The 72,089-nt window shown below is 39.0% G+C and overlaps 3 protein-coding genes across 3 annotated transcripts; all 3 read right to left on the bottom strand.

The window, feature by feature from the left end:
• Window positions 1-11,458: 11,458 nt before the first annotated feature.
• Window positions 11,459-15,679, bottom strand: LOC135464199 (uncharacterized). The gene is made up of 2 exons (XM_064741703.1): window positions 15,611-15,679; window positions 11,459-12,229 (listed from the first exon to the last, which is right to left on the bottom strand). Exon 2 carries the CDS (start codon window positions 12,210-12,212, stop codon window positions 11,679-11,681), a length of 534 nt encoding a protein of 177 aa, XP_064597773.1. The 5' UTR covers window positions 12,213-12,229; window positions 15,611-15,679; the 3' UTR covers window positions 11,459-11,678.
• An 11,177-nt stretch (window positions 15,680-26,856) lies between these two features.
• Window positions 26,857-27,399, bottom strand: LOC135463949 (sarcoplasmic calcium-binding protein-like). Its single transcript, XM_064741418.1, has one exon. It carries the CDS (start codon window positions 27,397-27,399, stop codon window positions 26,857-26,859), a length of 543 nt encoding a protein of 180 aa, XP_064597488.1.
• Window positions 27,400-33,582: 6,183 nt separating this feature from the next.
• LOC135463950 (DBH-like monooxygenase protein 1 homolog) lies at window positions 33,583-48,696 on the bottom strand. Its single transcript, XM_064741419.1, has 11 exons — window positions 48,499-48,696; window positions 47,757-47,908; window positions 45,819-45,993; window positions 43,012-43,191; window positions 41,772-41,874; window positions 37,550-37,716; window positions 36,632-36,724; window positions 35,963-36,022; window positions 35,047-35,174; window positions 34,173-34,350; window positions 33,583-33,681 (listed from the first exon to the last, which is right to left on the bottom strand). The coding sequence occupies exons 1-11, from the start codon at window positions 48,694-48,696 to the stop codon at window positions 33,583-33,585; spliced, it is 1,533 nt and encodes a 510-aa protein (XP_064597489.1).
• Between the last annotated feature and the right edge of the window lie 23,393 nt (window positions 48,697-72,089).

Consider the following 72,089-nt stretch of genomic DNA (forward strand, 5'->3'; position numbering starts at 1 on the left):
CCAGACAATACTCGCGTTACAAATTTCTAATGGACGTCAATGTTTCCTTGCTGCTTCCCTGCACATTTTAGAAAATCATCACACACGTTTTATTTAGAAATTTTTTTTATCATTCTGGTTTCACAGGCACATTGATATACAATTTTCTTCTTTCTATCATACTAGACAGAAAAATTTGGTTCCTTACTTTTATTTCATTTAAATTATTTAACTAATTTAACGTTGTCATTGTTTATTCCACCCTCATTTTTATTTTTTTATTTATTTGATTGGTGTTTTATGCCGTGCTCAACAATATTGGACTGATATGATGGCTGCCAGCATTGTACTGGGGAAACCCAAGGCCATCCGAATGTTGCTGGAAGTACGACCAGAAAGGCAGCCAGCATGAGCTGGACTTGAACTCACAGCAACCGCATTGGTAAGAGACTTCTGGGTCCCCCCATTTTTAACTCCTGTTATTCTTGTCCCGTGGGCCTTTTCTCTCCAAGGAGTCTTGACCATAGCCCAGAACCTGTACTCTTGTCCTATAACATATGGTCTAATACTGTTTAACCCCATTGCTCAAATTGCTGCTTTTTCTTCGGCTCAGACATTTGGAGGCCAAAGGCGCTAAATTTAACATTACGAGATCCTATGGAGAGCGCTGTGGAGTGCTAGGAGAGTGCGTCTCATTTACACATGTACAGCGAGGGAATCCCCTCTAGATTCGATACATGTAAATGATATGTAGGCCTACGTGAGGAAGATGAGCAACACAGCCATGCAAGCTTCAAGAAATGCAACTGAGACAGTTTATCTTTTTCAGGTGGGGAATAGTTTCGAGTGATTTCCCGTGTCCCTTTCGCCAGAAGAGCAATGTCATAGTTTCAAACAATCTAGGCCTTACATGGGAAGGTCAGCCAGGAAGATGTGATCAAATCACTAAAAAAAAAATAAATAAATCAAACATTCCGTTTGTTTATCCCCCATATAACCAAAATGAACTTGTTTACTGTGTTAATGCACGACTAACCTGTTCTGGTTTTAAGGACAAACGTTAAGTCACGGTTGAATGAAACCCGTGGGTTTCGCTCGGGTTTCTCCCGGTTTCCTTCCACCATAATGCTGGCCGACAACGTATAAGTGAAATATTCTTGAGTACGGAGTAAAACACCAATCAATTAAGTAAATAAATAAATAAATAAAACAATCCTTCATTTTATTCCACTTGTAAACAAGAAAACCTAAATTCTTACTGTGTTAAAGTACAACTGAACTGCTTTTGCCTTAAGGACAAACGTTAGGTCACGAGTGAATGAGTTTGAAAATGATGATAGCTATGGCTGTACGGTGTATGACCAAGTCAGTGGTGGGTTCCCCCATAGCGGTGATCCATACATAGTTTACCTCTTTATGAAAACGCGCCTGACATGATTTAATGCGAGATTTGCCAACAGGTAAAAAGAAAGCTACTTTAAAAGCAATGGCGGCGATATGTACTTTACCCTACATGTTTAATATCTGCACCATCTTTACCATTGGATTTCCGTGGTCGAATCCAACTTACCCTGTTTCACCTGTGGCATTAGATATCTCCAATTACCTTTCACTTCTGTGTGATTTGTTTTTCATTAAATTAAATGCCTTGAAGTCTTCGAAGTCCAAGGTGTATAATATGAAACACATTGTCAGTTACGTCACATACAAACCTTAGTATTTATTGGTGAAATAGCGTGTTTATTTTCATGAGTACATATCACACTAGCAAATGCCATAAGAAAACCTTCCACTTCACAGCTGAATATTCAGGGAGAATCTGAACTACCTACTCAGTAGAATGAAATGCTCTTATCTGAAGTTTCAAAGTGAATTCTATATAAATCGTTTTCTGAATAATGACGTAGTAAATGAGGATAAATATTATTTCATTTCTGTGTACAATATAGTGACATGAATATATGTGAATACTTTGTGTGACTCCTGCTGAAATCATCTACACAATATAGTGACATGAATATACATGTACATGAATTCTTAGTGTGAATCTTGCTGATTTCATCTACACTATTTTGTGACATGAATACTATGCGTGAATCCTGCATAATTCGTTTACACAATATACGGACATCAATACATCTGAATTTTTTTGTATGACTCCTGCATAATTTGTTTACATTTGATAATGACATGGATGTACATGTATGCCACTACATAGTGTGAATCCTGCTGATTTCGTCTACACTATATAGTGACGTGAATATATGTACATCTGAACATTGAGTGTGAATTCCGCATCATGCTTTCACACTATATAGTGACATTAACACATGTACAATCTGAACAATGAGTGTGAATTCTGCATCCTTTGTTTACAATATATCGTGACATGAATACATCTGAATACTTAGTGTTGATTCTGCATAATTCGTCTACACTGCATAGTGACATGAAGACATCTGAAAAACATTGTTTCCTGCTTAGTTTGTTTACACAATATAATGGCGTGAATACATCTGAATTGTTAATGGGGATACTGCTAAATTCGTCTACACTATAAAGTGACATGGCTATACGTGTACGAGATTACTTAGTGTTAATCCTGCCTATTTTGTATACACGAAAAAGTGACATGAACACTACTGAATACCCAGTGTCAATTTTACTTATTACGATTACTCCTCTGCACAGTGGTGTCAACATAACATTTCTTTACCCAGAGTCTTTCTGATTAATTTTGTCGAGAAGGTGGTGCCCACGAAGCATTTGGTCACCTTGAGACAGTCCGATTGATTTTGTCTAGTCAAGAGTGTACAAGAACGAATAATCATTCCCTGGTTCATGTCTTGAATTGTACACCTTCAGGGCATGCTCGAATTCCTTTCGCGAAATCACGCCGTCATTGTTGGAATCCATCTTGGCGAAGGTAGAGCGGATGAATTCCTCACTTTTCACTCCTTGCATCGTGTAGTAATTCCGCCACTCCTCGAAACTAACTGTGCCGTCTTTGTCTATGTCCATAATATCAATAAAAGCCATTGTGGCAGTTGGTATTAGTTCTCTGAGGTACCAATCCTGTTTGCTGACAATAGTTTGAGCCTTAACCCAGTCATCCTGACCCACTGACGCCTCGTCTTTAGGTTTGCCCAGGGCCTCGAGGATGGAGTCCCAATGCTTTTTGTAAGCTCGCGCTAAAACAAAGGCGTGTTCCACTTTTCCAGCACGTAGAAGCTGGACAGGATACTCCATGGCTTCAGCAAAAGTGAACTTGCCGGTTTGACTGAAGTTTGCGAACTTGAAAAGCGCCGTCCACTTCTTTTGTATATACATGTCCAAATCCATCTAGGAAATGTGGTGAAAGGTAGACGTTATACCAAGGGAACACATTGAGTAAGCAAAAAAGTGTATAAACAAGTAAAAATGGCATTTAAATGATACACTCTGAAGATATTTTGGTGAGTTGTTAAAGAAAAAAACAACCACAAATGAAAAAAATTTACACAATTTTAAGACCTTCTCAAGAGGGGAGAAACTTCTGATCTATTTCAGATTTTAGGGAGGAAAAATCCTGCTAGGGGCAAAATCCTAATATCCTGTATCGATCAGAGGAAAGCGCAACACCTCACCGAGGACAGGCCACTCTGCTACAGTCTGTTTCTTTTAAATTTTTTTCCGACATAAAATCCCAAGTGTACATACATATAATGTACATACATTTTAATTTATCATCAATATTCAGCTCTCCTTAAAACCAATCGAATTTACTACCAAACTTGACTTTTGGTAGCAACACGCAGTACAATCTGATTAATACATTCATATGTTGGACTTCCATATTTTTATTTGGAAAATATTGCCAGAGCAGCTTTTCTTATTTATACTTTTGAGCTCCATAAGCTTGGTAACAACAGGAACGCAAGGAATCTGAGAGGGTCATTAATACTGGTATTTAAAAGCGGGTGGCATTCTGGACAACAGGTGGGTAATGTCTTTTACAATAGCTTCGCAAATATGTGGTTAGAACAAAATTGCAAATAGCTAAATTTGGGTGACAAATGCAAAAAAAAAAAACAGGCTATAGAGGTACCGCTACAGTGAGAATTGAGTGAGAAGGTATATACAAGGTATAGGAAACACACAAGCTGCACCTTACCAGGGATAGACACGCTGCTAGAAAATGTTATAGATTTAGGTATAAATTATGAAAATGAAAACAGAAAATACACAAACCTTAAAGGTAATAGTAGAACTTCAACGCGCCAAACATAAACTGTACCGTCAGGTGTCGAGAAGTATAATGCGGTTAGCTTTATATCGTGAACTCATGTTAACTGATGCTTAAAAGTATGTTTTTTCATCCGATGTGCACCGCTGGTTACGCAAGAGGTTGTCAAACGGTCGTAAAACCGAGCTAAAGAACTGAGCTGTACATGTAAAAAAAATGATACACACCCGAGGGGACACAAATTATTTTTTTTTGTATAATGATAAAGGTTCATGGTGGTTGTACCTGTTCGTGTGCTCTGGATACCCAAAGCTTGCATACCGATCACGCAAAATTGATACACAAATAGTATAAAGAGTGAATAGTGTTACGACCCAAACTGTCTGTATTATAAAGAGATGGCTTGTTCGAATTACACGACAGTTTAGCCGCACAAAAAAGTAACCAAAACCAGCAGATTTTATTTTACAACAATTTATAAGCTTAACAAGAACAGATAATAAGACTTATACAAATACTAAAGTACTTAAGTTTAACGAAAGGATAGCAGTATCTATACAAATACTAAAGTACTTACGGTGTCAAGTCCAAACGGACGTATATATTCCACAATATATATACCACACAGGCATTAATGCTCAGGGGCAAATTCACAAGAGGGAAAATCCACAGCATAACTGAGTGTATGACGAAATATACACAAAATTTAACAGACAGGGTCCGTGTACTAATAGACACAGTGTATACAAGAGCACAAATTAAACATACAAGTTCAGACTGAACAAGTGCTCGGTGGAGATATGATATAACAAAGCCAGAGGCTATAGAGACACCAAAATTCAGCACAAATGGCCTACTAAAGTAATACACAGCAAAAGCATCCAAGCTCTCAATAATTCTCCTTTCTCCGTTCTCTGTTCTCTCCGTTTGACCTGCTTTCATAGGTCTTATATAGCCTGCTGGAATTTTCTAGAATAAGAAAATTCCTGAACACTTGATGTAAACAAACAGGCACCGAACTGAGCGCATTCTGGAATATTCTAAGGTAGAGGCAGGCAGCAGGCGCTGAACTCAGCGTATGTAAACAGTGGCAAGCTAAATTTAGAAACTGACGGCAGTCGTGCACATAACAATAGATATTAATCTAGACATGACTATTTTATGATAATATTTGTTCCTTAAACGAAATCTTCTTCTGAAGCCGACTGGACATTTTATATAACTATAAAGTAGCAATTTTGCTGATTTTAATTTGGCAGATATTTCTCGATGATAGCATTCACGTACAGCGTGTTTTTTAAACACATTACATAACAGGCTGAGCTATACATCTAGAATGTAGCCACACTTCACCAAGGCCATATCGGTTATGAGCAATCTGGGTGCCCTCGTGATCTGGTGGAACCAGGCATTTGTATGGCAACCGACAACAGATGTGAACGCTAATTAAAAAGTAAATAAAGCACGAAATTAAAACAAAAACATGCAAACAGAAGCAGTCAGCAGTTAAAATTTCATTCAGTATATGTGGGCGACATTGACTTCCGAAGCTGTTCCCATGGTAACTGAATCGATGTGTGAGAAAAAGTTTCTTATCACCTTCTGAAGATGTAATTGTTGAGCTCTTCAGTTTTCCCTACACTCCGTTTTGATGAACATTTTCTCAGACGCACATGGTGTTCTAAATGTAATCAAAAATGAACGCCTGACATTTTTGACAGGTTTTATTGTACGGTTGGGCTTACATTACCTTTAGTGGTAAAAGTGTTCGAATTCGACTTTTGCCTATTAGTCTTGTGAAGTAAAACATCTTTGTTAAGATTGTTGCTGATAGAAAATGTATGAGGCCCTGAGGCCTTGTCAATTTTCATGACGAGGAGGTGTCATTACGTATACTGGCGACACTGGAGTATCATGCCAAGACGTGACACCCCACCTAGTGTCCTTGCTCTAACCTATAAGTACTGAGTGTCAAACAAAGCCTTGGCGAGTAGCATTTTTAGGTATTTGGTATGACCCGACTGGGGTTTGATCCGAGGACTTCAGACTTCGAAGCGGACGCTCCATCCATTACATCACGTATAGCCTGATTTCCATTACAACCAAAAATGTAGCAGTTCAGTTGCCGAAGACGTGAATTATTGTAACGTTACGTTTGATGAAACCGACAGGGATCTCTGTCACTACTGTTTTTGCATTCAATTTCTGTCTTTTCCGCTTCTTAAAAAAAAATATGAAGGTGAAGGAGATTTATAGGAGGCCACCATTTAAACAGTTAATCCGTTTGCGGAAGAAACAATATGACATTTACCCGACAGTTTGTACAAGTTTCCATGTCAACTCATATATCCAATCGATGTACAAATAAGGAATGTCAATTTTGACGAGGAACAACATGTATATTCTGAACTTCATTAGTACACACTCTTTTGAATACCGAATATTTTATTTACCCAGAATTAACCAAACAATAAAATGTTTTTTTTCTTTCCAATCTTTCTTTGAATCTTCTTAGCAGTGTCACGATCCAGGGAGAATTTAATTACTACTGCCCACTCAGCAATGTCCTGTATACAACTGTCCAGCTCATAGGGAATCTCACTGATTTCTACTTCTCAGCAGAGCCATAAATACAACTTCGTTCTAAATACCCAAAGTGAATCTGATTGATTGCATCTTCCGGTCAACGTGTGAATGTAACTATATGCGCAGCTGAATACCCAGAATGAATCTGACTGCTTCCACCTTCCCTACGTTGTTAAGACATGACACCCCACCACACTGGAATACTACATAGGCAAATGAAAACTCAAACTGAATCTAATTGAGATCTGCTAGATTGAGATGGAAGTCAATACTGAACCTGGTGAATAGTGGCCGACGAATAGTGTCAATGTTACAGCTGTACGTATACTCAAATTGAGTACGGTCCATTTTGTCTAACCTATGGTGAAAAGAAATCCGGGTCGTGTTTGCCTTACATTTTGATAGCATAATCAAGTTCCCGTCGGGAGATGAAACCGTCTTTGTTTGTATCCATCTTGGTGAATGTAGAGCGGACAAACTCCTCATTCTTCATCCCGTGTCTCTTGTAGTGATCTCGCCACTCCGCGAGGCTAATTCGGTGGTCATGGTCCTCGTCCATAATGCCAAACACGGCGGCTGAGAAGGCTGGCATACCTTCATTGTGGTACCAATCCTGCTGGCTCATACCGTTATGGCCTTTGATTCAGTCTTCTAGATTCACGAACGTTTCTCCCTTAGGTCGCCCCGAATGTTCCAGATTACGGTTCCAGAATCTTTTGAAGAGCTTCGCTATTTTACAGGCATCTTCCACCTTTCCCTCCCGTAACAGATGACAAGGATACTCCATGACTTCCGAAATGGCCAACAGACCCGAGCCACTTATGTTCAAAATGTTGTAAAGTCCCGTTCACTTTCGGATGATATTTGCATCCAGCCCCATCTTCAGCTAGTGCAGAAACTAGACTAAAACAAAAAAGAAACAACAACATAATGGAATTGATGACAATGGTGATGATTATCAGAATGAACAATGTGAGAATGCCTACTTCTATATTGAAAAGGCCGCCTTATATGTGATTATGATCACATTATTTGATAACTTATTTTACTAGTCTCGCCGGAATATTTCGCTTACAAGGCGGCTGGCAGCTTTATGATTGGAAGAAAGCAGGCTGAGTCCCGGGTGAAACCCACGATCGTTGTTGGCAGGCCTTCCCACATTCGACCGAAGAGGAAGCCAGCATGAACTGGATCTGAACTCACAGCGACTGCACTGGCACATTGACGCGTTAATGGCGCTTTCTAAAACTGTGTGAGATTTGGTATTATGAAATGTGTTCATTTCATGACATTATGTTTCCACTCCTCCACCACTGGCTCTATTTTGCATTACAACATTATTAAAGCTATGCATAACATTCCCGTTTTATAATTGTCTCTGGGCTGACGGACGGAGGTAAAATAGAAGAAAGTACAAGCCGTGGCTGATCGAAGTGTTCAGTGTACTTCCCACTGACATGAGAAAATAACTCACTAAAGAGAATTGGCTGATGTGGATGTACACCTCTTTTTGTGATAAATTAGGTTCCAGCTAAGTTTTGTCTGTATAATGTGTAATCCACATCTCGAGGGCGCATACGAGATGGCCTACCAGACGCTAGACAGAATTAGCCCAATGTTAAACGAAAGGCTGAATGTTTTAAATGGGTTTAGTCATATTCTCAACCCGAATGCCAGCTGTTTTATCGCAACAGTGTGCGTAGCCTTGTAAAGGGTGCATCGCTGGATCATTTGTCAGACACATTGGTGCAACCAGCCGTTTAATCCAAGGATTAGCGTGTATGTCCGAGTCCCAGATGTGGTCGAGAGTGTTAAAAGATGCATAAAATGAATGTGCTGTGTCAATCCTGCGTTTTGCACCCGATAGTCTTGTCTACTTGTGAATGCGTCAGGGTAACAGGGTTACGGTGAACTGGGGGGAGGGGGCGAGTTTCTGAAATTATATGCTTGTAATTCATAATGTATACAAAGTTAAAAGTTACATACACAGGGCTAGTAAACCGGATATATTCTGGGCTACCAGATTTGTTTTAACCTGATATAGCTAATTTAGGATTCTACAGAGCAAGGAATAAGCGTTTGCAGAGATACATTGTTGAATAAAATGTCTTCGCTGCATGTGGATGAAGTGAATTCAAACAACTATCTCACAGGAAAAGTTAACTCGCGGGCACCCTCAAAATTACAACAAAACGAACATTAAGGGATACCAATACAGAAAAAAATTGGGATGAATATGAAAACATCTATACATGACTACACGGCCTACAAGACTATGGTGTATGTTGACCTGATACTTGATCTCAATTAAGAGCGAACGTCGAGCTTATTAAAATGCTCATCAAAACCACCAGACTGGGACGAGAGGCACCGTACACATATATGGCACGTTACATAAAGGATGCTTTTATCTGGTGCAGCTATCGAGAAGGGATGGATTCATTCAGAGTACAAAGACACAGCAGGCATGTCTGGCAGCCTCGGTTAAGAGACTAGGCAAATTGTGTCTCTTTCTATTCTACAGTACCTGTGCCTTATGACAAGCGTCAGCAATATTTATTTCCAAGTCAGCGCCTATATCGGATTCAGATTTGGGTAGAACATTTATATCACTGAACTTTTAGTCTTACTGTCCTATTTTACAGGGTAAAACCATGCTGTCAGAAATGCAGGTTATAAAAGGTATATACAGACAACCGTACACTACCGTCCACACAACAAACGTGAGAAAGAAAACAAAAACAAACTAACTGTGTTCTGGTCTCTGCACATACTCCAAGAGGCTTTTTTGACTGCCGCTGGGTTTTAACATTCAGTTCAGGTTTTTTTTTAATGACAAGCACGTCTGCTTCCTTTGTCACAGGTACAGATGTGGATGTTGACGATAGTTCTTTAAACTAAAAAAGGTATACAATGAACCAATAAAAAGAAAGCAATACAGGTATTTGTCTTCCACATTCTTTCGTGCACGCATTTTGCGCGTTAGCACAGTTCCTACAACACAAGTGGGTGAAGTTCTTCATCCAGACATTACAACATTTATCGCAATATTTGTTGCTTGAACGAGATCTGTCTTGAAAATTCGGCAGATATCTCTTGGTTATAGCAATGCTGAGACGTTAAGTTGCATAAAAAACTCGAGTGCCATAATAAAGACGGCAAGTTGGCCAGCTGTTAGATTTTCTCAATACCAGATACCATGCTTAAACCAGTCAAAACCAAACACAAATGTTGTTCCAGGCAGAAGCTGTTATGACTTCATTTAACGCGCTAAACAATTACTTTCAAGGCATTTGAGGTGCGCGCCCATGGAAAATTCCCAAGCTGTAGCTCTTAAAGCTGTTCAGGGGGGTCGGGGAGGAGACAATCTGTCTGCTGCAGTAAAATTTACATGTGCTTTATGACAAACCTCAGCCATGTTTAGTTCTAAGTCAGCGCTTACATCGGATTCAGATTTGGGTAGAACATTTATCTCACTGAACTTTTAGCCTTACTGCCCTATTTTACAGGGTAAAACCATGTTGTCAGAATGGAAGATACAAAAAAGGCATGTATGGACAACTGTGAACTACCGTCAATACAACAAACGTGAGAAAAAAAAAACACAAACACATATGTCCACCAAAAACATCCGATAAAAATAGCGTGTGAACGTAAGTGTCGCAAAACATGGCGACTAAATTTAAAAAGGCATGCCATACGTAGGAAGGGGGGCCTCCGTGGCTCAGTCCGTTAGCGCGCTAGCGCAGCGTAGTGACCCAGAAGCCTCTCACCAATGCGGTCGCTGTGAGTTCAAGACCAGCTTATGCTGGCTTCCTTTCCGGCCGTACGTGGGAAGGTCTTCTAGCAACCTGCGGATGGTCGTGGGTTTCCCCCTGGCTCTGCCCGGTTTCCACCCACCATAATGCTGGCCGCCGTCGCATAAGTGAAATATTCTTGAGTACGGCGTAAAACAACAATCAAAAAAAAAAAAAAAAATCATACGTGGTCTGCAGCAGCATGCGGGTAGTTGTTTCTACCTACTATTTTGTTCGCTGCCGTCATAAGAGTGGAATATTCTTGAGTACGGCGCAATAAATAAATAAATAAACGAAGAAATAAGAATGCACCTACGTGTGGCGTACATTATGTATTATGTGAACGGCAAAAACGTTACAAGGAAACGAATGTAAAGCAGGCTTACTATTTACTATAATTACAGTGAAGAAAATACAATCGTAACCTTCACGGATAATTCAGAACTGAAGCATAACCTAAATAAGATCGATTATCGAATGTATCCTTCCTAGAAGATACACACCTTCGGACTGAACGATAACACGACTGTCTCTCTTCGTGTAAAAGTGTAAGCGAGTATTCTCTCTGTGGCGCTTGTTCTCGGAAACAATCAATGGCTGGCAACACGACAACATCCATAGGAATCTCTGCTCTTCAAACGTAATAAACTTCACACACGGAAGAGTTCCAGGTACATGTAGTGTACTGTATTTGTAGTCTAGACCAACTACAACGATTTCCACGAAATGGAAGTATAGTAATGGAGTATAGGAAGTATAGGATATATATATATATATATATATATATATATATATATATATATATATATATATATATATATATATATATATATATATATATATATATATATATATATATAATATACAACGTGCAAGTGAACAGCCAAAATGAATCCGACTGATTGAATCTTGCCAATTGTTAAGGATAACATATGTATATAAATGCCATACGACATGAGTAACTGGATGCTCAAAGGGAATCTGATAGAATTAGGTTTGCGTTTATGTCACACTGAATCTGATTAATAATGTCTGCCGATTAGCGTTGATGTTACAGCTGCTCGAATCACATTGAGTATGTTCAGTTTTGTCTACTCAACGGTGTACAGAAATGAGTAATCATTGTCCGGGTCGTGTTTCAAGTACATTTTTAAAGCGTACTCAAATTCCTGTCGGGAGATGGAACCGTCGCTGTTTGTATCCATCTTGGCAAAAGTTGAGCGGACAAACTCCTCGTTCTTTACCCCGTGCCTCTTGTAGTGATCTCGCCACTCCGCGAGACTAATTAGGTTGTCATGGTTCTCGTCCATTATGTCAAACATGGCGCCTGCGAGAGATGGAATAGCTTCATTGTGGTACCAATCCTGCTCGCTCCTACCGTAATGGCCTTTGATCCAGTCTTCTAGATTTAAGGACGTTTCCCCCTTGGATCGGCCCGCTTGTTCCAGATTTGCGTCCCAGATTCTTTTTAAGACTTTGGCTATTCTACAGGCATCTTCCACCTTTCCTTCCCGTAACAGATGACATGGATACTCCATGAGTTCCGAAATGGTCAATAGGCCCGAGCCGCTTACGTTCAAGAACCTATAAAGTCCCGTCCACCTTTGTTTTTCATACGCATCCATATCTATCTTCGAAGAAACTAGAATAAGGCAAGAAAAAAGAACAACATGAGGAAAAAACGACAATGGCGATAATTATCAGAATGACCAATGTGAGAATGCCTTCTCTTATATTGAACTTGCCGCCTTATATGTATATACATACGTTTGAATGTATATATGTACAATTACGTCGTACAATTTTCAACCAAGTGACAAAAATGGATGTACTGTTATTACAAATAGTGTATGTATATATTTTACAGAAAACAAAATGCTGCCTTTTTGGGTTACAGTGTATTGCTCTGTAGTCCAACAGCTCTATCCTGAGTGTAAATTTTCAGCCAATGAGGCCGCGTTACATAATCACGGTACCATTATCTTCCGCATCCAAAGTGCTGCAAAGGTACAAACACTAACATGGTGTAAAGTCACAGCTAGAATGAGTGTACGTTACATGTATTTCCATGCTAAGTCATTACAGCAAAACATACAGCAGATGTCTATATTTCAACAGTTAGTGCAATGTTAAAATGTTGGAATTGGCCTGACCACAAGTGTTTGAACTGTTTTGTTTGATATCTCCCTATACTTTAAACGGCAAGATCAACTCGGACAAGGAGTCTGCACCCACTGATGTTTGTTAGGGCGCCTCTTGATCTCCTGGGGATAGTTTTGGTGAAATTGACCAATCCACAGCTACGCCCCAAATATTATCTCCAGTCAGTCAGGAAGCCCAGTAAATATATCTCAGTGAGGTTAGACATCTTGTCCGAAGACGAGCACCTAGTAGTGCTGATTAGAACATATACGGAGTCATCGAGCAAAACAGAGAAATTTGTATATACGCGTATCTGCGAAACCGAGCGAAAGAGAAAAAAGTAGATGGTGTGTTTGTGTTGTGGAGGATTTTCTGAAAATTTACGGACCCAATACCACTATTTATTTATTAGTACTTGACACCGTGTTCAAGTATATTTCGACGGCGATTGTGATTTTGTCCTTTTAATACAGAGATGTTAAAATCCCACATCTTTGTCTCCACAATGACAGTCGATCTTCAGTAAGACAGAACTAAACAATTCAGACAGTTTCGACCCCAAACTAGGTCATGTAAACAAAATCTCAGCACGTCTTCAGTTACATACTGGTCTTGTATAAATCTAAGCTGTTAATTCGTGTGACCTCACGTCTACAGGGCACATTTGATACGTAGAGTCTGATAAGCCCAGTCATGCTAAATGCGTTTGAACTAAAACTCAAATTACCCCACTATGGAAGTCGGGTCAACTCTGAGTCGATATTACAGCTGGTGTGTAGACATTTTGTACAAGGCAGATTATAGTACTTTTTAAACATATATAACATAAAAAATATCATGGATTTGTGGAAGACAACATTTAATAGTCTTTTACGCCTCAATTCGGAAAATTTCTGCTATACGACAGCTGTCAGCATTACGAAGGAAGCAAACAAAGCAGGGGTCCTGGTGAAACCGTCTATTGGTTACTAGAAGGCCTTTCACCGTTCAACTGGAGAGATAGCCAGTATAACTTGGACTCACAGCGATCACATTGGCGCGTTAAAGTCTTAATGATGCATTCTAAGACGGTAGTTTAGGATTGTCTGCATAAATGTGAACTATTTGTATTTCCATGCATAGCAACATGTTTTTTTTCTCTGTATAATATAGGGCAGAGAGTATTCAATTCAGTGAGATAAAATATCTAGAAGAATCAGAGTTCGAAACAGACACTGGCTTGGAATTAAACAAAGTTGAGGCTGGCCATAAAAGCACATGTGGGATGGAAAGAGAGGAAATTTGCCCTGTCACTCAAGCAGGACGGCCGACATGCCCGCTGTGCCTGGTTCTGCACAAATCAAAGATTTATTAAGATCTAAATGGGCATTTCAATATCCTCCAAAGGGCTATTTCATCGGCCGTAATAATCTTTGCAGGACAGCGGCGTTTCTTCATCGCGTATATCGTCTGGTTTTACACAACCTTCCGGTCGCCATGGAGCGATAAAATTGTGTACTCTATTTACAATTGGTTCTTTCTATTTACCTGAAAACCGACGATTGTTAGGCATAAAAGGTCAATTTTTCCTAAAAAAAAAAAAAAAAAAAAATTACTGAAAATTAAAAAAAGAGTTATTAAATATCTAAAAGTAGCTTTTTCTAACGTTTCCGATCAACTAACGATATATAGTATACATAAATACCATGGTAGAAAAAAGAATGTGCTCATGTGGTTAATATGGAAACAGTAAGCGGTTCCGTAGCGAAACTCGAGTTTTCCTTGTCGATAAAATAGACTGAACACTTTGAACAGTCCAAGATTGTGCATCCTTCCGTTTTAGGTGTAATAAAATTCATAAATTTCTAATGAGAATTCCCAGGTTTTAATTTAAAAAATCACAGAAGTCTAATGAAAATTCACAAGTTTCTAATAAAAAATCCACAGGTCTAGTGAATGTGAATTCCCATCAGACCTTTGAATTCTTATCAGGCCTGTTAATTCTAATTAGAAACCTATAAATTATCTCTGGAAACCGTGAGTTCCCACGAGACCGTGAATTTTTATTACAAAACTGAGAATTCTCATTAGAACCTGTAAATTCTCACTAGACACCTGTTCATTCTTACTACATCTGTGAATGTCCTGTATTTCTGTGAATTCTCAGTAAATCTGTAGATTTTCATTAGACCTGTGAATTCTCATTGAAGCTTGTGATTTCTTATCGAAGCCTGAGATTTCTCATTAGAATGGACGAATTCTCATTAGAGCTGCGAATTCTCTTTGTACTTGCGAATTGTCATTAGACCTGTAAATTCTTAACAGAAACCTGTGAATTCACGTAAAAAGCCTGCGAATTGGCTTGACCAACTAGCGATTTCTCATTCGAAACCGTGAATTTTCATTACACCTGAGAATTTAGATCACACATAATAAATTGTAATTGGACACATGCGAATTCTTAGTAGAAACCTCTGAATTTTTATTAGAAAACTACACACTTTCACTGGAAGCCTATAAACTCTCATAAAACCTGTGAATTCCGATTGTGAACGTGGTGAATTCTCATCAGAAACCTGTAGATTCTTATTAGACCTGTAAATATTCGCATTAGAAACGTCTAAATTAGCATTAAAAACATATGAATTATCATTAGAAAACTAGTAATTTTCCATTGGACCTGTGAATTCTCATTAAAAAAAATACTAAAAAAAATGTCGTCATAGATTAGAGTAAATTCTCAATAAACCTGTAAATTCTCATTTGAAACATGTGAACTTTGAGTACAACGTGAGCATTCTCATTACACTTGAGCATTCTCATGGGAAACCTATGAACTCTCATCACAGAGATCTGATTGCCCACTGGCACAACACTGAAGTGAACTGAGACGAACACCTACCTCGCGACGCCTTTTCAGAGTGGTGCTCCGCTCTGCGGTCCTTGTGCTCACTTCCAAGCTCTGTCTCGCTCTCTCCTTCCGCTGCTTTTGTTGCTTATATGCCGTACTCCAGGGGAGTGGGAGGGTGGGACGGGGGGCGATGCTATCGGCTGCTGCCTGTTTTTTGTCCGTTCAGTTTCCCTTCTTGTCTTTCAGATACAGTAGTAGACAGGTTTATAGCAAGTAGTTTGCACTAGTACTTCCATGACGTCCATATCTGTTCGTAGTTGATGAAATTAAGTTTTTAATCTAGACGTTGCTTATCTATGAATAATATATATTCATAGAATATATTTATCAACATTTATATACCTATCTAGAAGCAATTTTGGTGATTCAAATTCGGCTGATGATGATTATGGCAATCATGCCGTTTTGGCTTAAACACTTTAGAGAACATTTTGATATGTACACAACAAGCATTTAGCTGCACTTCATCGACTTGATAACTGCTAAGCATATCAAGAGTATCCGTTACCTGTTGCGCAGCGTGCTAGAGCACCACGATATACCGGGAGCCTCTGGGAGTTCAAATCCAGCGCATGCTGTCTTCATCAACAGCCATGGGAAGGTTTGCAGCAACACGGGGATGGCATTGAGTTTCCACTAGAATGTTCCTTCAATAAAATGTCTGATAAATTTCAGAAAAAAAAGGTGTTTCTGCAAGGGGATGTTCTTACAATTGAACCTTTTTTTTCAGTGGTTTTCCACTGTATTTTACTATACATGTAGACGTGGTTGACGTATTGACCCAAAGCTACTCCTTGGCTAACTTACTACGGATACATACCAGGGCAATAGCCGTGTGAAACTCTAATTCAGAACATGCATAGCTGACCGTAGAGCCGACAACCGTACCAATAGCTCGGAGACCAAAATATTTTCTCTACACAGCTTTGACGCTTTTGTTTGTTAAATTAAGTTGTGCTTTAAAAGTCTAGTTTGATGACAGTCCACATAATTAAAATCTGATACGTTTACCGTGAAAATGTCATTGGTGGGCAATTTTACACCTGCTTTGGTTTTACACTCTATGCTGTACGTCTTTAATTATATTCAATAAGCAAAGGAAATAGGGGCCTCTGTGGCTCAGTTGGTTGGCGCGCTACCGCAGCGTAATCAACCAGGAGTCTCTCACCAATGTGGTCGCTGGGAGTTCAAGTCCAGCTCGTGCTGGTTTCTTCTCCGGCCGTACGTGGGAAGGTCTACCAGCAACCTGCGGATGGTCGTGGCTTCCCTACGGGCGGTGTCGGTTTCCACCCACCATAATGCTGACCGCCGTCGTATAAGTGAAATATTCTCGAATACGGCGTAAAACACCAATCAAATAAATAACCAAGGGAAGCAAAATAAGTGATAGCATATCACCTTGTCGTAGTCCACCATAACACTAAACAATCACTTTTACAATCAAGGTGTTTAACACATGACTTACAATAGAATAAAAAGCTTTAAAAGCTTTCAACATTTATCATATATTCCAAGTCTGAACATTTTAAACCACAGAGCCTTTCTATTTTCCCACTCAAATGCCTTTCGAAAGTGAACAAAGACTGCGTATAACTTTTTACCTCAAGTAAGAGGAAAAATATAACATCACCTGACGGTCTTCATCTATTCTTGAATTCTAAACGAGTGTGTGACATTTTCTTATTCTAACTTTCTCAGTACTCATTTTTAGGACACGTATCCAATTTTGCAAAGTGCTAGTCAAGTTAATTCCCCGGTAATTTGCAGGGTCCTCACAATCTGTTGTATTGCTATGTGCACAACTGCCGTCAGCTTCTAAATTTAGCTTGCCACTGTTTACATATGCTGAGTTCAGGGCCTGCTGTCTCCTCTGCCTTAGAATGTTCCAGAATACCCTCAGTTCATGGCCTGTTTGTTTACGACAAGTGTTCAAGAATTTTCTTATTCTAGAAAATTTCACCAGTCTATATAAGACCTATGAAAGCAGGTCAAAAGGAGAGAATGGAGAATTATTGAGAGTTTTGGATGCTTTCGCTGTATGTTACTTTAGTAGGTTACTCAGTTATACTGTGGATTTTTCCCTCTTATTTGTGCATTTATGCCTGTAGTGGTTTTGCGCATTGTGGAATATTTTGTGTCCGTTTGGATTTGACACTGTGGTGCATGTAAGTACTTTTGTATTTGTATAGATACTGCTATCCTTTTCTCTTAAACTTAAGTACTTTAGTATTTGTATAAGTCTTGTTTTCTGTTCTTGTTATACCTAATAAATTGTTGTAAAATAAAATCTGCTGGTTTTGGTTACTTTTTTGTGTGGCTAAACTGTCGTGTATTTCGAACAAGCCATCTCTTTGTAATACAGACAGTTTTGTCGTAACAGTATGTATGTAAAAACGACGCCCTCTGTCCATAAAGAGGGATACTAACGATGACTGCAAGCAGCATAGAGTAACTTCGTGCTTATAGTGGGAAGGATTTCGTTCGATGAGGTCCATTTAATACGCAGTCAGATCACGGAGATTTCTGTCTCCGTTTAAAAGTGTCGTAACTGATGTATTATATATATATATATATATATATATATATATATATATATATATAATATATATATATTATATATATAATATATATATATATATATATATATATATATATATATATCTTGAAAATAACATATGTGTATATATATATATACATATATATAGTATATATATTGTTACGACCCAAACTGTCTGTTATAAAGGGATGGCTTGTTCGAAATACACGACAGTTTAACCGCACAAAAAAGTAACCCAAAACCAGCAGATTTTATTTTACAACAATTTATTAGCTTTTACAAGAACAGATAATAAGACTTATACAAATACTGAAGTACTTAAGTTTAACAAGAAAGGATAGCAGTATCTATACAGAATACTAAAGTACTTACAGTGTCAAGTCCAAACGGACACATATATTTCACCACACAGGCATAAATGCTCAGAGGCAAATTCACAAGAGGGAAAATCCACAGTATAACTGAGTGTATGACGAAATATACACAAAATTCCACAGACAGGGTCCGTGTACTAATAAGCACTGTGTACACAAGAGCACGAATCAAATATACAAGCTCGGACTGAACAAGTGCTCGGTGGAGATATAACCAAGCCAGAGGCTATAAAGACACCAAAATTCAGCACAAAAGGCCTACTAAAGTAATACACAGCGAAAGCCTCCAAAACTCTCAATAATTCTCCGTTCTCTCCTTTTGACCTCCTTTCATAGGTCTTATATAGCCTGGCGGAATTGTCTAGAATAAGAAAATTCCTGAACACTTGATGTAAAAAAACAGGCACCCAACAGAGCGCATTCTGGAATATTCTAAGGTAGAGGCAGACAGCAGGCGCTGAACTCAGCATATGTAAACAGTGGCAAGCTAAATTTAGAAACTGATGGCAGTCGTGCACATAACAATATATATATATATATATATATATATATATATATATATATATATATATATATATATATATATATATATATATATATATATATATATATATGACAAATAAAAATGTTGACAGATCTAGTTAGACTGTAACATATGTGTATTCTTCACAGATCATATTCAGTTGGAATTTCTTGTTATGTGAAAAGTTGTGTTAATGTGTCGCTAATAAAGCAACTGATTCTCTCTTTAGGAACAGATTTTAACCACATTCCCGTGTCCTGTGTGGTTGGCGCTGATTTCCAAATTATCAGTCTTGCAAATCAGAACCTGGGTTAAATAAAAATAATGACAGTGCCTCAAATGGATGCATGTTTTTCGATAATAGGAAAGATATATATACCTTGAAATAATTTGGCGCCATGGTGGTAGATAAACGTTCTTCTCATTTGCTGGAGGTAATACGGCGTTCAGCCCGACGCTGCTCTCCATTCAAATACGTTACAAAATGTTACTTTTGGCTCATGCTTTGTGAATCAGATCTTGAATGGTTATCGTCTGTAGGAAATTTGGTGTTGGTACATTCTGATTGGGTGGGATGTCATGCCTGCAGGTGTCAACATAATGTTTCATGCCAACATCGTTATATTAACTCCGGCATTCTGACTGGCACGCACCTAGATGTGCTGTCGTAATATGCCCGAAATATGTTGTTGAAAGTGAACTTCAATGTTAACACTAAGCAATCAGTTTACAATACATTACCTACATGTAGTTACTATAACATTCATAAGTATCAAACATCAGCGCCATTCATAACGTCTCCATAACACAGCCTATTTTTACGCCGTACTCAAAAATATTTTTACTTATACGACAGCGTCCAGCATTATGGTAGGAGGAAACCGGGCAAAGCCCGGTGGAATCCCACGACCATCCGCAGGTTGCTGGAAGACCTTCCCACATACGGCCGGAGAGGAAGCCAGCATGAGCTGGACTTAAACTCACAGCGACCGCATTGGTGAGAGGCTCCTGGATCATTACGCTGCGCTAGCGCGCTAACCAACTGAGCCACGGTTTGATCACAGGTCTCAACGAGCCGGGCGCTATAGCCACTAGGCCACTAAAGCGGTCCGGACATTTGTATGCAACTCCCATTGTACACATTCAAAAGGATGCAAATTATTACCGTATTCCATGGCTGATTTATTCCAAAACACAAAAAGCTATTGTGCAAAAAGTAATCGCTATATTTTTCAAGGACCCTTTCCATTATGTTAACTGAATATTCAGTGTAAATCATATTGATCTGTCCTACTGATTGGTGCTTTTACTGCAGCTGTATACTATACTACAAGTAAATCTGTCAACTAATTGGTCAACCACAAATGCAAGCGAATACTCAAAGACAACCCGACTAATTTCGTCTACTTTAATGTGAGTGCAACGCAATATTCAAATGAGGCAGACTAGATTGGTCTAGTAATTGATATCACTACTACAAGTGAGTACTCGTCGTCGATATCATTTCATTGATTTTGTCGTCGCCTTGGGGATACAAAAACGAATAATCATGCCCTGGCTCATGTCTTGAGTTGAACACTTGTAGCGCATGCTCGAATTCCTCCCGAGAGATGTAGTTGTCGTTGTTGGAATCCATCATGGCGAATGAACTGTGGATGAAGTCCACATTTGTTATTCCGTGCATCTCGTAGTATTCTCGCCACTCCGCCAGACTAATAGTGCCGTCTTTGTCTTTATCCATAACATCAAAGAAAGCAGACGCAGAAACTGGAACAAACTCATTGAAGTACCAATCCTGTTGGCTGACAATGGTTTGACCTTTAACCCAATCCTCCTGACTCAGTGACGCCTCGTCTTTGGGTCTGCCCAGGGCCTCGAGCACGGCGTCCCAGTGCTTTTTGTAAGGTCGTGCTATTGTAAGAGCTTCCTCCACGTGTCCAGCTCGCAAGAGTTGACATGGGTATTCCATGAATTCTTGACAAGTTGCCACCCCGCTACCACTAAAGTTTAGGAACTTGAAAATCGTCGTCCACTTTTTGTGTATGTACTGCTCCAGATCGATCTGAGAAAGCAATGAGAAATGTATTAAATGAAGTGAATAATTAGGACACCAATTACTACGGCTACTAATATTACCACTGGGACAACTACCACTGCTACTACTGCGGCTACTACCACTGCTACTACTGCGACAGGTACCAGTGCTACTACTGAAAAATGTACCAGTATTACTACCGCGACAGGTACCAGAGCCACTATTGCGAAGTACGGCGTACAGGTACCACTAATACTACTCAGACGTACATGTAACACTACTACTAATGCGACAGGTATCACTGCTACTACGGCGGCGTACAGACACCACTACTACTACTGCAACAGGTATCACAACTACTACTGAGATAGCTTCTACTGCTACTACTGCAACGCACGGTACCACTACAACTACTGCAACAGATACCATTCTACTGCGGCGTACAGGTACCACTACTACTAATGCGGCAGGTATCACTGCTACTACTGCAACGTACAGGTACCACTACTACCACTGCGACAGGTATCACCACTACTGGGACAGGTACCACTGCTACTACTGCGACGTACATGTATCACTACTACTACTACGACAATACCACTACTACTACTGCGACAGGTATCACTACTACTACTACGACGTACAGGTACCACTACTACCACTGCAGCGTACAGGTACCACTACTACTGCGACAGGTATCACTACTACTAATGCGACGTACAGGTTCCACTACTAATACCGCGACATGTACCACTGTTACTACTGGGAAAGGTACCACTGTTATTTCTGCGAAGTACAGGCACCACTAGTACTATTACGGCATGTACCACTGACACCAATGTGGCCCACAGGTACCAGTAGTACCTCTGCCACTGATACCAGTACTGCTTCTGCGACAGATACCACTACTATTCTTGCGACAGGTATGACTACCACTACTGCGACGTACACGTACCACTACTATTACTGCGACAGGTACCATTACTACTACTGCGACAGATGCCACTACTACTATTGCGACATATACGTACCATTACTACTGTTACTACTACTATACTATCAGCACTACCACTACTACTACTACTACTACATCTTCTGCACCTACTGCTACTAGCACTGTTTCTACCGTTACTACCAGTTCTACTACTATTACCATCACTCCCAGTACAACTACTACATCCGTTCCTACTATTGCTACTAATATCACTACTACTGCTGCTGCTGCTACTTCTAATATCACTACAGTTATTACTATTACTGCTACTACCATTACAACTACAACAGCTACTAGTACAACTGTTACTTCTGCTTCTACTGTTACTTCTACTGCATCTACTGCTACTTCAACTGTTACTGCTACAATCACTATCACTGCTGCTCTTCTGGTACTACTACTTCTACTGCTACTACTCCTACACATGCTACAACTGCAACTGCTACTTTGTTATTACATGTACTGCTATTACTGCTACTAACACTAGTTTTGTTGAAATTTTGACCCAGTCAAGGAAAAGAGTTACGAGGGCATTATGAATTTGAAAAAAAATATTCTTCCTAGTAAGGACGCCCAACCCTTGAATGTGTAGAGCTTGTCTTGTTACGCGTCGCTGACTAAATGTAAATTTGATAGTGAGTATCACTGATTTTAGAGAGAGATGATTATAGGCGACAGGTTAAAAGAAACGGACTATAATGCAATCTACATCACGTTTTTCTTGTGACAGATTTTCGATAGTTAGCATAAAGGAAATAAACAAACCTCAAAATAAACATGAAATTGTCCAGACCAGAAATATAGATGTGATATACCGCCAGGGTAGGTAACACTAAATTAATACACCTCCTGTACCTGGGACGTTTTGACCATGCGCAGATTGTCACTGTTCGCTGATACATGGTTGACTGTTCAGCCACTTAATAAAGGTCACAACATTTGCTATTTTTAAAATCGCCACAGGTGAGAATTTATTGAGATTTATTGGTTTGGTTCAAAATTAAAAACTCTACCCACCCCTATCCCACAGCAAGACTAAGAAAGAAAATGATAAGCCGAACCGCAGATGAAAAAACAGAGATTTAATCATAAAGAGCCAACCTCTTTTTATTGGCCTGACTTCTTGAAGAGAAAAAAGGGCGCTATGGACCGAAAGTCTTAAAGAGCTATATTTGAAAGTGAATAACTTCTCCCCCCCCCCAAAAAAAACACAGAAATCCACAAAACAACTTCTGATATTGAGCAATCGTCTTGTGAAGGTTTTTTTATGGATGAAAACGATTTAAAACAAAAACAAACCAAAAAAACAAAAGCAAACAACAAGTAACAAGTAAAGAAGCAAACAAACAACTATTTCTTCACTGTCAAAATCATTATGTAATTTAATAGCAAGAACTACCTGCATCTTTGTCAGAAACACATTTCAGTGTAAACTTTAAAGCTGTAAATATTTCTCTCACATATATGAAGCTGTAAATTTGTAATATTTTATGTATAAAACATATTACACCTGATGGACCTTGATCTATATCATTTAGCCATATATGTGTATTACATTTAAATTTACTGAAATTTACAACCAATTTAGACAGTGCCGACGTATACGTACTATGTATTGCTCTGATGACGGAGGGTAGCCAATGTTTAACCATTAGGCTGCAGCGCAAGCTTTTTATTCTAATCTTTCCTAAATTCCCATCAACGTTTTCGGTGCTCAGCTCATGCTGACCTCCCTTCTCACCATATGTGGGAAGATCTTCCAGAGACATGTAGTTGGACCCTCCCCAGTTTCCTCTCACTCAGACAGTGGCAATCGTCATACAAGTGAAATAATCCTAAACACTAGCTCGAAATTAAGTCAAAAAATATCACACTGTCCCTATCTGACGGGTTATAAGCTAAAAACTTAGGAGTCATTTTAAACATGTTGAATAGGTCACTCTCTTCACTCCTCTGCAGACTAGAGCAATAAATGTAGTTCCAGACAATACTAGCGTTACAAATTTCTAATGGACGTCAATGTTTCCTTGCTGCTTCCCTGCACATTTTAGAAAATCATCACACACGTTTTATTTAGAAATTTTTTTTTATCATTCTGGTTTCACAGGTACATTGATATACAATTTTCTTTTTTCTATCATACTAGACAGAAAAATTTGGTTCCTTACTTTTATTTCATTTAAATTATTTAACTAATTTAACTTTGTCATTGTTTATTCCACTATCATTTTTATTTTTTTATTTATTTGATTGGTGTTTTATGCCGTGCTCAACAATATTGGACTGATATGACGGCTGCCAGCATTGTACTGGGGAAACCCAAGGCCATCCGAATGTTGCTGGACGTACGACCAGAAAGGCAGCCAGCATGAGCTGGACTTGAACTCACAGCAACCGCATTGGTAAGAGACTTCTGGGTCCCCCCATTTTTAACTCCTGTTATTCTTGTCCCGTGGGCCTTTTCTCTCCAAGGAGTCTTGACCATAGCCCAGAACCTGTACTCTTGTCCTACAACATATGGTCTAATACTGTTTAACCCCATTGCTCAAATTGCTGCTTTTTCTTCGGCTCAGACATTTGGAGGCCAAAGGCGCTAAATTTAACATTACGAGATCCTATGGAGAGCGCTGCGGAGTGCTAGGAGAGTGCGTCTCATTTACACATGTACAGCGAGGGAATCCCCTCTAGATTCGATACATGTAAATGATATGTAGGCCTACGTGAGGAAGATGAGCAACATAGCCATGACAGCATCAAGAAATGCAACTGAGACAGTTGATCTTTTTCAGGTGGGGAATAGTTTCGAGTGATTTCCCGTGTCCCTTTCGCCAGAAGAGCAATGTTATAGTTTCAAACAATCTAGGCCTTACATGGGAAGGTCAGCCAGCAAGATGTGAGCAAATCACTCAAAAAAAAAATAAATCAAACATTCCGTTTGTTTATCCCTCATATAACCAAAATGAACTTTTTTACTGTGTCAATGCACGACTAACCTGTTCTGGTTTTAAGGACAAACGTTAAGTCACGGTTGAATAAAACCCGTGGTTTTCGCTCGGGTTTCGCCCGGTTTCCTTCCACAATAATGCTGGCCGACAACGTATAAGTGAAATATTCTTGAGTACGGAGTAAAACACCAATCAATTAAGTAAATAAATAAATAAATAAAACAATCCTTCATTTTTTTCCACTTGTAAACAAGAAAACCTAAATTCTTACTGTGTTAAAGTACAACTGAACTGCTTTTGCCTTAAGGACAAACGTTAGGTCACGAGTGAATGAATTTGATAATGATGATAGCTATGGCTGTACGGTGTACGACCAAGTCAGTGGTGGGTTCCCCCATAGCCGTGATCCATACATAGCTTACCTCTTTATGAAAACGCGCCTGACATGATTTAATGCGAGATTTGCCAACAGGTAAAAAGAAAGCTACCTTAAAAGCAATGGCGGCGATATGTACTTTACCCTACATGTTTAATATCTGCACCATCTTTACCATTGGATTTCCGTGATCGAATCCAACTTACCCTGTTTCACCTGTGGCATTAGATATCTCCAACTACCTTTCACTTCTCTGTGATTTGTTTTTTCATTAAATTAAATGCCTTGAATTCTTCGAAGTCCAAGGTGTGCAACATGAAACAAATTCTATCACGTCACACACAAACCTTAGTATTTATTGGTGAAATAGCGTGTTTATTTTGATGAGTACATATCACACTAGCACATGCCATAAGAAAACCTTCCACTTCACAGCTGAATATTCAGGGAGAGTTTGAACTACCTACTCAGTAAAATGAAATGCTCTTATCTGAAGTTTCAAAGTGAATTCTATATAAATCGTCTTCTGAATAATGACGTAGTTAATGAGGATAAATAATATTTCATTTCTGTGTACAATATAGTGACATGAATATATCTGAATACTTTGTGTGACTCCTGCTGAAATCATCTACACAATATAGTGACATGAATATACATGTACATGAATTCTTAGTGTGAATCTTGCTGATTTCATCTACACTATTTTGTGACATGAATACTATGCGTGAATCCTGCATATTTCGTTTACACAATATACGGACATAAATACATCTGAATTTTTTCTATGACTCCTGCATAATTTGTTTACATTTGATAATGACATGGATGTACAAGTATGCCACTACATAGTGTGAATCCTGCTGATTTCGTCTACACTATATAGTGACGTGAATATATGTACATCTGAACATTGAGTGTGAATTCCGCATCATGCTTTCACACTATATAGTGACATTAACACATGTACAATCTGAACATTGAGTGTGAATTCTGCATCCTTCGTTTACAATATATCGTGACATGAATACATCTGAATACTTAGTGTTGAGTCTGCATAATTCGTCTACACTGCATAGTGACATGAAGACATCTGAAAAATAGTGTTTCCTGCTTAGTTTGTTTACACAATATAATGGCGTGAATACATCTGAATTGCTAATGGGGATACTGCTAAATTCGTCTACACTAGAAAGTGACATGGCTGTACGTTTATGAGATTACTTAGTGTTAATCCTGCCTATTTTGTATACACGAAAAAGTGACATGAACACTACTGAATACCCAGTGTGAATTTTACTTATTACGATTACTCCTCTGCACAGTGGTGTCAATATAACATTTCTTTACCCAGAGTCTTTCTGATTAATTTTGTCGAGAAGGTGGTGCCCACGAAGCATTTGGTCACCTTGAGACAGTCCGATTGATTTCGTCTAGTCAAGAGTGTACAAGAACGAATAATCATTCCCTGGTTCATGTCTTGAATTGTACACTTTCAGGGCATGCTCGAATTCCTTTCGCGAAATCACGCCGTCATTGTTGGAATCCATCTTGGCGAAGGTAGAGCGGATGAATTCCTCACTTTTCACTCCTTGCATCGTGTAGTAATTCCGCCACTCCTCGAAACTAACTGTGCCGTCTTTGTCTATGTCCATAATATCAATAAAAGCCATTGTGGCAGTTGGTATTAGTTCTCTGAGGTACCAATCCTGTTTGCTGACAATAGTTTGAGCCTTAACCCAGTCATCCTGACCCACTGACGCCTCGTCTTTAGGTTTGTCCAGGGCCTCGAGGATGGAGTCCCAATGCTTTTTGTAAGCTCGCGCTAAAACAAAGGCGTGTTCCACTTTTCCAGCACGTAGAAGCTGGACAGGATACTCCATGGCTTCAGCAAAAGTGAACTTGCCGGTTTGACTGAAGTTTGCGAACTTGAAAAGCGCCGTCCACTTCTTTTGTATATACATGTCCAAATCCATCTAGGAAATGTGGGAAAAGGTAGACGTTATACCAAGGGAACACATTGAGTAAGCAAAAAAGTGTATAAATAAGTAAAAAGGGCATTTAAATGATACACTCTGAAGATATTTTGGTGAGTTGTTAAAGAAAAAAACAACCACAAATGAAAAAAATTTACACAGTTTTAAGACCTTCTCAAGAGGGGAGAAGCTTCTGATCTATTTCAGATTTTAGGGAGGAAAAATCCTGCTAGGGGCAAAATCCTAATATCCTGTATCGATCAGAGGAAAGCGCAACACCTCACCGAGGACAGGCCACTCTGCTACAGTCTGTTTCTTTTAAATTTTTTTCCGACATAAAATCCCAAGTGTACATACATATAATGTACATACATTTTAATTTATCATCAATATTCAGCTCTCCTTAAAACCAATCGAATTTACTACCAAACTTGACTTTTGGTAGCAACACGCAGTACAATCTGATTAATACATTCATATGTTGGACTTCCATATTTTTATTTGGAAAATATTGCCAGAGCAGCTTTTCTTATTTATACTTTTGAGCTCCATAAGCTTGGTAACAACAGGAACGCAAGGAATCTGAGAGCGTCATTAATACTGGTATTTAAAAGCGGGTGGCATTCTGGACAACTGGTGGGTAATGTCTTTTACAATAGCTTCGCAAATATGTGGTTAGAACAAAATTGCAAATAGCTAAATTTGGGTGACAAATGCAAAAAAAAACAGGCTATAGAGGTACCGCTACAGTGAGAATTGAGTGAGAAGGTATATACAAGGTATAGGAAACACACAAGCTGCACCTTACCAGGGATAGACACGCTGCTAGAAAATGTTATAGATTGAGGTATAAATTATGAAAATGAAAACAGAAAATACACAAACCTTAAAGGTAATAGTAAAACTTCAACGCGCCAAACATAAACTGTACCGTCAGGTGTCGAGAAGTATAATGCGGTTAGCTTTATATCGTGAACTCATGTTAACTGATGCTTAAAAGTATGTTTTCTCATCCGATGTTCACCGCTGGTTACGCAAGAGGTTGTCAAACGGTCGTAAAACCGAGCTAAAGAACTGAGCTGTACATGTAAAAAAAATGATACACACCCGAGGGGACACAACTTATTTTCTTTTTGTATAATGATAAAGGTTCATGATGGTTGTACCTGTTCGTGTGATCTGGATACCCAAAGCTTGCTTACCGGTCACGCAAAATTGATACACAAATAGTATAAAGAGTGAATAGTGTTAAGACCCAAACTATCTGTATTATAAAGAGAGTAAGCTCTGTGTGAGAATGTTACATAAGACATAGGCAGACAACCACATACTGGATCTCACCAGGGACTGGACACACGATGCTAGAGGTAGAACTACAGTAAGACCTGTGTGAGAATGTTACAAAAGACATAGACAGACAACCACATATTGCATCTCACCAGGCACTGGACGCGCCGCTAGAAGTAACACTACAGAAAGATTTCTGTTAGAATGTTACATAAGGCATAGACAGACAACCACATGTTGCATCTCACCAGGGACTGAACACACGGTGCTAGCTGTAGAGCTACAGCAAGATCTGTGTGAGAATGTTACATAAGACATAGACAGATAACGACAAATTGAACTGCGCTGATAACTAAGGGTGGCCACTGTTTAACCAGTAAGCCGCAGGCCGAGCCTTTTTTATTCCAACCTTTTACAAATTCTTACCAATGCCACCGCTGTGAGCTAGAGATCATCTTTTGTCGTATTTGGGAAGGTCTTCCATAAACATGTTGCTATCCGGCTTTCTTCCACTATAATAGTGGCAGTTGTCGTATAAGTGACATAATCTTAAGCACGGCGTAAAAATCCATTCAACCTAACAAATATTCTTAACAAATTCTCCCTATATGAAGCGCCATAAGCTAGAAATAGGGAGTCATTTCCAAATATGTTGAATAGGTCTCTCCTTGCACTCCTGTTTCATCTAATATATACGTCGTTTTAGTTGTTTCCCTGCCTTTGGCATGCTCTGTGAGTCTATATATGTTATATGCGCACTTACATGCCAGGAACCTGGCCAGAGCAATAAATGTAGTTCCAGACTAACAATACACAGGTAACAAATTTTCAGTGGAAATGTTTCTGCACATTTGTGAAAATCATCACACACATTTTACTTATGAAAAAAGATTTTTATCATTCTGGTTTCATAGGTACATTTATTTACAATTTTGTTTTCAGCCATATCATAATAGTGCAGCCTCTATTAAACGGTTGGTTGTTTCCTTTCATTTACTTAAGCATACTAATCTCACTTTGTCATTGTTTATTCCTTCCTCATTTTTAAGCGCTATTATTCTTATCAAACGCGCGGTTTCTCTCTCAGGAGCCTTGATTATAGCCCAGAATCTGGGCCCTTGTCTAACAACATATGGTCCAGTACTGGTTGCCTCCATTGTTTAAGTTTGCTGCTGTTCATTGGCTGGGCTATTTATAGGGCAGAGGCGCTACATTCAACAATATGATCTGCTATGGAGAGCGGAATTGTTTGAGAATTCTCCTGCCAGAAGCATTAGCGTGACATGATGCCACCGGTGCCAGGAGAGTGGGTCTCTTTACCTGGTAAGGGAATCCTTCTGTGTTTGATACCTGTAAAGGATACGTAGGTCTACGTGAAGAAGGTGGAGAACACAGCCATGACAGCTCCACGACATGTATTTGAGGCCGATTTTTTACTTTTTTAGGTGAGGGAATAGTTTTTAAAATGAGTGATTTTTCCGGATCCCGCTGGCTAATACAGTAATGTGTCAAACAGCCCAGGGGGTACATGGGAAGGCATGGTGGCAAATAACGGATGGTCGTGGGTTCCCCCGGGTTCAACCGGGTTTCCTCTCACCATAATATTGACCGCATACGTACAAGTGAAATATTCTTCAGTACGTCGTAAAATACCAGTTAAATAAATAAATCAAGCAACCCGTCTGTTCATTCTGCGCATTAAAAATTAAACTCTCCATTTCTTACTTTGTTAATGCACGATATACTTGTGTTTGCTTTAAGGTCAAATGCTAGGTCACGAATAGATGAATCAGCCAGTAGTGATATCGATAGCTGTGCGCTGTACACCCATGTCAGTGAAGGATTCCCCCATAACCTTGATCCACATATAGCGTACTTGTTTGCAGAAAACGTGCCTGTCATTATATAAAGAGAAAATGTTCAGCAATGGCGATGATATGTACACTGAACTAGACCCTAGACATGTACATGTAAGTCGGGCGAAGCTTCGGCATCATCTTGATTTCCGTGTTAGATTCCAATTTACCCTGTTCTAAATTACATGCCCCAAACCACCTTCCATTTTGTGCGATTTGTATTTCACTGAATGTATTGCCTTGATATCCTAAAGTTCAAGGTGCGCAGTATGCAAATTGTCGGTAACCTTACATACAAACCAGGGTATTTATTGGTGGAATAGCTTGTTTATTTTTACGAGTACTCATCACTCTGGTAAGTGCCAGAGGAAAACCTTCCACTTTACACCTGAATACTCGGGCAGAATTTGAACTACTACTCTGTAAATTAGCATGCTTTCGCCTGAAGTCCCAAAGTGAATTCTATGTCTATCGTCCTCTAAATACTGAAATTGTTACTCTTATTTATTTTGTCTCTACAGTATAGTGACATGAATACATCTGAATACTTGGTGTGAATCCTGCTGAATTTGCCTACACAACTTTGTGACATGAATACATCTGCATACTTAGTGCGAGTCCTGGTGAATTTGTCAACACCATATAATGACATAAATACATTTGAATATTTACTGTGAACCCTGCTGAATTCGTCTACACAATATAGTAACATGGGTATAGATGTACGTGAATACTTAGTGTGAATCCTGCTAAATTCTCCTATACAATATAGAGACACGAACACAACTGAATACCCAGTACGAATCCTTTAAATAACACGAGTACTCCACTGCACAGTGGTGTCAACATAGCATTTCTTGAGGCATAATTCGTCTGATTTATTTTGTCTACACAGTGGTGTCCACATCACATTTCGTTACCTTGAATATGTTTAATGGTTTTCGTCTAGACAGTGGTGTCCACACATTTGGTTACCGTGAGTATGTTTGGTGGTTTTCGTCTAGACAGTGGTGTCTAAACAGCTTTTCGTTACCTTGAATATGTTTGATGGTTTTCGTCTAGACAGCGGTGTCCACACAGCATTTGGTTACCTAGAATCAGTCAGATTGATTTCTTCTAGTGTAGAATGTACAAAAACGAATAAGCATTCCCTGGTTCATGTCCTGTATTGTACACTTTCAGGGCATCATTATTGGAATCCATCTTGGCGAAGGTAGAGCGGATGAATTTCTCATATTTTACACTTTGCTTCGTGTACCACCTCTCCGCGAAAGTAATTGTGCCGTCTTTATCTATGTCCGCAATGTCAAAAAAGCCATTGTAACAGTTGGTATAAGCTCCCTGGTACCAATCCTGTCTGTTGGCAATAGTTTGACCTATAACCCAGTCCTCTTTACTCGCTGACGCCTGGCCGGCCTTTGGGTCTGTCCAGGGTCTCGAGGATGGAGTCCCAGTGCTTTTTGTAAGCTCGCGCTAAAGCAAGGGCGTGTTCCACTTTTTTGGCACGCGGAAGCTAGACTGGATACTCAAAGACTTCCGCAAACGTCGACTTGCTGGTTTGACTGAAGTTCGTTAACTTGAAATGCGTCGTCCACTTCTTTTGTATGTACAGTAGAGCTTCTGAGCTTGACACCACGACAGCGTGATATTTAATTTAGCAATTGAAGGGCGATAATGCAACAGCAATGTTGCTTTTTCGAGTTGACGTTCATCGTTGCGAGCGAGATTACTGTACATTTATCTGCGGCGCTGGGTGTGGAATCACTTTGCAGCTCGCCACGCTCTTGAGAAGATATTGCCTGTATTTTAAGTAACCAAGAAACACCTGCCTGTGTTCTGCACAGCCCAACGAAAAAGATGGAACATTCCCCAACTGTTGCATTTTATCAACCCCCGATATAAATGGCTCACCATGCATATTGGAGGATATGCGGGGCCACAGTCGCTCAAAGGAAGAGCAGGCCAGCGCGGAGCAATGACTCAGGACCCTCTCACGAATGCGGTCACTGTGGGTTCATGTTCAACTCATACTGGCTTCCTCTCCGGTCGTATGTAAGATCTGCCAACAATCCGCAGGTGGTGGGGTTCCTCCCATTATTTTATCTTCTCCGTTGTATGAGTGAAATATTCTTGAGGACAGCGTAAAACACCAATCAAAAAAGTACATAAATCCACACTAAACTTCTATGCTTCCATCATGCCAATTTTCTCCATGTACGTGCCATTATTTACACGGTAGGCCGGAAGCCGTTTCATCGCAAGTCAAGCTGCATGAAACTAATCAGAACTAAGTGACGAGATGTTTGCGTTGTTGTTGTGTCCAGAGCTTCTCCTCTGTTCGGCCAGAGGGCTGTCCTGCTAGACGCCAATGAACGCGAGATACAACGTGGACTACTGAGAGACCTGCTGAACCATGCAAGGCCGCAGAAAAGACACTGAAAGTGGGATTTATTACTCTTGATCTCATTTAGGATAGTCGTTTAAAAAAAGGCCTTAAAGTATCAATCTATCAAGTTTGTAAGAGGAAAGGTAATAAGGTAAAGATTTCTGCCCAAATTCATTTAGGTTTGTATAGTGGTTTTATTCAAGGCAACCGTCATAGATAAAGCATCACGTGAACAGTAATAGGAAGTAATAAGAGGCACATGTAAACGCCCATTGACGAATGAAAATTTTCTGCTTCACTGGTAGTACACTTGAAAAAGGGATCTTCCGGCAGAGTGACCAATACTTCCGGTGGAGTCATAGGTTTTAGGTGGCTCTGTATGTAAAATAAGTTGGAGAAAAGGTTGAAATGAAATGAATGCTTAAGTCTTAGGGCCAGTACTATGTTTCGTGTTTCAACCCGGAAACAATAAATGGCAAATACAGGTTAAAGTAGATCAACGTGATGTGGTATCCAACAGAATGGAACTTTTCTTAATCGAATCCCTGTGTAAGGCTTTAATTTCCGAAATTGACGGATGATTAAATTTATTATTCACCATTTCTGAAAAACTGAAAACGGAATAATTGCATCGCAGAACACTGACCAGAAGAATTACAAATATCTGACAAGATCGGGAGGTGCAATCTGAGAACGAGTAGAACCTACGACCATCCACAGACTGCTGACAGGTCCTCCCACGTTCGGGAGGACCTGTGGGAGTCAGCATAAACACATAGATGCATAGGGTTTGTTTATGTTACCTTTGCCATCTTCCCCACATGCCAACTTTCTCCATAAGCCAAAGGAATGAACGGAATCAACGTGCATGTCATATTTGCGGAGTGATCTCCAGAGAAATTCACATAAGACAACCTAAAGCAGTGCTGTCCACTAAGTACTGCCACGAAAGCCACAAGAATAGACGGGGTGGGGTGGGGGTGAGGGTGTGGGTAGGTGACAAAAACTGCTAGGTTTAATATTAGAAGAGATGTGTGTACACTACACCGCAATAAACGTGTGCATGCAACCCAACTCAACTCAATTCAACTCGACAGTTGTACTTGTATGCCAAATAACGACTCGACTTAGCTGGGAATGGCTCTAATTGCTAGGGATACAATGGTGTTTGTGAGAGCCGCACCGGTCGGGTTGAGTTGCGCCGGGTTGTAGGAACCCCGTATAAGCCTATAAGCTTTACTTACTGAATAGGGTTCAGAACCATGCAGACAGAGAGACACGTAAGAATATGGTTCCCGCGTTTTTAGCAGTGCCTGGAACCCTTTTCTGATCGTTGTATTCGTCCAGTCTACAAGGTCATCCAAAATCACCGCCAGGCTCTGATTGACCAGCTCGGGTGGAGCAAGGACACGCCAATTTCCGCTTATCAAAAATAAAAGCATAAAAATCAATTCGACTACATATAACAATATTAAAAGCAGTTTTATGCGCTTTTTGAAATGTTAAGTTTTATGTGTTGAGGAAGCTTGAGTATATTCTGTAAATCATCGACCTTTCTCAGGTACCTGATTAACCTCGTAATTTAAACTGCACTCTGGATCAGAAAAGACGTATTCTGTTAACTTTGCTTCTTCAGAGCATTACACTTACACTCGTTTCTGCATTCTACATCACGTGCAAATCAACTGGAATCATTTTTCTGGTGTGACGTTTTTCCTTCTGCATTTATTGTGCAGCACTGAACCACACCTGCTTTTGGATTGGATTTGTAATTATTGGGTATTACAAAATTTTATTACACCACGACAATGACATGACGCCTTTGAAGACCTCTAAAGTCTGTATCGCTTACACCCGCCATGATTTGGAGGCAATGCAAACTTATATTACGCAGTATTTACGCCATGATAACTCCACACAACTGTCAGGAATGAAGGTAACTAAAGTCAGTATCGCTCACATTCTCTAGGACTTGGGGGCAATGCAAACTTACAATAAGCTGCACTTACGCCACTGTGTGTCTCCATACTTGACCAGGCACAAATCTCTCGGCAGTGTGTAGTACTGGCACGCATTAAGAGTTTGTAGCAATGCAAACTTACAATAAGCTGTACTTACGTCACAGTGACTCCGCCATATTTTGCAAGAAAAGACGGTCTTGGAACTGACTGGCATACACTCAACGGTATCTTGGGATAATACACCAGATAAGCGAGGCACATTTCGTCGGTTGTTCTCAGGCCGCCCTATTTGTACAAAAGACAAACACATTGATTGCGTCAACAACTCATGGCAATTGTTCAGTAACTTACGTCATACATGGATATATGGCAGTTCAATGGATCACTCATACGTGCGATTTACGTCATTGTATGTATATGCAAAGAGAAAAATCAATTTAAATCGCTATACATACATCGTGACTTGTTTATTTGTTTGCTTATTTGATTGGTTGTGTACACCGTACTCAAGAATATTTCACTTATGCCCTGGCGGCCAACTTTTATTGCGCGGGAAATCTACGACAATACGCAATTTATGCCATACGTACCGTGTATCACTTACTGAACATAGCGTTTCAATGCACCAGCTCAATGTGCGATTCCCTTCGTTGTACTAACTATAAGCACAGCCTGTATTGATTTAGTCGGGAAAAAGTGGGGAAAAATGGATACACAAATCGGAAAATCAGGTTAAATAGCTGCACATAAATCGTCACTTTGCAAAGTTCTTATGTCTCGGCAATACTGTGCGGTGAAGGTAGTTAATCAATAAAGAGTGAAAATTCTCGTGCCTGCACGGTATAAAGTATACAGTGTAGTCATGAAACTAGCAAAAGCTCTTAGCTTAGGGGGTCTTAACGGAACGTTTCATGCGGTTGTCATGTAGTGCTAAAACGTTTGGATGTGGCAGATTTCTGTTGAACTCCGTGCTGTAGCCTGACATTGTGGTGTACGGTGTGCTAACAAAAGTGTCGGTTAACGATTCCACAGTATATGTACTGGAATTACGAGTTAACGTTTCAGATACTCACCAGGGTAACTTTGCTCCTCTTCTCTGTGTTGTAGAAACACTCAGTCACAATGTGATCACCCTTCAAATATTCATAATAAGATAAAGCCTCTATCTCAATGACACATGCTACAAAAGTGTTGAACAAATGAATCGGAAACGGACTTCATACGTCAGTCTTCTGACGAGCCTGTACATATATGATTTTGGAAAAAATACATAAAACACAAATGAAACATGATTGATGTTTTATTGACGCACTTGAGAACACTGATACTTATCAGAAGTTTTGCCAGTTCTTTTGTTTCTGTCACTGTCAACTGGCTGACCTATTCCAGTCAAGCATGATGAATTATTAAACCAATAAAGGGAACATTTGATCAATTAGTCATTTTCGAATCTGCCATTAGCAATACTTATGGATACAGTATAACATAATATTTCGAAAACGACTGCCGTGTTAAGATTAAGGAGGATTCTTGATAACAATGGGATATGGGATAAAATCATTTTCCATCATTACCCATTCTAAGAAACCATCAACGTGAATACACATTGTTTTGTAAATAGGCATTACATAGCTAATGGAGTAGTAACGCAAACACTATAAATATGGACCCTATTGTCTCAAATCAAAATCATGTTGAAACTCGGGTAAGTGAGATAATGTTAATTGCTAATTTTTACTCACAGGGCGGATTGTGACTTCTCTCTTCCTCATTCGGAGATCCTGTAAGTTGAAGTCGTAGTTCATGTCCTCGGCAATTGGGTTGAGTTCCACGCCCTGCCGGAAGTGACGCACACGTACTGCTCGTCCAGCCAAATGGGTGTGCAGTAAGGCGCCAACAATTTTGATTTCATTGACTTTCCCCGCCGCCATAGACTAATACAAAAAATATTGGTGTATTGCTTTTGCCCCCCCCCCCCCCACCCGCAAAAAAAAAAAAAACAAACAAAAAAAATATATATATTCTTTTAGGTTTAAGACAAATGTTCTAATTTTATTACAGCTACTGTTGAATGTTACTTTAAACAGCAACGTCAGACTTTATGGTCTTATTATATAAGTATGTATACTACTTTGCCGATGAAATATATTTTGTTTTGCTAAATTTAAACACCAATTCATCAGAATTAAAACTTTTTAAGTTAGTCCAGTGAAAACTCCTGAAACATGTACAAATAGCACTTGTTTATGTATAGTTTTGTTCAGATTCACAATTATGTTGTTGTTGTTGTCTGAGTGCAAATATATAAAAGAATAGTGTATGTAAAACTATAGTTTTCATTTGAATCTCATCTGAATAAGTCTATAAATGTCTACCTTAATTATTTATTTATTTGATTAGTGTTTTACGCCATACTCAAGAATATTCCACTTATATGATGGCGGCAAGCATTATGGTGGGAGGAAACCGTGCAGAGCCCGGGAGAAATCCACGACCATTCTCATGTCACTGCCAGACCTTATCACGTACGGCCAGAGAGGAAGCCAGAATGAGCTGGACTTGAACTCACAGCAGCCGCATTGATGGGATGCTCTTGGGTCATTACACTGCCCTATCGTGCTAACTAACTGAGACAAGGACGCTCTTAAATGGCTACAAACCTCTTCGTAACATTCCGAAAGACAGTGTGTGACTGTAAGAAAGTTCGGCTCGTAAGGGGGGATAATCTGGGTAGGACCTGGATTTGTTCCGGTGGACAAGATGCCTGCGTCATACTGCCTCAGTTCCTGTGTAAAGATAATTCTCAGTCCAGACGAGTCTACGATTCCTGTAAATCAAATGTGTAAATATTTCTTCACCCTTACAATCCTCATCTTTATATGCCATATAAATGTTCCTGATAACTATACCAATTACTATTCAGCGATGCTACCTGTACACGTGGTCACTCATGTTACACTGTTTAATACGCCAGATAATTAACTTAGCACCACATTTACTTACAAATACATGTCTATATCTTATATTAATTATCTATATAGATTAGAAATTAATCAACTCGTGAAATTAGGTCCAGTAAATACTTATAAACTAAAGATATTCCCTACCATGGTTGGTGGAGTTTCCGAGCATGTGCTTCCTTTATACCTATCCGTATATATATTATGGGTGACTTAAATCAGTATAGGGTGGCAAATGGGGCTTGGAATAATTTTTTATACCATAAATAAAATCGAATGTTAAGTTACTGAAGTTTTACGAACAACTTTGCTGTGCAATTATAGCACAGAGTTCATGTCTTGGTCTTTGTATTATTTCTATTTTTTCTATGCTCTGTAATCAACAATTATCAAGCATAATTTAAATTTGTCACTTTATTTCTCGTAGCTTACTTGCTCAAAGTAAGTTCAACCTCTCCTCTTATTCTAAACTGGATGAGGCCTACACCTTGTTATGTAACCGATATAATTATGATATTTTATGCGTCTCAGAAACCTAGTTTGATTCTGATATACCAGATGAAATAGTGAACCTAAATGGATACTGTATAGAACGAATAGAGACCGTTGTGTGGGTGGAGTAGAGATATATTATAAGTCATTAAATAGTGTTATGCGTAGACGGGATTTAGAAAATGACAATGAAATGATATGGGTTTCAATCAAACAGTCTAATAAACATATACTGTGTTCTGTTGGCTATCGTCCCTCGAACCAGTCTTCACAAACACACGATTAGTTTCCAGTTAACTTAGATAACATCCTCAACTCAGCTCTGGCAGAAAATCCAGAACCCTTGATATTTATGAGGGATTTTAATGACAGGTGTGTTGATTGGTCCAAATACCACGATAAGAGTTAACTAAAAATGAAGTTGTTTGATATATTTACAAGTAAAAGTTTATTTTAGTTAATTAATGAGCCCACAAGATATAGCACTGGATCTTCATGTATTTTAGATTTAATCATACCAGATAGTATCGATTATGTAACTGAATATGGAGTAGCTTCGCCAATGGTCACTCTTGTCCATTGTTCTGTATATTATACCTTAAATATTCTGGTAAATGATAAACAAAAAGCACACAAAGGACACATATGGGACTTTAAATGTGCTGACTTAATACAGCTTCGCTAAAGTATCTCTACTACTCCCTGGGAAGCCGTGATACTGAAAAAGCTAATGAGTTCGTTAGATTTTTTGTAAGCCATTCAACTCTTCCGTCAGTAATACCAGTTTTACCTTTATTGACCTATTATACTGCTGCACGCCTTAATTGTATACACACAGGTGAAATGGAAGTAGCTGATTTATTGTCCAAACTAAACATTAGGAAAGCTTCTGGTGTTGATGGAATTAGTAATTTCATGCTCAAAAAAAAAACAACAAAAAAACAAAAAAACAAACAAAAACAGAAACCAAAAAAAAAAAAAAAAAACAGCGGTAAATATAGAACCTTACCTCACTAAACTATTTAATTTCTCACTTCACTCAGAAGTCTTTCCGTCAGCTTGGAAACTATCTAGAGCATTCCCTGTCTTTAAGGGAGATAGACATGATAAATCAAGTTAACAGACGAGTTTTTCTACAGCCCTGTCCCTCTCTTAAGTGCTAGAAAAAGTAGTATATAAGCACTTGTATGAATATTGTATCAACCATTACCTTCTAACATCGAAAAATTCTGGATTTAAACATGGCGACTCAACCATATGTCAGTTAACTAAAATTGTACACGTTGTATACGGATAATGGTAATGATACGTGCTTAGTTTGCCTAGATGTAAGCAAGGCTTTTGATAAAGTCTGGCATGAGGGTCTTTTGTTTAAATCGAGATAGTTGGATGTTTGGGACACATTGCCTACATAGATTAAGAATTATTTACCTTATAGAAAAATTAAAATTTGTTTAAACGGATTATGTTCAGACATATATTCTATTTCAAGTGGAGTTCCACAAGACTCCGTTCTACGACCGCTTCTTTTCCTAAGTTTTATAAATGACATAAATGTGAACATTGAATGTATATCAATATTTTTGCTGATGATACATCTTTGTCCGAAGAGATGACTGAGTTATTACATCTGAAAAAAAAATAAATCGAGATCTAGGTCGCTTGTCTCAATGAGCCAAACAGTGGTTAATAACATTCAATGCACAGAAAACTGTATAATTATTTGTTTCCTTAAAAAAGAACCCGATGTACCCAAAATTCTATTAAGATGGTACTGAAGTGAAGAGCTTTTAGTACCACAAACACCTTGGTATCATTCTACAGCACGATGGTAAATGAGACGAACATATAAGATCACTCGTAAATAAATGTAATAAGAAATTAGGTATTACCACATAGAGTGAAGAGAATATTAACAAGTAAGTGTTTAATGACTTTATACAATAGCCTCATTAGATCTACAATAGAGTATGGCGAAATATTATATGATAACTGTGGTATTGCGCTTTCCCAAAAACTGGAAAATGTTCAACGCCGAGCAGTTTTGCTCTGTACAAGTGGAATGCGTCGTACATCAGATAAAGCTCTGCTGAGTGAACTTAATTGGACACCAATATATATGATGGTCGTAGACAAAATAGGATTCTGCTATTTTGTAAAATTGTAAATCGACTTTCCCCGCCTAAATGATGGCTAAATGATTTTTCTTACTGCAAACTAAGTTTTGTCCCATTGATACCATGAGGCCTGGAGGCTCGATTCTACTACTTTTTCAGAATGGTCACAATGTATATTTAGTAAAATTACCATCATTTACACTTGCTGATCCGGCTTTAGCTGTCATTTGTCACTATTTCTATCTGCAAAAATTACCATCATTTACACTTGCTAACCTGGCTTTAGCCGTCATTTGTCACTATGTCTATCTGCAAAAATTACCATCATTTACACTTGCTAACCTGGCTTTAGCCGTCATTTGTCACTATGTCTATCTGCAAAAATTACCATCATTTACACTTGCTGATCCGTCTTTAGCCGTCATTTGTCACTATTTCTATCTGCCAAAATTACCATCATTTACACTTGCTAACCAGGCTTTAGCCGTCATTTGTCTCTATGTCTATCTGCAAAAATTACCATCATTTACACTTGCTAACCTTGCTTTAGCCGTCATTTGTCACTATGTCTATCTGCAAAAATTACCATCATTTACACTTGCTAACCTGGTTTTAGCCGTCATTTGTCACATTGTATATCTGCCAAAATTACCATCATTTACACTTGCTGATCCGTCTTTAGCCGTCATTTGTCACTATGTCTATCTGCCAAAATTACCATCATTTACACTTGCTAACCTGGCTTTAGCCGTGAATTGTCATACTGTATATCTGCCAAAATTACCATCATTTACACTTGCTTACCTGGCTTTAGCCGTGAATTGTCATAATGTATATCTGCCCAAATTGCCATCAGCCGCAAATTGCCACAGTGTATATTCCGTAAAACTACCATCATTTACACTTGACTTACCAGGCTTTAGCTCTGAACTGTCACCATGTATATCCGGTTAAGTTACCATCATTTACACTTGACTTACCAGACTTTAGGCGCGAACTATCACAGTCTATATCCGGTGAGGTTAACATTTTTTATACTTGCTTATCAGATTTTAGACGTGAACTGTTACAATGTACATCCGGTGAAGTTACCAAAATTTACATTTGACTTATCAGATTTTAAGCGTGAACTGTCACAGTGTATATGTGGTAAAGTTACCATCATTTACACTTGACTTATCAGACTTTAGGCGCGAACTGTCACAGTGTATATCCGGTAAAGTTACCATCAGTTATACCTCTTTACCGGATTTTAGACGTGGACTGTCACAATGTATATCCGGTAAAGTTACCATCATTTACACTTGGCTTACCTGACTTTAGCTGCGGATTGTCATAATGAATCTCCATAAGTAGAAGAGTTGGGTCTTCGTCTGTACCAAAGGGCATTCCCGTGTGATCCGGCAGGTATGTACTCTGTAACATCAACAGGTAATAAGGGAAGCGTTGTAACAGGTGCAGACAAGCGGTTACACGTAAGTGATCCTTGGAGAACGACGGGAATTCCCTCGTACATCTACTTTATTGGATATGCCACAACACACAACAACCTCTTAAATGCAAAATTATTCAAAATGTTTCAAATGTAGGGCTTTAATACAGCATGTACAATATTTTATGGATATCAGACACTTTTTTGGAAAATATCAGCACCATAGGTGTAAAATTTTAGCACCATAAGTGTAACATTTCAGAAAGATAAGTGTAAAATTTTAGAAACATAAATGCATTAGTGTTATAACAGCAACACGTGTGAGAACGTGATGGCATTCAGGAGACTTGAGGCCACTCTGACTGACATTTAAACTTTTATGAATGCAAGTTAACATTTGATGCTGTTTTAATACTATCATAATGAAACTTTTATGAACGTCTGATAACTATTGAACGATGTTTGGAAAACAGCATTGCTTATGTTTGAAGCCTGACAGAGGATAACGAATTTAAGTGGGATGTTTTAGACGCTAATGAACTCTCTTAGTCATGCCTTTCTAACGCCAAGGTTATTACATTCAGCACATCTACATACATATGAATGCCAGATTCATTACATTAAGTTAAACGTGACGGAGACCTCCGTGGCTCAGCTTTTTAGCGCCATAGCGCAGCGTGATAACCCAGCAGTCTCTCACCAATGCGGTCGCTGTGAGCTCAAGTCCAGCTCATTCTGGCTCCCTCTCCCGCCGTGCGTGGGAAGGTCTGCCAGCAACTTGCGAATGGTCTTGGGTTTCCCCCGGGCTCTGCCCGGTTTCCATCCACCATAATGCTGGCCGCCGTCGTATAAGTGAAATACTCTTGAGTACGGCGTAAAACACCAATCCAAAAAAAAAAAAAATAAGTAAATCCATGCATGACGAGTTAACCACCAGTCCCTTGAATACTCTCACCACAAGAGTATTAAAACCACAGTTTAATGTTGAATAGTTAGACTTAACACAAGAAAACATGAGCATTTCATCCAAAAAAGTTGAAAATAACGACACAACATCTCAGCTTCAATAAAGGTCGGACAACTTCATCAATATTACAAAACACAGTGAAAAAAAGTCTTACCCCTCCACCAATAGCCCAGCCGAAGTAGAGGGCGTTGCAGTTCCACCAGTCGAGCGGCATATTCCTGTGCTGACACTGGTGTTGTACGTTGAAGCTGGAGTCGCTCACGTTGTTCAAGCAGCCATAGATCAATATGTGATGCACGTGCATTTCGTGGCCATCTTGAATAATTGGATCTATCTGCGTAAAAAAGAAAACTACTATTTAACATTTTGCTTTTATTTTACCTGGTAAGAATATCTAGTCTTGTCAATATACGGGATACGCTGATAGGATAACACTGGATGAAATAGAGCATCTCGTTATCAATTAAACCTAAAATTAATTTAATTGATTAATGTTTTACGCCGGTGGTCAGCTTCACAGGTAGGGACACCGAATTAAACCATTGTGGCCGAGTGGCGTGGGTGCCAAAAGTCGTTGGTTTACTCTGAGCACTCCAGTGTCAACCATAATAGATAGATACTGCCAGTCATCGCATCAGTAAAAAATCCTCAAGTAATGCATTAGACTACAACACACATAAATTAAACAGCATGTCGTTCTGAGCCACGGGCCTGGCTAAGGTAAGTCGGCTGTATGTGTGTACACGAATTGTCCTGTATTCAGTATGGTGACTTTTAAAATGTTTCATCTATTTGTTTATTTATTTATTTGATTAGCGTTTTACGTCGTACTCAGGCATATTTCACTTATACGACGGCGGCCAAAATTATGGTGGAAGGAAACCGGGGACTTAAAGTGTGGACACAGTATTACTGTATACAAGCTCAATCTTAGGAATATCTGTCTTTCTCTTCAATTTTTCGAGGGGCCTTCGACTTCTTCGCTGTCCATGCCACACGTGCACGAGGGCAGGTATAGACTATTTCGTGTTCAAAAAGTTAAAAAAATATGTAACAGAGCAGTATTTCATACTGGCTTTTTCAAACCCCAAAGTCTCCAATATTCACCCCGATCAAATGATGTTTTCTGCTGAACTTTGGTGGGCGAAATGACCGACATGAGTAATAGGTGTCTGTGGATGGTATCTCAACCTGTAAAGATACGGGAAAAAATGAGACATTCTTGAGGTATTTTCTCATTTAGCAATAACAAATGAGCAAGGAAGTACAAGTAAGCAACAATATAATGATTCCGTCCATTTTTTTTTCGTTAAATTCAAAGATACTAATCTCACAGAGGACATGTATTAAAAGTCTTATTGTTAAAGCATGACAAAGGAAGACAGGAAACAAGAGAAGCAGGAAAAGAGAAGAAGAAATGCTGCACTACCCAGCCCTGCGTGTTCCATACAGCTTTAGATGGCCAATTTAGAAAAAGCGTTCTCAGTTTAACTATTTATCTCATTGGTGTTTTACACCGTACTAAACAATATTATACTTATGGGACGGCGGCCAGCATTATGGGGAGAGGGAGCCGGAGAAGACAAGTTAGCCGCAGGTTGCCTGCAGACCTTCCCACATACGACAGCCTAGGCCTAGCTGGATTTGAATTAATACAGACCGCATTGACAAGAGGCCCCTGGGTCACTGTTCTTCCCCGGCTAGCTAATAAAGGTCACTATCTTTCACAGGTCGTTAGGGAGTTATTTATTTTTTTGATTGATGTTTTACGCCATGCTCACAAATATTTCACCTACACGATGGCGGACAGCATTATGATCGCAGGAAACCGGGTAGAGTTCGTGGGGCATCCGCAGGTTGCTGCAGACCTTCCCATGTATGACCAGAGAGGAAGCCAGCTTAAAGCCAGACATGAACTTACAACAATATCATTGGTGGGAGCCGTTGCGCCGCGCTGGCGTGCTAAACCCTTCGGCGACGGATGCCCCTTATGCGGCTCGAGCTGATAAATATTTACAGTCTGCATAGATTTGAAAACGTGTTAAAAATTGTCACGTCATGCTCGTCTCTCTGTGTGAATGTATGAATGCTGTGTAGCTACTATCTACTTAGATTTATTGGTTGAGTCGTCTACTCCTTTGGTTAACCACGCTTCGTTGAGCGAGACTATCCCTAAGGCTATCGCATTTAATTTTCATAATTACTCATTTGCCCTTAAAACAAATACACAGCCAAGCATAGCGATAACAGAGTGTCAAACGACAAATATTGTGCTATATGCTTGTTACCTTACTTATTTGCTGCCCTGTTTACTGGCTTTTAATGTTTGTGTGTCAGCTAGGTTGCATGTGTCTTTACGTGTTTCTTGGAGTGTTTGTTCGTTTGCTTGTTGATGTGTATATTTGTTCACTTAATTGTTTGTTCTCATGTTTGTGTGCTTGTTCACTGATATGTTTCCTTAAATGTTTGTTTGATTGTTCACTTAATGTTTACGTGATTTTTCAGTTCTGTGTTAGTTTAAATCTTTGTTTGATTAGTCACTTATTTGTTTGTTTTCATGTTCGTTTGATTTGTCACTTACTCGCTTGCTTTAATGTTTGTTTGATTTGTCACTTACTCGCTTGTTTTAATGTTTGTTCGATTATTCACGCATTAATTTGTTTTAATGTTCCTTGGATTGTTCATTATCTGTTTGCTTTACTTGTTTACTACCTTAGCGCTTGTTTAATTATTCTCTTATTGAGTAATTAAGTGAAAAAATCTTAAGTAAGTAAGTAAAACACCAATCCAGATAATAAATCAATGAATAGAACGCCTCTGTGTTCCTAAATTTAAGAGACATTAAATATCATGCTTTTATTCTATATCATATTAGGCAGAATAAAAGTTAAACATGTTTATCGATGAATAAAACCAGCTTAGAGAGCGACGCATGCGGTTTAAAGATAATACTAGTTTTACCTTGTCACTGGTAAGATCCATTGTGGTTGTTGTAGAGGATTTCGGAGGTAAAGCTACGAAAGAGTTTAACAGAAAGATGCTCCTACTTCCCCTGTGTATCCCATGATACATTGCGTGTCCGTCGGCATCAGGGTCTTTGTCGCGGTAAGGACCATATAAGGCGGATTGTGTCAGCCTGTGGGTGGAAGATGGCAAGACAATTGTCAATAATACGTTTACGCTTCACGTACACGGTACAACGGGAGAGCCGGATTTGAACCCACACCGAGACTCCTATGCCACTGTGCTGTTTGTTGAATCTACAAATTCTCTTACAAAGCTTAATTTATTTATTTATTTATTTGATTGGTGTTTTACCCCCTACTCAAGAATATTTCACTTACACGACGGCGGCCAGCATTATGGTGGGAGGAAACCGGGCAGAGCCCGGGGGAAATCTTCCCACGTACAGCTGGAGAGGAAGCCAGCAAAAGCTGGACTTGAACTCACAGCGACCGCACTGCTGAGAGGCTTCCAAGCTTAATAGTACATCGACCAGGATATGTGGTACACGATAAGCATACATGACAAGCATACATGATACATGATAAGTATACAGAATACATTATGAGCATACTTAATACACGATAACCATACATGACGTGAAACATGATAAGCATACTTGAGAAATGATAAGCATACTTGATACATGGTAAGCATACTTGATACATGGTAAGCATACTTGATAAGCATACACGTGTATCCTCACAAATTGTATGCGACCTAATAGTTACAGCATCCGCCTAGAAGTCAGGAGACTCCGAGGCCAAACCTAGGCCAGGTACTTGCTGCTGCCTTACTTGCCGCTCAGCACTGAGAGGTTAGAGCAAGGAAACAGGGCTGGTTGGCCCAGTGTCAGTATATTGTGATTGGTTGGGGTGTCATGTCTGGTGTCTTCTGGTGACCAGCCCCAAACATACAACATAGAATGTTTGTACTGCATGACAGAGTAATTTTTTTCCAAAAAGCGATGTAAAGCGTTGTCAAAAGGAAATGGAACTTCAAACTGGCCGATTTTTTCAATACTGCATGAGACGGCCTAAAATTACTTTCTGAAAGGACTGTTATGTTATAAATAATAGGAGCTCTTAATTTTCTCTTGGTCATGAATATCGTCCAACTACATCACTACACTTAGTAAGTAGGATACTTTAACAAATGAAGGGATATATAAGGTACTGTTGTGCTACTATATTATATTGGACTTGGGAACAGTTTTTTCTTCAGCTGGGTATTTCTATATCTACATAGGCTAATGTAGGTTAAACATTGAACGTGCATTTAATGACACACATATGGACCAGAGCATTGACCATTTCGTTGAACTCGTGAGTAATTAAACCGCTATGTTGGGCACACATTCACTGTGTGGTTGTTTTTCACATCCCTACTGGTATGTATTTATGTTTTGTCATCATTAGGTTGATCTCATCTGAAAATATTGTCTCCAGGCTATAGAATAAGCCATGATCATTCCGCCATGAAAATCTATAAATACACACGGGTAAAAACTAATTCGTTTAATTTCACTCTAGGTCAGATTAAATAGGCTTAAGTTAAACTCACAAAAAGAAGTTTTTGGAACAGATGCAGAAAAATACCAGTTCGTATCGGTACAAAAGCGTGTCAAAAACGATTTCTCCCATGAATCATAACATCAGTTTTAACAAGCAATGTCCCAAAAGACATGTATTTCTACTTTTTGTTTCCAAGTTTTTTACTACCCTCTTTTATTTCCGATTTATTTCGTCTGTGGTTACGGTGAACGGTGATTATTTTATTTAGTATGTTTATTAGTATAGGTACTAGTAAGACACAAAGGTACTGCACGAATCGACGAATCCCTTATAAGAGAACCCGTTAAACCGCTTGGCCAGCAATAACGGCCTTTTGTCATACGTAACCGTTATAATATTATCTTCCTCATCGCAGATCTCCAGATCACGTTGGAACTTGACGACCGTATGAGTGTCATTCTGGAAACCACTGATAACTTGATAATTCTGAATGGAGTCTACTCTCGGTTCAGCCTCGGCGACAGCATGGCGGTCCTGTGACATAGAAATACAGGTTATCAGCTGGCTTTTTTATTTTTTTTATTCATTGATTGGTTGTTTTTTTGGTTATTCTTGGCTTACGGTCATAATGAAGAACTGCTCACTCATGCGATGGCGATCAGATTTATATGTGCAGGAAACCGGAATGCACGGATTAAACCACCCACCTTGTGGTAAGCTACTAGCGAACTTTCCCACTTGTGACATGAAGTTCACGTCGATCTTAAGGGAAGGTTAGACTGCGCAAGCGGTCACAAGAGCGTCTTCGACAGTTTATTGCCATCGTGGTCGCCTATAAACTACTAGAGCTGAGAATATTATAAATATTTGAATAACGAGATGAATTGATGAATCTGCAGTCACGTGCAGCGTTAGTCAGTAAAAAGCAAGTTATTATATGTTTTTGTTAAAAAAATAGTTCACCAACTGGTGGTTTTGGAGTAAAAATTAAACTCAGCATTAAAGAATTCAGCAGCAATGAGAAACATTTTCTCATATACATGCACATGCAAAAAACAATATTGTGTGAAGACCACTTGAATTTAATAGTTCGCTTTGACGAAGGTAAAACAATCGAAACTCACAGAGATATTAGCGATCCCGGTGGCATCGTCTACCCAAACTAGAACAATATCAGATCCTGGCATCCCACCATTCGGGGAAATCCCTAATCCTATGTACCCCAAAGTTTTCACCTGCACTTCAAAGGTTACGTCGGTGTCGGTAAAGTTCCAACTAAGGTGGTACTTCCCTTCCGGGTCTAAGATTATGGAATGTAGCATGCAGGAGCACTGTGTAATGATTATTAAAACTGATGCTACAACCCGGAAAAACCGGGATATATCCGTCGTGTTCGCCATTAGCGTTACCCGGGCAGCTATATAGTTGACTAAAGTGATGAAGGAATTAATTGGAGCTATTTATCTTCTAAGCTGCACGTGATTCTAACCACGTGATTAGAATGTGGTCATAATCTGGCCTGGGGGTAGTGATGGGAAATGTTATTTATAAAAAAGGCCTCCAGGCACAACGCTTGATCATTCATATTATCAAGCCAAGAGGAGAAGTATGTGATTAGTGTCTTGGTTAATCACAGGCATAACCGGCGGTTGTAATTGGTACACGTGACTCATCAATTGAAGTTAACAGTCATTGTATATTTTGGTCAATGGAAAAGTCATTAAATCTGCCCAAGGTCTGGCCAAAAGAGAGAAAACCTACTCACCACAATATAAACAATACACCACCTTGAACTAGACATAGGTAAAATATTCAGTTGACTTCAAATAAGCCTACCCCCAAGTTAATTTCAGGTGGAAAGGCTGAGGAAACACCTTTTAAGGCAGAAGTTGTATTTCTATATTTCTATGTATGTGAACGTAAACTGAAATGTGCCTAGTACTACTTACCTCTACAAAACATGGGCGAATAATTCGATAGCAGTTCCGTAAATATAAAAGTGCTAGTGACTTCCCCTGAATTTTACAACACACCACCTTTAAAGAGTTTAATGCCAAGAAGGTATTCCCATCATGATGTCATTGTTGACATTAGCATATATGCAAAGTATGATTTAAAGTCTTTAATACTTTTTTTATTTATTTCATTGGCGTTTTACGCCGTACTCAAGAATATTTCACTTATACGACGGCGGCCAGCATTATTGTGGGAGGAAAACTGGCAAAACCAGGCGGAAACCCACAACCATCTGCACGTCGCTGCAAGACCTTCCCACGCACGACCAGAGAGAAACCCAGCATAAGCTGGACTTGAACTCACAGCGACCGCATTGGTGAGAGGCTCCTGGGTCATTACGCTGCGCTAGTGCGCTAACCAAATGAGACCGGAGCCCGCCCCTCCCCCTCCCTTTTTTTTTTCTTAACTTTCTAGACCTATTAGGTGTTATATTAGAAAATGTTATTGCTATGTCAACAATTTGAACTTCTTGAGCCGTAAATACATAATTTGAGTTTTGAAATCGGTTAAATGAGACAACTCCCGTGTGAGAGTTAATAAATCCCAAGCGTATTTTGATCTGGTAGACTGAGGTAAAGTCAGAGGAATGAACGTGAATGAACTTTCAGTTTTTCTATAGCTTATTGCAGCAACTAGCACTTTCACTGTCACCTGTGGCGTTGTGCCAATGAAGTGAAAGAATTATTTACGTGGAGCATTGGTAATCACTGCCATAAAGTTAAAAGAAATTCACAACCAAGATGATAACCCAAAAGTCATAAAACCCAAAGGGCTACTCAAACATAACAATGATGTAAAAGCTTTACTTCAATGTTGCTAAAGCTCTAAAAACTTTTCCGGTATGTTCAGAATTTTCCAACCACACTGGGCGCCAAAAGATCTAAAACAACACCACTGAGTCGTCTGAACTTAACAGTGTTCGGGCACTGATTGGATAACACTACCACACAGACATTATAGATTGTTGATACATTACTGACCGGATAATACTACCATATAGACATTATAGATTGTTGATACGTTACTGACAGGATAATACTACCACATAGACATTATAGTGTGTTGATACATTACTGACTGGATAATACTACCATATAGACATTATAGATTGTTGATACATTACTGACAGGATAATACTACCACATAGACATTATAGTGTGTTGATACATTACTGACTGGATAATACTACCGCATAGACATTATAGATTGTTGATACATTACTGACCGGATAATACTACCATACAGACATTATAGGTTGTTGATACGTTACTGACTGGATAATACTACCGCATAGACATTATAGATTGTTGATACGTTACTGACTGGATAACACAACCACACAGACATTATAGATTGTTGATACATTACTGACCGGATAATATTACCATATAAACATTATAGATTGTTGATACACTACTGACTGGATAATACTACCGCATAGACATTATAGATTGTTGATACATTACTGACTGGATAATACTACCGCATAGACATTATAGTCTGCTGATACATTACTGACTGGATAATACAACCACAAATACAGTGTAGGTTGTTGATACATTACTGACTGGATAATACAACCACAAATACATTGTAGGTTGTTGATACATTACTGACCGGATAATACAACCACAAATACATTGTAGGTTGTTGATACATTACTGACTGGATAACACTACCACAAATACAGTGTAGGTTGTTGATACATTACTGACTGGATAACACTACCACAAATACAGTGTAGGTTGTTGATACATTACTGACTGGATAACACTACCACATAGACAATATAGTCTGTTGATACATTACTGACTGGATAATACAACCACAAATACATTGTAGGTTGTTGATACATTACTGACTGGATAACACTACCACAAATACAGTGTAGGTTGTTGATACATTACTGACTGGATAATACAACCACAAATACATTGTAGGTTGTTGATACATTACTGACCGGATAATACAACCACAAATACATTGTAGGTTGTTGATACATTACTGACTGGATAACACTACCACAAATACAGTGTAGGTTGTTGATACATTACTGACTGGATAATACAACCACAAATACATTGTAGGTTGTTGATACATTACTGACCGGATAATACAACCACAAATACATTGTAGGTTGTTGATACATTACTGACTGGATAACACTACCACAAATACAGTGTAGGTTGTTGATACATTACTGACTGGATAACACTACCACAAATACAGTGTAGGTTGTTGATACATTACTGACTGGATAACACTACCACAAATACAGTGTAGGTTGTTCATACATTACTGACTGGATAATACTACCACATAGACATTATAGGTTGTTGATACATTACTGACTGGATAATACTACCGCATAGACATTATAGTCTGCTGATACATTACTGACTGGATAACACTACCACAAATACAGTGTAGGTTGTTAATACATTACTGACTGGATAACACTACCACATAGACATTATAGGTTGTTGATACATTACTGACTGGATAATACTACCACATAGACATTATAGTGTGTTGATACATTACTGACTGGATAATACTACCATATAGACATTATAGATTGTTGATACATTACTGACTGGATAACACTACCACATAGACAATATAGTCTGTTGATACATAATAAGTTTTGCTCCTAGTTAAACTATATCATAATTTATCTGTTTTGATGAAACACCAAGTATGCTGTTAAAATTGCTGGAGATTTCTGATCTTCCAGCAATATGGTGCTCATAACTGTGCATTGAACATCACACAAATTAAAGGTCGACAGTGACTGCTCCGTGACTTTGTCCTGGGGAAGCCCACTCTCCTCTAACCGCTATATAAATAAAGTCATTAAAAGGGCATTAATTGGTAAACAGATCAGTGACCCACTGGTATATGTCCTCATCGTCGGGATTGCTTGTTATTTCCATGCTTGTTACTTTGCTTTACAGGCAGGTTTAAATTTTTTTTTTACTTTTGTAAACACAATGCAATCAAATATTTTCTTTATACATTATTTGTATTAAATAATATTATTTATTTGGTTTGTTTGATTGGTGTTTTACGCCGTACTCAAGAATATTTCCCTTATACGACGGCGGCCAACATTATGTTGGGAGGAAACCGGGCAAAGCCCACGGGAAACCCACGACCATCTGCAGGTTTCTGGCAGTCCTTAACACGTACAACCGGAGAGGAAGTCAGCATGAACGTGGCCAACATGAACTTGAACTCACAGCGACCGCATTGGTGAGAGACTCCTGGGCCATTACGCTGCAATAGCGGGCTAACCAACTGAGCCACGGAGGCCCCCATATATATATATATATATATATATATATATATATATATCTATATATATATATATATAATATATATATATATATATATATATATATATAGAAAAAAACATGACAAATTTAACTTGTTGATTTGGCTTATTAGTTTCACGGTATCATGACGGTTCTGCAGGGCATTTTTTTATTTCAACATATCTTGCTACAGCTATATATACATACAGGTAGATTAAGCCTTGGTGATCAGTCGTAGTTACAAATTACATATAATGTAATAAATTTCGATCTTGTCCACAGCGTCAGCCAGGGTTGGATATTGCACCCGACATTTTTTTTTTCTTTTCTTAATTTTTTCTTCTACCGTTTTTTTTACAGGAGTTTTCACCATTTTATTCCGAGGCGACGTAAAACACCAAATTTAATAAATAAGTAAAACAATAACTCTAAGGATATAGTTCACACTAAAATAATAATTTCACATTCTTTCGTGGTGTATATTCTCTATTCAACAATGCGCATATGTACATGGCCCTGGACACATGTAGAAACCAGCATGGTTTGTCCAAGGCACAGGAGAAACTTAAACTAAAACCAACCCGCCCCGGTAAATAAAATCACAAGGTTAATCCACACTTGCATTGTTGGCATTTTTACTTTTTAATTATATTGAAAATCGACAACAACAACATTCACGCGTTATGTATGTTCATGTATATGACAACCTTTCTTAATGGTACCATGCACTGTTATCTTTCATAACCGAGGGATATAGAATCATAAATACCATAGGAAGCGGAACTTGATAAATATGAATCCAGCTACCAGATGATTATCGGTGTAGAGTATTATAAAATATCATGAATATTATTCAGTATTCATTTCTGGGCATTATTTGCGTGGTCATATCAGTGAATAACATTACACCCTGCGCAGTTTCGACCCGGATCAAGTTAGATATGAACGATTATACGTTCTGGAATTTGGATCCATGTAGCGCCCTGTCCACGCATGTTTCCAGCAAGCTGGTGTAACGCGAAACCTGAATAGGCCTAAAGAAAATATGCAGATGATTCAAAACCGACCTTTTTTTACCTCAGTCAGAAATTAAAACACTTATTTCACAAGCTCTCTGCATAAATCGCTCTATCTGTCGGCTGGTCCGTTTGTCGGTCGGTCAAATTCAGACATGGTACACAATCCTTTCGCTTAACGAGGGACTTGAGTTCAAGGCAACATCGATGTTTTGCGGGATGCCGCAGCTATTACGAACTTACGTTTGTTGCTGTTTTTTTCATCACTCAGTGCAGTTGTAAAGCACTGCATGACAGATGTCTACACTCTTACATATTGTTCTCACTCCCTATCCCACACCCATCCGAACCTCCAAGCTTGGTATGACCTTCTAGCCGGGCAGGAAGTTCCGGGGACCGCAAATTTACGCCCGATCCATTGTGATTAACCAGGAATTGTATAACCCGTTTTAACGTGGAAAACAAAGTACTTGCATTTTTCCCAGTGACCCAATGACTTGTTATCACGCTTACCTGTTTAAAACGTTCCCTTCGCACTGGAGTTAGCCGGACGCGCTGGGCGTCCCGCAGTAAATCCCTACAAGAAGCGTTTGGCCAGAGTGTGCTATGTCACGACTTCGGCCGGTCACGGAACATGCCGAATACGCACAACTTAGCCAGCGGTCACCAAGTACACGTAATGATCATCAAGACAGTGACACTGGGTAAGAATCCTATTTAAATCAAAGACAAACAAAACTCTAAGTAAGCCTTAAGTGAGTGACCATTGAAAACTATAGTCCGAACTGAATAAGTCAACAGTCTGAAAATCAACTGTTAGAATTGTAAGGTGGGCTTTTATGACGTCTCACGTGATCCCTCCCCTTAGATCCACCTCCCACCACTTCAGGGGCCTCCGTGACTCAGTCGGTTAGCGCGCTAGCGCAGCGTAATGACCCAGGAGCCTCTCGCCAATGCGGTCGCTGTGAGTTCAAGTCCAGCTCATGCTAGCTTTCTCTCCGGCCGTAAGTGGGAAGGTCTGCCAGCAACCTGCGGATGGTCGTGTGTTTCCCCCGGGTTCTGCCCGGTTTCCACCCACCATAATGCTGGCCGCCGTCGTATAAGTGAAATATTCTTGAGTACGGCGTAAAACACAAATCAAAAAAAAAAAAATCCTACCACTTCATCCTCACACCAACACCCTATTTAATATAACAGTAGGAATATATCCTTTATATTTCCCACACCATCCCTACAGCTGTATACCTGGGCCCCGTTCTAGGAAGCAGTTGCAACATTCTCCTCAGGTAATTTCCATGAGAACATACAGTTAAGAGATACCGGTATACGTCAACACGGTAAATGCGCTTGACGCAACAGAGCGACAGTTTTGTAGAACGTGTCCCACGTGAATAAGGCGTCAGTGCAGGGAGCGGCTTCTAGATCTGACTAGCGTGATTTTATCCTGCATTAGATAGGCCACGTTCAGCTAAGTTAAAATACTGACATTCATCGGTTCCTAACAGGACAAACTGCATATTTGTACCCGAAAAATTAGTTCACGCCCTTTATACACATGGGAGGTAACTGAAAAAATACACCCTCCAAAAAGTGCTTTGCGGGTTACTTGCCCCTTATCATAGCGCATTTAAAGGCAATAACAGGGATGCACACATAATATATAGCCGACGAAACGTCACACACTACCAAGTTATTCAAAGTTTCAGGCCTATCTGAACATGTTTGCGTTTCGGAAAACCGGAGCAGAAAAGGACTTTAATTTTAAAAGAGTAACTCAAACAACAGATTTTCTGTGAAATATAAAACATTCGGTATTCATTTGTTGAGTGTATAAATATCTCTTGAAATGAGTGAAACTTGAAATGAGTGAAACTTGAAATCCGTGAAACTTGAAAAGAGTGAAACTTGAAATGAGTGAAATGAGACGCATAATTGTGTTCAGGATAACAACTATCAGGCGCACATACAGAGAAATTTGCCACTGCGATATTTTGTAGTTTCCATTTCTGTACAGCCTCAGGTACTACTAGTTTCGCCAGAATACATTGTGTTTTTGTTATGAAAAGAAATGTCAGATCGGCTACTCCTGGGATTGTATGCAACCAGTCAGTGTCGAGTTGTACTGTCTAAATGAGGAATCTTTTAGAGAGGAATAAGGAATCATGAAGAATCATTTAGAGAGGAATGAGGAATCATGAGGAATCATTTAGAGAGGAATGAGGAATCATTTTAAGAGGAATGAGGAGTCATGAAGAATCATTTAGAGAGGAATGAGGAATTATGATGAATCATTTAGAGAGGAATGAGGATTCATGATGAATCATTTAGAGAGGAATGAGGAATCATGAAGAATCATTTAGAGAGGAATGAGGAATCATTTAGAGAGGAATGAGGAATCATGCAGAATCATTTAGAGAGGAATGAGGAATCATGAAGAATCATTTAGAGAGGAATGAGGAATCATGAAGAATCATTTAGAGAGAAATGAGGAATCATGAAGAATCATTTAGAGAGGAATGAGGAATCATTTAGAGAGGAATGAGGAATCATGAAGAATCATTTAGAGAGGAATGAGGAATCATGAAGAATCATTTAGAGAGGAATGAGGAATCATGAAGAATCATTTAGAGAGGAATGAGGAATCATTTAGAGAGGAATGAGGAATCATGAGGAATCATTTAGAGAGGAATAAGGAATCATGAAGAATCATTTAGAGAGGAATGAGGAATCATGAAGAATCATTTAGAGAGGAATGAGGAATCATGAAGAATCATTTAGAGAGGAATGAGGAATCATGAGGAATCATTTTAAGAGGAATGAGGAATCATGAAGAATCATTTAGAGAGGAATGAGGAATTATGAGGAATCATTTAGAGAGGAATGAGGAATCATTTAGAGAGGAATGTGGAATCGTGAAGAATCATTTAGAGAGGAATGAGGAATCATGAAGAATCATTTAGAGAGGAATGAGGAATCATGAAGAATCATTTAGAGAGGAATGAGGAATCATTTAGAGAGGAATGAGGAATCATGAGGAATCATTTAGAGAGGAATGAGGAATCATGAAGAATCATTTAGAGAGGAATGAGGAATCATGAGGAATCATTTAGAGAGGAATGAGGAATCTTGAGGAATCATTTAGAGAGGAATGAGGAATCATGAGGAATCATTTAGAGAGGAATGAGGAATCAGGAGGAATCATTTAGAGGGCATATCATACTTCTCTACTGAAGCACTTCTGTTAATATTTACGTCAGTGGATATTAAAATAACAATACTAATATTCTATCTATTCTATTTATTACTAATTTACACAACTAGATTTTTAAAAATACACGAGGCGCGATATTTAATATATCTTGACGATATGTAAAAATATATGTAGCAACAGAGAACACTAAACCATAATCATTTCATTGGACTAACAGGATATTGTGTTGAATATTACAAAATGTTGTGCTAAAAAAACACACTACATTCTAACATCACTCAGACACCATACTTTCTTCTGAATTTAGCAGATTAGTTTTTTGAGTGAACCCACCCTCATAGTTCGTCGTCATCTGACTTAAAATTGTTGAGTTCGACGTTAAATCCCAAGCGGGGCCTCCGTGGCTCAGTTGGTTAGTGCGCTAGCGCAGCGTTGTTGACCCAGGAGTCTCTCACCAATGCGGTCGCTGTGAGTCCAGCTCATGCTGGCTTGCTTCCAGTTCATGCTGTCTTCCTCTCCGTCCGTACGTGGGAAGGTCAACCAGCAACTTGCGGATGGTTGTGGGTTTCCCCCGGGCTCAGCCCGTTTTCCACCCACCATAATGCTGGTTGCCGTCGTATAAGTGAAATATTCGGTGAAATATGAGTACGGTGTAAAACACCAATCAAATAAATAAATAAATAAATAAACCCCAAGCACTCACTTACACACAGAATTTCTGTTAAATTTAACACATTAATTTTTCAGTGTATAGGATACAGTAATCACCTTTATAGTGGGAGGAAATTGTGAGCGAGCGGTTGAAAGGTGAGGTACGCGTTTTATTTATTTATTTATTTATTTATTTGATTGGTGTTCTATGCCGTACTCAAGATTATTTCACTTACACGAAGGGAGCCAGCATTATGGTGGGAAGAAACCTACCAGAGCCCGGGGAAAACCGACGACCATTCGCAGGTTGCTGGGAGAGCTTCCCAGTTACGGGTCGTCGCACTGTTGCACAAAACATCTTTAAAAACATACATGGAAGAAGAATTCACGTTCAAACATGGACTTATACCCAAGATCCTTAAAGAATGCCCCAAAAATGTCGACGCTCTTGGTGGGTATATTTTATTCATTTTGGAATAAATTGTGCAACATTATTAAATTCTAATCACTTTTTGCAGGTGTCAAGCTATAACTTAAGAACGGTGGAGCTGTACTGGCGATAATTGGGAAGAAGTGTTACAAATCCTGACTTTCTTTTTTTCTGTCACATTCAAAGCCCTCCTTATTCCGAGTTATTTTGTATGAATTCGATTTTTTTTTCAGTCGGGTGAATTAAATCAGCTGGGGTAAACATTCATCCTCAATATATACCTTCAACCAAAAGGCAGTGTACTTTAGTCCAAGTACACCGATTGTTGGTTGAGGAAAATTTGGATACGCTGTGTTCATGGCTGCTCAACCTACAGTCAGAGACTAACAACGTTGTCTAAATGGTGGGAATCGAGTCTACTCTATCGCCTAGGTCATATTATGGGATAAAAAAGAGAAAGGACGCTGGCGATTTGCTGGATTCTGACGACATTGTGGATAATTCTGACAGACTGTTGGCTGAGTATGTAAGGCTTACAGGACACCACAAAGAACACATAAGTTTTAAACAAACGGTGAAATGCTTCAAATAATTCTAAGATCGGTAAAACTTTGTTTCAGACCTTGTCCTTGTTTATATATACAGTACACATATAGTAGCACGATTGGGCCTGATGGATTCTTGCATATCCTATGGGTATACAAAGCCTATCGCTTCCAAAATTTTCAATTATTCCCAGGCCATCAAGGAGTTCGATTTGGCGACGTATACTTCTGGCGGCTATAACTGTGATTGTGAATCCTCAGTTTTTACCTACGACAAATGTAAATATGTCCTGACTGGTGACCTTAATTTTATTAAGAATCATGATCTAAGGAATCTCTTTGTGAGGGGTCCTAAGTATAGAGAAAAGAGTAATGTCAACATTCGATCAAACAAAAAAAAAATATCATCTCGGCACTAGAGGAGTATGTTAAAAAATGGTCAAAACGGGAGAAAGTGGATTCTTCGGTACTTAACAATTGGCTTGAGATTGTCAAAAAGAAAGTTAGTTTAACTATACACCGTCTAGACATTGGTGCTCTACCTAAAGGTAAACAGGTTCTGAAGGATCCCACTGTGCAAGAAAGACTCGCTGACCTTCACAGTAAATTTGTCATCACTGTAGCAGACAAGGCTCCTAAAAATGTCATCTTTATTTGCAAGAATTATTAATATCAAATTCTCGTTCAAGAGCCATGTGCATCTACAACGGCATCCACGTATTCTGCTATTACATGTACTCTGGAGGAACTATTAAACAAACACAAAACCTTTCTTAAAGAAAGGCGCATAAATATACCTACCCGTCACACAGAAATACCACAACATTACTGGATTCCTAAAATGCACAAATCCCCATACAAGGCTCGATTTATTCCAGGTTCAAGAAGCTGTACCACCAAACTCTTGTCAACACCTACTTACGAGAGCGTTACAAGAAGTAAAGTCATTTTGAAATAAGTGTTGCTGTGCCATAACAAAAATTCAGGTGTCAACTGCATGTGGATTCTTAACAACTGCAAACGTCTTACAGAAGAACTCGATGCTCATATGCATACACCGTACAAAGACGTATCCACATGGGATTTCTCTACTCTCTATACTACAATTCCTCACAAAGATCTTGTTGAAAGAATATCGTCGTTAATTGTCTCGGTATTTACTAAAACAGGTCACCGTTACATTAACGTCAGAAGCAATAAGGCTTTCTTTAGTTCTACTCTTTATAAAGGTTACCACTCATGGGATGTTACATTATTTATTGAATTACTTGAATTTCTCCTTAATAACATCTGTGTGAAATTCGGAGATACCATTTACCAGCAGTGCATAGGTATTCCAATGGGTACCAGTTGTGCGCCTCTTTTGGCAGGTCTATACCTGTTTTCATATGAATACGACTATATGCGGAAATTACTTAAAAGTTATATACTGTATTTAAAGCTCGATCCTTTTCATTTACCAAGCGGTATATTGATGATCTACTGGCGTTAAATAATCCTCATATTGCTGAAGCGGTGAAGGAAATCTATCCGCCTTCACAACAGATAGTCCTGATGGTACATCATATGTGGATCTATATCTGTACAAAGACGGACAAGGTCTCCTTTCACGCCGCCTTTACGACAAAAGGGATAATTTCAATTTTGATATTTTAAATTATCCTTACTTAGATAGCAATATACTAAAGGGTCCTGCATATGGCGTATAGCCTACATATCTCGCCTTGTAGAATTTGTCAGATCTTGCGTTAATTGTGATGACTTTAATCTGCGTCACAAGTTGCTAGTTCAAAAACTAGTTTGTCAAGGATACTCCATTAAACGCCTTCATTCTAAATTTCTCAAATTTTACAATGAGTATAACACTCTCGTTGGCAGTTATGGACACAGCGTTCAGAATTGTGATCAACCACATAGATGGCGCTGTTATCCCTATATACATATCTATTATGTGCATGGTATTTAACAACATAGATGGCGCTGTTTGCCCAGTGTAACCGTCTATCTTGTATGTCATGTGTAACATCATAGATGGCGCCTCTAGTAGCATGAGATCTTTACATATTAACGGGAAAGATGTAATCGTCCGTTACTTTTGAATCATAATCTGATCGGTTAGGGTCTGTAACGCTTGTCATTTTCAAACTGTATCTAACACCGCTTAACCTGGGGTTAGGGGCCGTAAAGGCAGCCATGCGAATTCTATCAGCATGATGCCTTTATGAACAGTTGCAATTAAAGCGCGACTGGGATACTTGTTTAGCTGCTGTTTGACATGGAACTCATTCACGGACTACGAATTTGAACTTTGATATGGAATTCATACCTGGAAGATTTATTGTCTGCCCGGCATCATTGAAAACTGATGACCGCTTCTCTCTTGTGTGTTACCGGCTTTATTTCTTATTTGTATAATTTCTTACATACCTTTGTCTTTGGGAGTTAGTGTTAAACGTTGTTGTGGAAATGGATCTTGCAATTATCGACTTGGAACACCCTTTACGGACTACGTATGGTATAGGAATGTCGGACTTGACGCTTATAGTTCACCTAAACATCCTGGAGAGCCAAAAACGGCTGAACAAACCCTCCGGTTTTCAACTTAAATAACCTGAACCAGTCAAATGGTAGAAAAAAAAAACCTGAAGGATTCGGCTTTTTGAATTTCAGTTCGGAAAGGCCAGAACCAAAAGCTCTTTTAAGTTCGATGCCTACCCTTCAGGCCCTCACACACATATTCATTTTCCAAACTCGACAATGCTAACGTTGAGTATCGTAACTTTTTTTTCTTTTTTTTGATTAGTGTTTTACGCCCTACTCAAGAATATTTCACTTATACGACGGCGGCCAGCATTATGGTGGGTGGAAACCGGGCAGAGGCCGGGGAAAACCCAAGACCATCCTTGAACTCACAGCGACCGCATTGGTGAGAGACTCCTGGGTCATTACGCTGCGCTAGCGCTTTAACCGACTGAGCCACGGAGGCCCCTGTGTCGTAACTTAGCCCGAAACATTCAGTGGCAGGAACTCGTTGGTGCATACCTTGCATGGCCTGTAACAAAGCAACGGCAAAAAGCTTGACACAGTTAGACCGTCTGGAACTTTCTATGACAGCATCTGGGAGAGGTGTCTAGCGACACCAAGGGGACGTCACCGTTAGCGTCATCACTAACTGTCTCTTTGTGTCCTGTCGCCCAGAATTTCAGACCTTCATACCAGACCAAAAGTTAGACAATTCCCATCAGTTTGATACCAAGCATAAGCCTGTACACCAAAATTGGCCACCTGGCTGCGAATAAAGACTTTACGTTCTATAATATACCGAATTCCATTGCGTAAAAGTGCACTAACTCCGTAGGGGCACAGACAGAGATAATTCACGAAGTGTATGATGAAACTAATTACGGCCATTGTGAAGACACTTTGGATAATGGCAATACTTTATCTCGAAGATATAAAGCTTTGTATATATATATGTGTGTGTGTGTGTGTGTGTGTGTGTGTGTGTGTGCGTGTGCCCGTGCGTGTATGCGTGTGTGTATGTGTGTTTTACGTCGTATCTAACAATTGTGACAAAAAGAAGTCATTAGATGTGTGTACATATACAGTGTCTTCTTGATGCAGGGGAAGCCCATGCCGCCAAAGTGCTGTCGCCCCTAAAGCATCATGCCGAAGACACCAGTCACGACACCACGCGCATTCAAATTGTACTGACACCGGACCTGCCAGCCCTGTTTCCTTGCTTTAACCTCTCTGTGAAAAAGCTAAGGCACCAAATTATCCTTATTCACAGCCAGTTTAGACCGGCTGTGATTTGTAGTTTAATTGGAGTACCTGGCCTTAAAGTATGTAGAGACACTTTCCCATTGCCCAGAGGGAAATACCTCAACAGGTAGAGGAGTATAAAGCATGTTACAAAGGGAGACAACCAGTGTACTGAATAAATGAATCTCTCTTCTACACAAGCCTGGAGGAATTGTTTGTGATACTCAAATGGCTGGATAATGGAAATCCAGGAAAGATCCGCATGAACACAGGGCAACACTATTCGTCTGCATTCTCGTCAGATAATAAAGATTATTTTCGGTGGACTCTCCAAAAAGTGAAGCGAAGAACTATTAACTCACAAATGTTTGCGTGAACTACGGTAGTCCAAAAGCAATTAGGAGAGGACTGCTTTTAATAATGTAATAAAAGACACAAGTATAGAGAGTGGAACCAGAGCATCCATGACATTGTGATTGCTGATAAACTGACAGGCGAATAACCGGTGAAATCCGGCTTCACTTTACATCAGTGAGGGGTTTATTCCAGTTGTGATTGCATAAATAGTAGCAATTTACACGACCCTAGCAGTATGACTGAAACAGTATAAGGTATAAAAAAAAGGGACAGCTTATCAGGCGTTACGTATCGAATGCTAAAGGTTGGCATAAATAAACATGGGTGATGGAGTCTCAGAAACAGAGAGGTACGACGTTCAGCATCAGAAGGATTTTGACAGTATAGTTGAATTATATATAATCGACCTAGAATCAAAGTCGGACAACCTCCCTTATCTCTTTTTGAAAAACAGAGATTGATAAGTTTAATGTACTAAGGGGCTTAAACGATTTATAAAATTATTGAATTGTATTGCTTAATACGGAGTATATGAAGTGGCCTAATATATAACGGTACTTTCCAGAATATTTCCGATCACTCACAGAAATTATGCATAAACTAGAGGTTTGCTAGGAAACGTAAAATGTGCCTAAAAGTGAAAGAAAATTTCCCAATTTTTGACGTGTCTTTCATTTTCCTTAATACCAAATTCTGTGTTTATAGTACCTCAAGTATCCTTTTAGGGACTACTTACAGAAAACAAAGCCACGGATACAGGAAATGCATCCGTCAAAACAGACATTCTTTTGCAGCTGTCAATCAAGACTGATGTTCCGGGTCAGTACTCGCAAGGCCATTTCCCAAAACGATGTCTAATACAAACGAACAAAGAACTAAGAAAGTGTATAATGTGGAATTGGGACGGATTCATGCAAAGCGATGCAGTCAACAGTTTTCAACGATAATGAAATCCCACCTACAAAGAACTCAAAACTGGCACATTCTCATGTTGTTGTTCTGTCACATGTAAGCCGACATTCACAAAACTTAGTAACTCATTTTTTTTTTGGAGATCGGGGATCAAACACGTGTCGGGTCATACCAAATATTTTAAAAATGGCACTTGCTGCTGCTTCGCTTAGTGCTCAGCTCTGAGACGTTGGAGCGAGAAAACAGGGCTGGTTCACCGGTTGTCAGTATAATGTGACTGATTGGGGTGTCATGTCTGGTGTCTTCGGCATGATGCGGCAAGGCATTTTGGCGGCATGGGCTCGCCTAGCTACAGGAACATTTCCTGTTATATGACTGAAAAATAAACAGTACGAATTAGAATTCCAGACATACATACATACCCACACACCTACTATAACGTGGCCATTCACGACCAAATATTTCACAAAAGTCTGTCAGGAGACAGGTGAGGTTGGGGAAAAACAAATAAACATGCAACGATATAAAAGAAGACGGAAATTCAGTTTAAAATGTTTTATTTCTCGACATCACATTTAAAAGATAGCATAGTGACGCAACTCAATTTATGTTCAACATAAACATTTTCAATTGTCCTACGAGAGAATTTCAATTTTAATGTAAACTGTACCCCAAACACTGAACATAAAATCAACTTCATGTAGATCCACAATCACCAATAGCAGTATAAATAACCAAGACACAAAAAACATAAAAAGCGAGTGTCATGTCACTTACAAACAGCCATCCACATGTTAAGTGGAAAATCGTCGTTGATTTCCTTCTCTTATACCGCCATGTAACTTTATTTGAAGCCAGTGTACAAGGTTCTCTTTCCGCTACAATCCCTTATGTCTTGCTTTTATTTCTGTGTCTTTGGTGCTCGGAGGTAGCTGTCTGATTGACGTAGGTGGTGTTAGACGCTTATCTGTTTAATGACAGCATAACATATTGTCTCCCTACCATCCTGCTACACAGCCTGGCATAGAGCTTTGACAGAACACCCCAAATTAACACAATCAGCTACTGGCTCGCAAGACCTGCTGGTCGAATCCATGACTGGAAAACGGTAGCCCATATAGAAAGAAGTGCTGCAATAGACAAATTGTTACAGACTAAAAGAAAGCAGCGTTTTCTTAGCATGAGAAATGTGGACAGTCTAGCATGTGCGATTTTAGTCTCTTAAATATTGCATTATTTAACTTTACCAGGCACACAATGTATATACTAAAAGAAGTATACCTTTAAAGTGCAACTATCAAAATGTACTTATGTTCAATCTTTAGACTGACTTTATTTCTGATTTAACCGGATTATTTAATAGCCCAGCTTGACTGATACACAAAACTGGTCCCCGACCAATTCAATGCCTGGCGTGGAACTTTATGACTAAATTACACCCTTTAATAACTTGTTTACACTTTTTTTCGGTAGTGGATGCCATTTTAACAAATGCTATTCTTTTCTGAAAACAAATGCGTAGTATTGTAGGTGAACTTAGAGCTCTTTAGTGTCTGAGGGTAATATTGTATAGATGACTTAAACATCCCACTCCATGTTTGATTGCAGAGGTCATTTTCCAGAGGGCGATATGAAACCTTTGTGGAGATTAAGATACCCCACTTGGCCACCCCTAAAAACCACAGCTCACACGTGACGTCTAATAAACTGTAAATGACAAAACTGCATTCTCTCTGTACCTAATTCTGTTATACTTACGTTGAGTAAAACCAACACCCCACAATCTCAGTGTTCGTCTGGCACGCGGCGACCGGTTTGCCTAGTTGAATTCCTGCAGGCGGAGCCTGTTGTATGACAAACGTTCCAGTCCAGCTTGGGATACAAGTTGCTATCACCTGTCGAAGGAGACAAACAGAGCTGTTATCAACTCGAAACTATCGCTCTTGATCGTTTTTTTTTTCTAGAATTAGCAGTACTTTAGTTGTATTTTAATTTTTATTTAATTTTTTTTATGATTAGAACAAACATATATGGTTATATACAGACATGTACATATACAAAACCACAACAGACATTCATGCCATTATTTTGTCGGCATTACTAACACATCTCACATCAGTACCAGACGGACAACAGTACCACACCCAAATAACGTAGGCCGAGAGTACATTACCGTGATGTGTATATAGTGTATTTGACGCATAATGTTCGTTGAAACAGATAAGGTTTTAAAAAGACCAATAAATTAATGAGAACTCAACCCTCAGGTCAAGTCCGACAGTTGTCCTCAGCCTTCTTCGTTGAGCTTTTGCTTCATCGGGAAAGTTTGAACAATTATGCCATAAAACTAATAAAGAATGCTTACCAGGTGACCTGCTGCTGCCGCCATGTTGTTTTGGGCCAAAAGAGGTTTTGAGTTTTCTTAGAACTCCTGACCCACTTTAAAGATTACGCCGAAACTCTGCAAGCATTTACCAATCACCACCGCGCTGAGTTTCGTCAAACACCGTAGAAGATCGGCAGTGCTCAATAGTGTGAAGTGAGTTTTTAAAAGTCAAAAATTTACAGATTTACGGTTGTCCTTCACCTGACATACAAAAGAGCTTTAAAATAGCGAAGATTAAATGCTTTAATTGTTATTTGCCGGAATAGGGTGCTTCGAAAAAAGCCCTCAACTAAATCCAGATTTCCCACGACCTGTATATACACCTAATTACTCACCATGGTCATGTGACTGTACATTTGTGATGTACGACATTAGACCCAAGCATACATACATACATATATGCATATATACATACATACATACATACATATATACATACATACATACACACATACATACATACATACATACATACATACATACATACATACATACATATGTACATACATACATATTCGCACACATACATACATATTACTAAGAGCACGTAGATGTACGGCGATTTGATGGCTGCATGTCAGACTTTTAAAAGCATATACACACTCTAAGACCTTTGATTTCGTGTAAAAAGGATAGGGTACATGTTCAATCCTAAAAAAAATCTGAAACTTTTCGGAGAAGCAAACTTAAGCGCCTGCAACTTCATTGGTCAGATAATATTGATATATTTATCTGATTGGTGTTTTACACCGTACTTAAGAATATTTCACTTATACGACGGTGGCCAGCAGTGTTATTCGAGGAAAGCAGGCAGAGCCCACATGAAACCCACGACCGTCCGCAAGTTGCTGCCAGACCTTCCAACGTACAAGAGGAGAGGAAGCCAGCATAACCTGGAGTTGAACTCACAGCGACCGTGTAAATGAGAATATCCTGGGCGTCCCATTGGCACGCTAACCACGGAGGCCACGAGGCCACGAGGCCACGAGGCCACGGAAGCCCCTGGTCAGAGAAAAATGTACAATTCATACAAAGACGAGGTTATGGCGCACTGTCAGCGGTGACCTTTTCCTATGTAAAATACATGTAAGCCCCCCCCCCCCCCAAAAAAAAAGGGTTAATCTCACTCAACGTCCCATGTGCTAAACTTATACATTCCCTGTTATTGGCTAACATTAGAAGACAAAAATATGGCTGACAAAGCAGGTAAATAACAATTGCAGTTTTTACATAAAATATATACAGCTAGCCATCCGTTAATCAGCAAAATTTTGTGTTGTCTTTCTTGTGTGAATTTTTAAAAAAAAAACATACGTCTACTACAGTGAAAATATGTTAATTCGTCTCCAATATTTCTAATTGGGCAGGTACGGCAAAATGCAATTAGTTGTCCCATCTGTAATTCTTTTATTAAAAAAAAATTAACATTGTACTTTACCTCCCCCTCGCTCGGAGCGTTATAGACTCACACTTTTAAGTACTAAAGACTTTAACTATCTGTTAAATATATCGAAAATTGGCTTAGTTGAATTATTTCTACAAGAAGTAGGCCTATTAATTTTCTATACGGAAGATGTGCAATGTATTTTTTTTAACTGACACATTTCAGCAATATACGAAATTCAACACCTCTTACTATTAAGGGGATATGTGGTTGGGTTTACATGGCAAGCTGCTCTAGTATTTTTTTTTCTAATTAATACTTGACGCTTGGAAACGTTCTAGTTTTCGCGTAACTCTACCTCAGGGCACAGTTGTTGAAAAGCGTATTACGTTTTAAGCCCGGTACTAACTTAAGCTCAGATTAAAGTACCATTTACTTTAAATGGTACTGGATGGGACTCGTATTAAGATTTAAGCCTGGCTTAGCATTAATACACTGACCCTAGAATATTTGCTTAATTTTGTGTAATCTTGTACACTGGGAGGCCTCGCACTGGTTTCACTGCGGCTTTAGATCAGGTCTGTCAAATCCTGTGTAACCTTGGACGCTCGGAGACGACATTCTGGTTTCACTGTAACTATACCTTAGGCGATCTGTCTAATTATGCGTAATCTTGTTCATTGGGAGCCTTCGTACTGGTTTCATTGGGGCTTTAGGCCGGAAGGTCCTGTCTAATTCTGGGTAATCTTGTACTTTGGGAGCTCTTGTACTGGTTTTACTTTTCTTCAGATTGTCTGTATAATTTTGCGTAATCTTGTACACTTGGTGACCCCATTCTGGCTTCACCGTGGCTTAAGCTCAGAAGGCCCGTCTATGTCTGCGTATCTTGTTCATTGGGAGACCTCGTACTGGTTTCACTGTGGCTTAAGCTCAGAAAGCCTGCCTATATCTGCATATCTTGTTCATTTCGGGGTCTTGCACTGGTTTCACTGTGGCTTAAGCTCAGAAGACCCGTTATATCTGTGTATCTTGTTCATTTGGAGATCTCGTACTAGTTTCACTGTGGCTTAAACTCAGAAGGCCTGCCTGTATCTGCATATCTTGTTCATTTTGGGGCCTCGCACTTGTTTCACGGTGGCTTAAGCTCAGAAAGCCTGTCTATATCTGCATATCTTGTTCATTTGGAGGCCTCGTACTGGTTTCACTGTGGCTAAAGCTCAAAGGTTCTGTCCAATTCTACGTAATCTTGTTCATTCGGAGGCCTCGTCGTGGTTTCACGGTGGCTTTAGATTAGCATAGGTGCTAATTCTGCGCAAACTTGTAGGCTTGGAGCCCTCGCACTGGTTTCAGTGTGACTTTAAATGTGGGGTCACACTTAAAAGCGAACGTAAGCCTTAGATGATTGTAAATCAATAACATTGGGATCGTAGCCATACCTTAGAATCGATTGCCCCTGGTGCGAAGTGACTGTAAGGTTTGATAGTCGTAATTCACACTCAATAATTAGTCAAGGGGTCGACACTGTTGTAAACATTTACAACCGCCCAAAAACTGACGTTATGTACAAATGCTTGCTTTGGTCAGCCTTAGGTATACTGCTAGTTAATAATTTTCGATTCGATTTGCGAAAATGTCTAATTTAAATGCGGGTAAAAAGAAGTTTTTGGACATTTTGTTGTTGTTAGTGGCTGAATAATTATGGTGTAGAACTCTTTAGAAATTGAAGGAAAGAAAAAGTTATTGACTGGTGCATTGCCCACTTTACACAAACCAAAGTGTGACAGGCCCAATATGGCATACAATCGCGATCCTAATTCCGAAATGTTACCCACACCTAACAATTCTTTTGTGCAGGTTATTCTTACAATCAATTCTAAACTCAAATGTATGGCTTACAATCGATTGTAGCTACGATCTCTTTGCGCAAACGGGCCCTGGAGGTAAGTCTAATTTCTGCGTGGCATTTATTCAGAGTAACTGCGTTTTCAGGTTCCACAACGCTGAGCCCGGTAAATAAATACATACATACATAAATAAATAAACAAACAATTAACTAATGACTTGATCCGTTGGTTAAAAATCATCAATTTTGAAAGAAAATGTGGCAATAGAGTGCGTTTTGCTTTTTAATATAAGATGTTTACTGGACTCTTTCTGTTTATTGGAAGTATTCACCATACATATTATTATGTAAATATTTCACGTCTGTTCTATCACAAAAACTCATCAGGCTTTTCCATCTTTTCATGTAATAAAATGTGCTATCTGTAAGCCTACAGCGCATTTCCTGTAGATATACAACTCCCTTAACTCTGACTAAACTCTCCAATCAACTGTGAGCATCATCTTACACTTTTTTTGCGCAGCGCAAGTGGTTTAAAGGTGCAGAGAAAAATCAAAACAACGTTCAACACAAACTTCCTAGGACTCAAGAAAGTAGAGTGTATAAAAAGGCAGCGAGACCGGATCACTCCAAAGGGAGCCAGTCAACTGTCTTTAATGAGTATCGGGAAAGTGCGGGGAATGTTGTAGGCCAATGAGTCAAATCAGTACACAAATGGTGTACCATGCTGGCTTATAAGTTGTCGTTCATCAAAACCTGTAGCGGTATGTAAGTTGCAATTTGATTGCAACTGTTCATATATCCAACGTTGCGAGCTACCGCAGTTTGGAGAGATCGTCGTAATTTGACGAAACTGTTGACAATGCGCTGTAAACGTATTCCTCGGGGCATCGATATCACCACACCTGAACGTGGACTTTATCATAGACCCATATTTTTCATGGCGACGTAGTCATTACTCTTCAGTGAGTGATTAGGCTTAGACAGGACATAACTTCCTTTCACGCATCGTTGATGTCTGACACTCTGTACCCTTTATATACCCTGTAATTAATTATTAGGCCTATATATAAAGTTCACAGTTGGTTGCTTCATTTTTGTACACATGTAAACGGTGTATGCTTTATACGCATAGCTATACTTATCGCCGCGGATTCACGAAACTGTCGTAGACTTACGTCGAACTTCAGTCTTAACTTATGGCATTATTCATAAACATAGGTGTGAACTCATTTTCTCCTTTGCTATGAATGTCAACATATTTCGTTGAGTGTATAGATTTGTAAGGTATGGCAATATTTTAGGGCAGTAAAAAGTTTATAATTTAAGACATGACGGTTTTGTGATCCAGCTCAGAGCTTGTGTTTATCAAGCAACTTCAGAGTTAAGTAAGAAATTGTAATTGCTTTAAATGCCTCACTAAGTAGAGGAATGAACTGAAATTCTGGTTGATAAATTATTCTACAGTAAATAATCACACACTACAAATAAGTATTTCGTTTATAAACACATAACTTTTACACTTAATAAACGTGTTCTGGGGTTTATTCATAATAAATATGTTTGGCAATTACATGGATGTGTTTACTATAGAACAGACGTGAAATATTTACATAATAATATGTATGGTGAATACTTCCCTTAAACAGAAAGAGTCCAATAAACATCCCCGTAATAATGTGTATAAAGGGGTTAAACATTCAAAAGTGTTTACTGCAGAAGACATAACGTCACAAGCGGCATGCTCAGTCTATATTTCCTAGTATAGTTATCTCTATTTTGCTAGTATATAGTAACCTGTAGTTAGCTGTCAGTAACCTGCGTACGTTAGTATAGTTAGCTGTGAGTGTTTGAATAGATAAGTTTATGTGTTAGCGTAGTTACCTGTATGTGTTGGGATAGTTACCTGTTTGTGTTAGTATAGTTACCTGTATGTGTTAGTATAGTTACCTGTATGGGTTAGTATAGTTACCTGTATGTGTTAGTATGGTTACCTGTATGTGTTAGAATAGTTACCTGCTTTTGTTAGTGTAGTTATGCGTATGTGTTAGAAGGGTTACTGGTGTGAGTTGGTATCGTTACATGTGTGAGATAGTATAGTTTCCTGTACGTGTTAGAACAATGTTTTGTATGTGTTAGTATAGCTACCTGCATGTCTTAGTGTAATTACCTGTATGCGTTAGTATAGGTAACTGTATGCGTTAGCGTGGTTCCCTGTATGTGTTAGTATAGGTACCTGTTTGTGTTAGTATAGTTAACTGTATGTGTTGATATAGTTACCTGTCGGTGTTAGTGTAGTTACCTGTATGTGTTAGTATTATTACCTCTTTGTATTGTTATAGATACTCGCATATGTTAGTATAGTTACATGTAATCGTCACCATAGTTACATATGTGTTTTAGTAGCTGTTGCCCGGATGTTTTAGTAAAGTTACCTGTGTTTGGTAGTACACAATATAGATAGCTGGCTATATTTGCATACTTACCTTTATTTTGTAGTATAGTTCCATGTATCCTTAAGTGAAATACCCTGTATCTGTTACCGTAATAACCTGTCTGTGTTAGTATAGTTATCTTTTTGTGTTAACATAGATACTTGCTTTTGTTAGTATAATTAATTATACGCGTTAACATATTTACATCTATATATGGTAACAGTTACTTCTAAGTATAGGCATAGATAGTTGTATGTGTTAGTATAGTCACTTCTCTGTAGTCGTATGGTTACTTCTATGTGTTAGCTTAGTTACTTGTATGTGTTAGCATAGATACCTGTATATGTTGGTATAATAACTCGTATGTGTTAGAACAGTTACATGTTTGTGTCAGTACAGTTACCTCTTTGTGTTAACACGGTTGCTTGTATTTGTTAATAGTGTTAC

The sequence above is a fragment of the Liolophura sinensis genome, chromosome 3 (genome assembly GCF_032854445.1).
Source record: "Liolophura sinensis isolate JHLJ2023 chromosome 3, CUHK_Ljap_v2, whole genome shotgun sequence".
Lineage (NCBI taxonomy): Eukaryota > Metazoa > Mollusca > Polyplacophora > Chitonida > Chitonidae > Liolophura > Liolophura sinensis.

Excerpts from the sequence above, each read along its gene's own strand:
- LOC135463950 (XM_064741419.1), bottom strand. The coding sequence starts at position 48,696 with ATGCTACATTCCATAATCTTAGACCCGGAAGGGAAGTACCACCTTAGT. Across the intron at positions 47,909-48,498 it reads CCGGGATCGCTAATATCTCT|GACCGCCATGCTGTCGCCGA; the intron begins GTGAGTTTCGAT and ends TCTATGTCACAG. Across the intron at positions 33,682-34,172 it reads ATGGTTCTGAACCCTATTCA|GTCCTCCCGAACGTGGGAGG; the intron begins GTAAGTAAAGCT and ends TGACTCCCACAG.
- LOC135464199 (XM_064741703.1), bottom strand. The coding sequence starts at position 12,212 with ATGGATGCGTATGAAAAACAAAGGTGGACGGGACTTTATAGGTTCTTG.
- LOC135463949 (XM_064741418.1), bottom strand. The coding sequence starts at position 27,399 with ATGGATTTGGACATGTATATACAAAAGAAGTGGACGGCGCTTTTCAAG.